Source organism: Saccostrea cucullata, unplaced genomic scaffold, assembly GCF_032062105.1.
Source record: "Saccostrea cucullata isolate Sc308-1 unplaced genomic scaffold, CSIRO_AGI_Scuc_v1 ctg7511, whole genome shotgun sequence".
In the NCBI taxonomy this organism is placed as follows: domain Eukaryota; kingdom Metazoa; phylum Mollusca; class Bivalvia; order Ostreida; family Ostreidae; genus Saccostrea; species Saccostrea cuccullata.
In genome coordinates this window covers 1-63949 of record NW_026935296.1, presented here as the reverse complement: position 1 = coordinate 63949, position 63949 = coordinate 1, and the positions used below count along the sequence as shown (strand labels likewise).

General features: G+C 34.3%; 1 protein-coding gene and 1 pseudogene across 1 annotated transcript; both read right to left on the bottom strand.

Annotated features, from left to right (window-relative positions):
• Positions 1-24515: 24515 nt before the first annotated feature.
• Positions 24516-25573, bottom strand: LOC134242450 (uncharacterized; annotated as a pseudogene).
• Positions 25574-41130: 15557 nt separating this feature from the next.
• On the bottom strand, positions 41131-54634 carry LOC134242449 (heat shock 70 kDa protein 12A-like). Its single transcript, XM_062724532.1, has 8 exons — positions 54605-54634; positions 48192-48261; positions 45337-45471; positions 44365-44399; positions 43903-44200; positions 43562-43786; positions 42610-42766; positions 41131-42266 (listed from the first exon to the last, which is right to left on the bottom strand). Exons 2-8 carry the CDS (start codon positions 48228-48230, stop codon positions 41305-41307), a joined length of 1851 nt encoding a protein of 616 aa, XP_062580516.1. The 5' UTR covers positions 48231-48261; positions 54605-54634; the 3' UTR covers positions 41131-41304.
• Between the last annotated feature and the right edge of the window lie 9315 nt (positions 54635-63949).

Sequence of the window (63949 nt, the reverse complement as noted above, 5' to 3'; positions counted from 1 at the left end):
TATTGTCATTTTACGTAGTTGTATTACGTTCAGTAAGATATTCACAAATCCTTTCTCCTATGAAAATGACATTAAAAAATAATTTGAAAAAAATGAATATCCGCCATTTTGACTTTTAACTTACAGCTGCATCACTATTCAATTGTAGAATAGTGACTTGCAGAGGAAAAAATACAGATCTGCAGTGTATGGATATTTGCAAATGTAAAATCCTGAACAAAGCAGAATATAGAAACAATAGACAAATAAATCAGAGAAAATTCGAATTAAGTGTACAAACGACTAAATTTTCTAAGTTAAACTAATAATGTTAGCATTCTATCATCTTTATTATAGTTGTATTACACTCAGTGAGATATTCACACATTATTTCTCCATTTTGAACAATATTAAGTGAAAATTAGAAAAATTGGATGTCCGCCATTTTGAATCGCCATTTTGACCTCTTTAACGCCATTTTCATGAAGGCCAGCATTTTTTTTCGGGTTTAGCATACTCGAATTAGGTTACAAAAGTATGCTGGACCAAATAATAATTATTTGCCGTTAGAAGTATTTTTTTCTATAAATCGGACCAGACTACTCAGCCAAAGAGTGCAAATACACAAAATTGTGTCACAATCCTATTTCAGTGCAATATTTGTTATGATAAATTCCCCCCACTAACAAAAATCTTGTCCTCAAGATTTGTTTAATACACTTTTTAAAGACTTTAAGCTAATATCGCTTAATTTTCAGATGGCTTTAGCAAACTACAGCATCATAAAATAATCAAAATATTATTAAACATGCACAAGAATAATATGTTTTATGCACAATAAGATTATATATACGAAAACAACACAATATACAAAATTTACATGTACATAAAGATCGATTCGTGTACAACTGCCTAGGCATTTACCTGGGTGGAGTCGGCAACACTCTTTAGAATAGTAAACATTAATCTGCAGGAAAAATGACATTCACAAAATAATCATAAATGTAAAAATAAACACTTCAACGTCCAATCAGTACCCTTTTCGTTTAAACCAGAAAAAGAAGTTACCACAAAAATTTACCTTCTGTGATCTTTTCACAATTAAAAGAAAATGAGTTTTCCTTGTTCTGCAGGGTAGGTACTTTTTAAATAAAATATTGTTACTGTACATATACATGTAAAATCAATACTCAATCAAATTTAATCTGACAATAATGTCAATCTTTCAACACATCCGTAGGCAATAATTGTTAGCTCAAATAAATTCAAAAATCGTAAAAAAAAAATCAATGTTAAACCTAACATGTTCAAAAGCACGAACACATTTCAACATTAATAAAAATTGTAGTCACCATTGACCAAAAAAAATCTAATCAATAAAAAAATATATTGGGCTTGAAGGAGTAGAAAATATATAGAACGGCGTTAAAAGAAAATCTGGTATGATTTTCAACAATTCGTTTTTCTTTATAGCCAAATTTGATTTTTATACGAAAGGAAAAATCTTCGATAGAAGTGTTTCAAGAAAATTTTCAAACAGTCTTTTGAATGTCATTTACAAAATGTTATCTGCAGCATAACCTGAGCGTACCACCCATGTGAAGAGTTTAAACTTAAATGTTTGTTTATTTGATTGTTCGAGTTTAAGTGAGTAATATATTAGTATGCTCAACTAATGTATATTCCATGCATTTCGAGTTAGGCATAATCTAAGTGCAAATTCTGACGTTTGACCGAAGGTAGTTGTTACTTTATTGATAACAAACACATGCAAAACACAAATACATGTATACAATGCAACTGTAACGTGTCGGACCTGAGCGGTCAGTAGGTCCCTACTCGGATTACCGAGTTTTACTGGGCGTATGATTAATGCAAAATATACAGATAATATGACACTTGCCTAGTGTCCTTAAATCAAATGACCTAACTGCCTTTTTGTAATATATATACAATGATACTGGCACCTGCCTGGTGCCTTGTGACAATTGCCAAAATAATCAACTAATCATACAGGTCAACAGACACCTGCCTGGCGTCTTCTGCTAACCAGTAGCTAACTACTCTAGACAGCCAAGTGGCTTCAATATATAAAAACAATACAACTTTGCTATTCCTGCCACAGGATACACTTTTTCTTCTACCCTCTAACACTTCGAAATAACCCTAGTCAGCGACTAATACCACTCGCCCACACCAAATGGCAAACAGCAATTAACCTAAGACAAGTAACACACGGCAAATAGCTCCTTCCAAGTCGTATATACCAAGAAGCAGACGCCAAGTGGTAATGTACCAGAATTCACACATAGACCAGTTGGCCGCACTACCCTTTGTACTCCAACTTTATCAATGTTCACAAGTTTCCTGATTTTGTATTTACAAAATAGACCAAACTAGCTTACTATTAACAGGACAATTCTTATAATCTGACATAACATCATTTATCAATACTTCTTGTACATTTCTTATGTCAATTGACCAATTAATTACAATATTTACATTGATTATATATTATAATACAAACAACTAACGGGAGGTAACTCCTCCAACCGTTTCACTTCCCTCCCCTTAAGGACATGCGTCCCGCATGACCTTTACAACATTGCAAAAGAAGTGACAAAATGGTTAAGTATTTACATTGGTCTCTCTGTGTTCATTTAATCTAACACATAGTCTTGCAACCAGGTAGGTGGCCTTCTGACTCTACCCCCACCTTCATTAACAACTAAGTCGTCACCACTTGGAGGTGCTTCTATGTCATTGCTTTCATTGCCAGTGATACTTTTCTCAGTGTCTTGACCAGTGTCTTCTTGAGGACTATTGTCCTCTACAACCTCATCCCTTAACGTCTGACTACGTTTGAGACGCAATCTGTCCACATGCACAATTTGTGGCTTGCCCCTTGGTCCACAGTTTACCTTGTAGGTGATGTCGGTCATTTTGTCAAGGACCTCGTACGGACCACGCCAGTAGCTTGTAAACTTCGGCGACAATCCCACTTTCCGTACAGGAAAAAAGACATACACTTCGTCACCCTTTTTAAACTGCTGCCAGTATAACTTCTGGTCATGATATCGCTTTTGCCTGATCATGGCCGCTTTTATATTTTCCCTTACATGTCTATGGGCATCTTCCATAGTCTCCTTGAGATGCAAAGCCCACTGATTACTGGGGATGTATTTGACTGCATTAGGCATATCGAACATAATGTCAAGTGGGGTAGATACCTCCCGACCAAACATCATGAAGTTGGGAGTGAACCCAGTCGTTTCATGCACTGATGCTCGATACGCCATCATGACGTAAGGCAAATATCTATCCCAGTCTGAGTGGTGCTCGTTGACAAAGGCGCTTAGCATAGTGACAAGGGTCTTATTGAAGCGCTCGACCATGCCATCGCTCTGGGGATGGTAAGGCGAGGTGCGAGTCTTCTTTATGTGCAGGACGTGGCATACCTCTGAGAAGAGTTCGCTTTCGTACTGGCGTCCTTGGTGTGAATGTATACTGGAAGGAACACCAAATCGCGATACTACCTCCTCAACTAAGATCTTGGCAACTGTTGCAGCCTCCATGTTTGGCATTGGGAAGCTTTCTGTCCATTTGGTGAAATAGTCTGATATAACAAGGATGTACTTGTTGCCATTGTCAGTCATGGGCAGTTCACCTAGGATATCGGTTGCGATTCTGTCCATTGGCATTCCACTCTCGACAATTGCCATGGGTGCTCTCTTTTTCTTCTGAGGACTCTTTCTCTTAGAGCATTTCTCGCAGCCTGCAATGTAGGCTCTTGTGTCTGCCTGAAGACCTGGCCAATAGTACTTTTGACGGATTCGTGCCAGTGTCTTAGTCACACCTAAGTGAGCAGCTGTTTCAATATCATGACAGTATTGTAATACTGTCCTACGCTCACTGCTGGGTACTATTGCCTGTAGGCAAGATGACTTGCCACTGTCCTCTTGGTACCTCCTGTACAAGATGTCATTCTCAATGGAAAGGCTTTCCTATTGTGACCAAAGGGATCTTATGACATACCCAAGTCCACTTATTTCATGGTACAAAGGTCGACTCTTTGTTTGCAGCCAGCCTTTCACTAGTTTTAGGTCCCAATCTTTGTCTTGAAGTTCTTGCATCTTGTGACAAGGCTCTGTGCCTGGGTTTACTGGAAGAGCTGCATTGACATGTGTCACTGCTTTTGCATCTTGGACACTCTTATCATCTGGTGCTGATTTCTCCCAATCAGGGTCATAACCACATTGTCGACAAGGCACTCTGCTCAAGGCGTCAGCATTTCTATGCTGTATGCCAGGTCGATGTTGGATCTGAAACTTGTAGGTGCTCAGGGTCTCTAACCATCTGGCCAGCTGACCCTCGGGGTTTTTGAACTTGAACAACCACCTTAATGAACCATGATCACTGCGAATCAAGAACTCTTTGCCATAAAGGTAGTGCTTAAAATGCTTAACGAAATGCACGACAGCTAAAAGTTCTTTTCTCGTCACGCAGTATCTGCTTTAACATTTCGTTAGTGTCCTACTGGCATAGGCTATGACATGCTCCTTGCCATCTACATTCTGTGCATATACATTGCCCCAATCGCTTGGTCACTAGCATCTGTGCCTAATATGAATGGAACAATAAAATCCGGATGGGCTAGCACTGGGGACTGAACCAAATGGTTTTTCAGGCAATCGAATGCCTCTTGGCTCTCCGCTCGAAGTCCATGCAAATGGTTTTCCCTTCTCTGTTAGAGCATGTAGACACTTGGCAATGGCAGAGAAGTTTTGGATAAATCTCCGATAGTATCCACACAAACCTAAAAATGACCTAAGCTCTGTGACATTTGCAGGTATTGGCCAATCTTTGACAACTGCTATCTTGTTTGGATCTGTGGATACCCCTTGCTCCGAAACAACATGTCCGAGATATGTCACTCTTTTCGCAAAGAGGCAGCATTTCTTGGCCTTAAGCTTTAAGTTTGCAGTTCTCAGTCTTTCAAAGACTTTTTCCAAATTGTCAAGCATTTGTTCGAATGTTTTGCCAGTGACAATTATGTCGTCTAAGGTATATCATACAAATGTCCCATTGTAATCCGGCAAGGACACTCTCCATGAGGCGTTCGAAAGTTGCCGGGGCACAACTCAAGCCAAACGGCAAACGTTGAATTCGAACAAGCCTCGTCTTGAGGTAAAGGCGGTCTTTGGTTTGTCTGCAGATGCCATTTCAACTTGCCAGTAGACTGAGCAGAGGTCGAGTGTCGAAAACCAGGTAGACCCAGACAACTGGTCAAGTGACTCGTCAATCCTCGGGAGAGGGTAGACCTGCATCTTGTATAGTGCAACTGTTAAGGCGACGATAGTCAACACAGAACCTATACGTCCCATCTTTCTTCCTGACCAACACTATTGGTGAGGACCATGGACTGTTGGAGGGCTGTATGACACCTTTTTCAAGCATGTCGTCTATATTTTTGTCGACTTCATCTGTCTGATGAGCTGGTACCCTTCGTGGTCTTTGCTTAATAGGTCTACTGTCACCTGTGTCGATATGATGCTTGACTATTCCAGTCCTGCCAAAGTCCAAGCTATTTTCTGCAAACAAGCTGGTATATTTTAACAGAAAGTCTTCCGCCTGCTTGAACTGTGTAGGAGTCATGTTGTCCTTACTCTATAAAGTAGATCAGCTAGATCCTTGCGCAGCACACTGTGTCTTTCACTGTGTCTATCTCAGCAAGTTGTCCAATTACTGTCCCAGAGTGCACCACCTTTGACTCTTGCTCAATGTTCATTAGTCGAACTGGCACAGTTTCCTGAGGTTTTACCACCGTTCTCGCAGTTAGTGTGCTCTGTTGTTTGTTGTACTTGTCAACTGGTTCAATAATACTCTCGCAGTATGGCAGACTTGAACCCTCTGGAACACACACTTTACCAGGTACAATTATCTCACTCCTTGGCGGAATGCTCACTGTCTTAGCTGCTGTAATTCTGAAGCACCCAAGCGACCCTTCAATTGTCATTCTCTCTATCATGACCATTGACATCAAGAACTTCATTGCTAACATCGACTTTGCAGTGATTTCTTTTCATAAAGTCTAGACCCAATATGCCATCTGCCTTTAAGTTAGCAACAACTGCCTCATTGTGATATGTCAACTGGCCAATGCCAATATTGAATTCCGACTTCCCATGAACAGACAGAGCAGTGCCATTGGCCGACATGATGGTCTGCTGTACCTCATGAAGCTTCGGTCTCACTGATGCAGGTAACTTTCTGTACAGTGTCTCAGACACAAGGGTAACAGTAGCACCAGTGTCTACTAGAATCTTAGCTTTTACCCCTTGAACATTTACATCAATGTACAACCCACACTCCTCTATAGATGAACCGAGGCCTACGGACACCTGTGGTTCTGATGCTCTTTTCCCTTCTCCTTTGTCCTGTTTCATAGATTCTTTACCAGACCTGTCATCTGACTGCTTTTGCCTTCTCTTCAACTGAGGGCAGTTACGTCGGATGTGTCCTGGCTTTTTGCATTCATAGCATCTTATCTCCTGCTCTCTGCGACTTGCCCCTGTGTCTTTGTACCTGTTGTCGTAAAGTGCTCTCTGGTTAGAGACTCTTAAGCTCCCTGAGCTCTTCAGTTATGCTTTTCATGTTCTCTTCAACAGATTTCATCCAACTAGCAAGTTGGCCACTATTACATTTGTCAGTGCCAGGTTGTTCTTCAACAAAGGCTGTTCTCAAATGACCTTTGAGTCCTGTGTTTTCTTCCTACTCTGTTGTATGCCTCCAGTTCCACAGCAAGGCTAATTGCTTCATTCAAATTGGGCAGGGCGACTGCTTGATTCTTATGCGGATATCAGAATCAATCAATGCATCGATGAACTGATCCTTTGCCAGTGTCTCACGTAACGTCACCTGGCGCAGTTGGATAAGCCAAATTGGTCAATCGTTGATGCTCTGGCCTAATTCAGAGAGTGTCTCTGTTGTATTTTGTCTCCTCTCTTTAAGTTGTACCCGGTATAGGTCAGTTTGGTTTGGAGGAGAAAACCTTTCTCGCAGAGACTTGACAAGTGTCTCATAATGTTGGCCTCTGTCAGTTGGTAATCGCCAAGGACAGCCTGAGCTTGGCCACGTAGTGACAAGGCTAGAAACAATCCCTTCTTTTCTTCATTCCAACCATTCACATTGGCACAAGCCTCAAAGTGACACTTGTAGTCCAGCCAAGAGCTTGAACCGTCGTATGTAGCAGGCTTGATTGTGAGCTTCTCTCTCTATCGTCTCTTTCCGTCTGACGATATGTGTCAGGGACAAATGGATCAGGGGATGACTGTCGCGCATATGTCCTTTCAGCCAAGTTGTCTAATAACCAGTTGTCATACTGTTTCTCTGCAACATGGCGCTCATCGGCAAATCGGACTTTTGGTTTTTGTTCCGTCATATGGACGTCTGGATGGTGTGTCCCTTATGATGTCTGTTTGTTTATCCCAATGACTCAATGCAATTTTCTTTCCTTGTGATCTATTTTCTGGGAAGTCTCTCAATGTTCTGTCATAATCAAATGAGTCATCTGACCGATGCGTTGCGAGCCCACTGTCACGGCTTGTCACTTGGTCATGTCCTAGATATAAAGGTGTCGACTTGGTCAAGGCGATACCTCTTTAGCTTTTCTTCCATCCTATCTAAGGATTCCCTAAGACTATCTTCAATTGATTTATTACGTTCAGCCATACCTCCAGTAAAATCCCACCGCTGTCACCACTTTTGTAACGTGTCGGACCTGAGCGGTCAGTGGGTCCCTACTCGGATTACCGAGTTTTACTGGGGGTATGATTAATGCAAAATATACAGATAATATGACACTTGCCTAGTGTCCTTAAATCAAATGACCTAACTGTCTTTTGTAATATATATACAATGATACTGGCACCTGCCTGGTGCCTTGTGACAATTTCCAAAATGATCAACTAATCATACAGGTCAACAGACACCTGCCTGGCGTCTTCTGCTAACCAGTAGCTAACTACTCTAGACAGCCAAGTGGCTCCAATATATTAAAACAATACAACTTTGCTATTCCTGCCACAGGATACACTTTTCTTCTACCCTCTAACACTTCGAAATAACCATAGTCAGCGACTAATACAATTCGCCCACACCAAATGGCAAACGGCAATTAACCCAAGACAAGTATCACACGGCAAATAGCTCCTTCCAAGTTGTATATACCAAGTTGCAGACGCCAAGTGGTAATGTACCAGAATTCACACGTAGACCAGTTGGCCGCACTACCCTTTGTATTCCAACTTTATCAATGTTCACAAGTTTCCTGATTTTGTATTTACAAAATAGACCAAACTAGCCTACTATTAACAAGGCAATTCTTATAATCTGACATAACATCATATATCTATATTACTTGTATATTTCTTATGTCAATTGACCAATTAATTACAATATTTACATTGATAATATATTATAATACAAACAAGTAACGGGAGGTAACTCCTCCAACCATTTCACAACCGTAAAAATAGTAAGCTTCTTCATTCAGTTTTTAATTATCCGATCATCAACATGCCTAACAAGAAAAATATTTCCATCGACTCCAGAATTTAATGGTACCTTTGTTTATAGAACCCGAGCATATATATAAGTAGTATATGTTAATATATCTGTATAACGTGCTTTTCTTTTATTTAATTCGCATCATTTAGTTTTCGTTTATTTAAGTTCGATCTTGAAAGGAGGAATGATTCTCGCAGTAAATTAGGAAGGAAAAAGAATTTTGCCTAGAACTCCCATATAACAGATGACATGATAGATATGGAAAGAGTTGAAGAAGATAGAAGATATATATGAATGATACGTATGAAAAAGATGAAAAAGGTATTGGACGTTCCAAAGAAGAAAGAAATGTATGACATATATAGAAGTTAAAAACAAAATTCAATTTATTCCATTACGATACCCTTCCTTTCTTTATCCGTCTTGTGGAAATACTTCCCCTTGCTTTCATTTGTTCTTCGATTTCGACCTCTTGTATTAACGATCAGTTAACTTTTATTACCTGTATTGACACTAATATTCATATTATACTCACGTTTTAGAATTTTCTTTTTCTGCGTTTTGAAGACGAATGATACAATTGTTTTAACAACTGTGATATATTATTCGAAGGTTCCCAAGTAGGCTGCGACCCATCTGCCCATTTCACTAAATAATATCTTTTATTATTCGTCCATTTCGATTTCAACAGTTTTTCTACCGTTTGCCACTCATCTTTATTCTGTTTCTTTTGGCTTTGCGCGTTTTCTCTGTTTACAATGTCATTTGCATTATTTTGTCTTTGGAGATTTTGCGCTTCCGTTGGGGGACGATAATCTCTTGGGTCTTTGAACAATCTCAAACTATTTGCATGCACCGACGCTTTTAGTTCAACAAGGTTGCTTGACCTCCTTAACCTAAATGAATGATTCGGATTAACCTTAACTATATAATAAGGACCTTCCCATTTAGGCTCTAATTTATGTTTCTTTCCTGGAGTTCTTTTCATCACTTTTAATAAAACTTCATCTCTAATTTTAAACTGCGGTTCTTTAGTTTTCTTATCATAACGCTTTTTGTTTTTCTCTTGAACCTTAACCACGTTTTTCTGCGCAAGTTCCTGTACTATTTTCACTTTGTTAAGTAAAGCATCAATGTACTCTTTTGGTGCTTTTTCCAAAACTTCCCTGGGGATTAATGAAACATCAAGGGGTAATGTCATTTCTTTCCCAAACAACATGTAATAAGGGGAGTACCCTGTGGACTGGGTTGATGGACTCATCATGAAAGCCATCATTACACTAGGTAAAATATCTTCCCAAGCTTCCTGATTCTTCTGACAATACGCTCTGAGTGATTGAGCTATTGTAGAATTGATTCGTTCACATGCCACATTTCTCTGTGGATGAAATGAAGTAGTGACGTGCCGAGTCACTTGGAATATCTTACACAAGGCGTGGACAACTTTTGACATAAAATGTTGTCCCCTATCGCTGACCAACGTACATGGAGTTCCGTATCTCGTAAATATTTCCTTTTACAATAAATGTGCAACCTCTGTTGCCTCCTGTGTTTTCATAGGTAGTGCCTCTGACTAGTGTGATAATGAATCTGTAACCAATAAAATATATTGATACCCTTGCTTTGTTTTTGGCAAACCTCCCAATATATCCATATGTCATCGGGCAAATGTCCCTTTTACCGGTAATGGGTTTAAGGGCGCAGCCCTACTTGCTGTATCCCGTTTTACTCTTTGACACACATCACATGACGTAACATAGTCATACACATTTTGATACATCCCTGGCCAAAAATACTTTTGCTTTATTGCAAAATATGTTCAATGTACCCCCAAGTGACAACCACCTGCTAATGAATCATGATAAGATTTCAGAACATCATTTCTGAAAGACTGGGGACACGCCAATATCGCTTCTGGGTTTGATTTATTTTTCGACCTGGGTTGAAAAATATGAAACAAGATGCCCTGTACCAATTCATATTGATTAGCTTCGTATGGGATTGCTTTCGCTCTTTTCGGATCATTTGGAAGCGTGCCATCTTGTAAATATTTGTACATGTGTTTAAAATAAGGACAATTTTGTTGTTCTTATTTAATTTGTTCATTCTTGTTTCTATGTTTGTTACTTTGTTTTCCCTTTTCTGATAAAGTGTCATTCATTTCCAAGATATGTTGCTGATTGTCATTTGGAAATATAAATGTAACCTCTGTTATATCATGTGGAATTATATCATCATCATTTTGTTCGGGAGTTTTAGCTTGTTTTGAATAAAGCCTTCTAGACAGTGCATCACAATTTTGATGTTTTATTCCCGGTCGATGTTTTACTTCAAAGGAATATTCTTTGCAATCTTAATGCCCATCTTATTAATCTCGCATTTGTGTGTTTGATTGTTTTTAACCAAGTTAATGCTTTGTGATCAGTGTAGACAAGAAATTTATTGTTTAACAAATATACCCGAAAATGCGCTATTGCTGACACCAACGCGAGCATTTCTTGTTCAGTCACGGAATATGATTTTTCATACTTATTTAGAGCTCTTCCTCCATATGCAATTACATGTTCTTTATTATCATCTCCCATTTGGGATAAAACATAGCCAATAGCCATACCTGACGCATCACATGACAAAATAAATGGTTTTTGAAAATCTGGATAGGCTAAAACGGGTGTTGTTGTTAAGGCTTGTTTAAGTGTATCAAAAGCAATTTGACAATCTCTGGTCCATTTAAAAGGAGTATCTTTTGTTAACAATCTATTTAAAGGCAATGCAATTTTTGAATACCCTTTTACAAATTTCCGATAATAATTTGCCAATCCGAGAAAACTGCGGATATCATGCTGATTTTGTGGCAATGGAAATGATTGAACCGCGTCAACATTTGAAGGATCTACTTTTATTCCATCTGTAGATATTATATGACCCAGATATGTGGCCTCTGGTTTAGCAAATGAACACTTTTTCGGTTTTAAAGTCAAGTTTGCTTGTCGTAAACGATCAAAAATCAAATTTAGATTTTTCAAATGATTTTCAAAATTATCTGACCATACAATAATGTCATCGATGTAAACCTAACAATGTTTCCACGTTAGAACCTTTAGAACCATATTCATGAGCATCTGAAAAGTTGCTGGGGCATTGACAAGACCAAAAGGCATTCTTTTGAATTGATATAAATTATCATGCGTAATGAACGCAGTTTTGTGTTTTGTATTTTCATCTAACGCGACTTGCCAATACCCAGAAGCCAAATCCAAAGTAGAAAATATGTTTGCTTTATTTTGCCCGATCGCGTCAAAAACGTCTTCCAAGCGCACTGATGGAAACGTTTGAACGGGTGTTATTGCATTTAATTTGCGATAGTCAATAGCAAATCTGTATTCATTATTTGGTTTTTTAACTAACACAACCGGTGACGCAAAAGAAGACGTACTCTCTTCAATTATGTCATTTTTGAGCATTTCATTAATTTGTTTTTCAATTTCTTTTTGGGAGTTGATTATATCAACGAGTCTATGTCAGTGGTCCAAGACAGGAAGTGCAACTGACAAACAGCCACCAAGGAAAATGATCATTGCGAATAAGAAAATAGTTCCCCATTATACTTTCTATAAAGAAATTATCATTCTTGACAATATAGTCCACAATCACTCAGTATTTAAATTTAGTCTGTCATTTTGATTTCCTCTTAAGCATCTGTCACCAAAATAATCATACCGATTCCGATATGTATTCATACATTGTGCATGTATTCTAATTTAAAGACAGGAAATTCCCTACTAACAAAACGTCTGCAATATGATGAGAAAACATATGGTATTCTGGTGGTTAAAAACAGAAAAAGTTTTGATACAGTATATTTAGACAATAAAATAATGGGCTTAATACTAGTAATCAGATGTCTATAAAATTTAAAGAATACAGAGAATAAAACTTCATGTCTAAGCTATCTGTTTTGTTTACAATACATGTATGTGTGTGCAACTGACTCAGGCTGATTGATAACTCAGGGGGCATATCTCTAATATGTGTAAAGCTTAATTTAGATAAGATCTCCCCACTGCTACAGAAGTGACCCACTGCATAGATTAATATTACTTCTCGCCTTTTACTTTATTAGTAAATGAAAGTATACACAGGATGATTTTTATATGCGTAAAATATGAAGCTTGCTGATTTCTTTTGTTTATGGAAAGCTGTACAGTTATACAGTCAGTATAGTGAAAGTCAATTTGCGTGATGACTGTTTGACTAAGCAAGATAAAAAGTGGAAATAGATTATTGCAAATTGTTGGCACATTGAATATTTTAAGGACGTGGATGGATGTTGAGGTATCCAATTTCCCTCTAACACAGATCTGTATAATACTAATGCATACACATTTTGGGGAAAAAAGGCCAAATACACACGTAAATTATGCTTTGTGGTTTAACAAATATCTCGCTGCAATTTTAATTAGATTTCACGGAAATCGATCTCAAAAATATAAAAAGTTAAATTTAAAAAGAATTATACCAGTCAAAAAATTAATTAATATGTCATAATCGAACGCGTTCTATTAAGTATGAAATACACCAATCTGTTACATCACATATACTACATGAACTATACTTATATTCACATTTTTTAGCATCATTGAACTTATTTTATTGTATGTACAAGAGATTTTGAAATGGGGTTTTAGCAATTTACAAAAAATATAATATAATCGTATATATAATAAAAAATATTAAAAAGCAACCTAGCTATTGAACTTTTTTTCAGAATTTACTCCTGCTCAATCTGTGAAAAAAAGTCAACTAATTTTTTTAACTCAATACCTGGTGTGTATAAATCTGTTACAAATTTTGCTGTAGTAAATGTAATTTCTGAATCTGATAGATTAACCCTACACTTAGACATTATACTATCGATGATAAATTGTTGATATGGGCTTGAATAGTCTTTTCCTATTTTACAAGATGAATATTGTGAACCAAAATATATACAGTGTATATTTGTGAAATACCTTCAAAGTAAAGCTCCATTAATTTTCTCATCACCAATTCAGATTGTACGTTTAGCACAATTAAATTTCATTATGTCGAGAAACGCTGTCAACTTTATTCATGAATTGGTTGTGATGTCGTAATCGTTTGATGATATTTGATCAAGTTATGTCAATATTTATACCAAAATTAAGATAATTGCATTTTCACCAATGGGTGCGTTATTCATTTTCTCTCAAATTCGTCTTGAATGTCATTTTCATCTTAAAACATCACTTTATCTTAGATACTGAAAGTACAAGCTCCATGCCTTCATCTAAGATCTGTGAGGAAAACGATTAATCAAACAAGATTTTGGCATATTATTCAAAATATTTTCAAATACTGTAGATCAATTAATTTTCGAGACGTCTTATTTTCGCGAGATAGTCATTATATGTAGCTATTTATTAGCATAACAAAATTTTTTTTACGAATTGTGGTTATTGTTTTTTTTAAACTGTAAAGAGTACTTATATATGTGCGAGAGAGAATTTTTCGCGATCACACTGTCTCGCTTAGTTACGCGGAAATGAATTTCTAATAAAAAGGGATTTACAGTAGAACAAACCATACCGCTTTGACTCTGTAGGATCACGAAATCCACTTATACATTTGCTTCTCACATACCTCAATCAAGAAGCATTAATATAAGTATAATTTGGAAAGTGGGCAAGGTTACACACATCGAATCCAGGTTCGAATCCCACCGAAAGACTTGGAGACCGGTCCTTCGGATGTTACCGTATAAACGAAGGTCCCTGGTCGCAGTAGGTGCTGGCTCGAAAAAGACCCCTCTCTGCTCAATGGGTGCTGAGTTTTCGTCAAAAAAAATTTGCAGCTCTCCACTGGCAAGTGGTGGCATCTCCATGTCAAAAATTCTCGAGAGGGACGTTAAACAATATAAATCAATCAATCATACATCGAATTAATCTAATAATCAACTCCCATCTGTACTTTCAGTACTTTGATTTAGCTTTTGGAGACGTACGATATGGCTGTGATCTTATTGGTTTATCATCTTCAGTAACAATTGAATGACGAAAAACATTACACTTGCCCAACTCTGATAAATTGTTTGCAAAGACATCACTGTTTTTATTTATAAATATTTGAAAAATTTCTTTCTCTTTCTCAGATAGAATAGAAGATGATAAATCCAGAAATACTAATTTTTCTTTTGAGGTCATTTTCGCGTTTTGTTGATCCAAGGAAAGTATATTGGCGTCATCAACGGGATTCACCGATGCTATGATTGTTCAAGCCGGAATATTTATTTGCTCATTTGAAGTATTCGTGACCTGCATAAACACGTGTCTAAGTTTATTTATAACAACACATTTTGCAACCGCAAGACCTGTCCGTTTACTAGCCTTGGTTCTAATAGCACCGTGGCTTTGTTTTTAGTACGCGATAATCTAACAGGAATGTTTATCATAGAGTTTGGCGGAATTATAATTGATTTTGCAGCTCTTGCCAATCCTGCCTTAGACTTCATAACATTGATATTGGCTGAAAATTCTTGCAAGTGCAAAGTTCTTGAGCCCCAATCTAAACATGCTTTTTGTTGTTTCATGAAGTCAATTCCCAGAATGACCAGATTGCACAATGCGTCAATAATATAGAAAGTATGACTTAAACTGATATCTCCTATTTTTATTTGTAAGTCAACTTTTCCATTTACCGGATGTGACGTTCCGCCTGCTCCGGTTATATTGGATATTTCTGAAACTTTAATCTGGTCTTTCTTATTTTTATATTTGCTTAAAACTTGTGAACTGATAGCAAAAATAGAGGATCCGGTATCTAGAAGAGCATTGAATTTGAAATGCTGAATGTATACAGGGACATAGCATTTGTCTGCAAAACTGATCAAAGCCTCTACTGCGTCACTCTTTTGCGAGTCTTTATTGGTTACAGTAAACCTGTTATTTGTTTGTTTATTTTTCATTTTGTCAGAGATAGCCGCGAATCCTCGTTTGCGCCTCCGTATTTGTCTACATGCTCTTGAAAAATGACCAAATTTTTGACATGTATAACACAAAACATCTCTAGCTGGACACCTATTTCTGCCTATGCACATTCCCAAACAAAATTTACATGCAGGAAAACTCATGCGTTGCCTTGGTGACTTAGTAGGATTAGTAGTACCCTTGCTCTGTATATTAGTAAACGTATGTTGTCGTGGGACCCGATATTGTTGTGGCTGTCGAGTTTGTAGTGCATATTGTCTGTTGTTTTTCTGCATTGTTGTGTACTTTTGTGGCCTGGGTAGAAATGTCTGCACGAATGGTTGTTGTGCATATTGTGGTTGCTCATGAAATTTCTCAGAAAAATTTTGAATGCCAGAATTAACTTTTATTTTCTCAATTTCATCTTTAACATTCTTTAACTCTACCAACAGATTTTCCGAAGCGTTAATTTGACAAGATTTTGATTTTTCTGCCAACAGTGCAATTTGCCTTAACCTGTCCATCGTTTGAGGATTGTGTGTTGCCACAAAAGGTTTAATATCATTTATTAATCCGTTCATAGCAACAGACAATAAAACATTTTCCGGGATATTTTTAATTGAAGCAGTTTTTATAAGTCTTGTTAAGAAATCTTCTACTGATTCTGTAACATTTTGTCTCATTTGCAACACTGACAAATCTAAACAATTTTCAAACTCTCTGAATCTTTCCTGAAACAAAGTTTTTATAGTTTCTGCATTTGACTTTTGTTGAAAAGATAAAGAATCATACCAAACTTTTGCATGGCTTTCTAAATGGAAGGGAAACGCATCAACAATCTTGTTATCAGATAAATCATAAAATCTAGCCCATTGAAAAAAATTAGTCAACCATAAAACAACATTTTGACTACCATCACCTTTAAATTTTTCAAGTTTTATAGGATTGGACATATTTGAAATAAAAACTTAATGTCCTACCTGTCCTATTTTATTTTTCAAAAGTCTTTGAATTAAAATATCCGTTCCTTAATGAAGAGTTTCCTGTATGTGTTGGACATCTCTTCTTACCAACCCTGAACCATAGCAATTGTCCAATACGAATACGAGTTTGTGTTCCCAGCCAAAAAGAGGACTGAACGGTTTTCGGCACCACGCATTTAGCACGACAGTCTAGTTTGTGCGGCGTACCTAATTCGAACCGCGACCGAAATTGCTTTTTCTACGCTCCGCAACTAGAAACCTGGTCCATGGCACGTCGGGCAGCCCCTGGAATTGATACAAGTCCATCAGCACAACACAGGAAACGCTATTGTCACGCGTTGTCTTTATCATGGGTTACTAAATCCTTGTTAATTTTTTTATTAAGTACTTCACTGCAACTGTTTTGTAGGTGACACGGGGTTTTGTTAACTGTGGTTCTCAACAGTCCCGATTTCCTCCATTTAATTTAAGAGCCCCATTTCTCCACCACTTTTCGTAAAATAGAAAGAGTTCCTTTTTGGTAAATATGAAAGCTTGTGTTGTTTGGGATATGTTGTTTATTTTGGAACGTGTTTTTAGTCGGGTCCTGATTTTTAAAAAGAAGGCTAGAAATAACTTCTAACGGCAAATAATTATTATTTGGTCCAGCATACTTTTTTAACCTAATTCGAGTATGCTAAATCCGAAAAAAATATGCTGGCCTTCATGAAAATGGCGTTAAAGAGGTCAAAATGGCGATTCAAAATGGCGGACATCCAATTTTTCTAATTTTCTCTAAATATCGTTCAAAATGGAGAAATAATCTGTAAATATCTCACTGAGTGTAATACAACTATGAAATTGACAATGGAATGCTAACATTATTAGTTTTACTTAGAAAATTTAGTCATTTGTACACTTAATTCGAATTTTCTCTGATATATTTGTTTATTGTTTCTATACTCTGCTTTGTTCAGGTTTTTACATTTGTAAATATCCATATACATTACAGATTTGTTTTTTCTCTGCATCTCACTATTCACAATTGAATGGTGGTGCATCTGTAAGATAAAAGTCAAAATGGCGATTCAAAATGGCGGATATTCATTCTTTTTAAAATTATTTCTTTATGTCGTTTACATAGGAGAAAGGATTTGTGAATATCTTACTGAGCGCAGTACAACTATGTAAAATGACAATAGAACACTTATATTACATTATCACTTTAATTCGGAAAACTTAGTCGTTTAGATTTAAAATGTGTTAATAAACTCAAAATGGCGATTCAAAATGACGTCATATACACTCGAATTTCGTAAAATACCCAAACTGCATAATTCTGAGTTGTTCTGCAGAAAATAAAATACAGTTTGTTTTTTTATATTTGAAATAATATTCAAATAGGCGATGAAAGTTGGAGGATATTTTTGTTGATGACTTAGGATTTTTATGACACGGATTTTTGTATACTTATTTCTATTACTAGTATTAATTAAGATAAATCTTTGCCGACAATTCCGAAGACATTTTACCTATTATCTGTCTTGCCATGCTTCTTCACATAAAAAGTTAATAATATCATACAATAATTGCTCTTTAGAGGACAATATGACAATTAACCTACGCTAAGAGCAGTATTCCCCGAGCATTAAGGCGAGTAAACATTGTATTTCAAGGTTTGCTAAATCATATCTCAGTTGTTGGAAATTCTTAATCTATTTTTAGTCCAGTGTAGAAAAAATTAAAATTAATGTATATGTTAATGTAGAAGGTCTAGTGCAACATAACGTAGTATGATTTTTAAAATAATGGACCACGATCAATTACAGGGCTAGTAATTGTTACATCATATAAATCTGAATATATTATAATATTCAAAAATAAACATATCTATTAAGAATTATCAGTATAATATACGTAAACCATAAATGTTCTTGATTGTCCAGCTCTGATTCTGTGCTCCTGAATTTGAATGTTGTTATTCTCAGTCAAAAATTCAACTTTATTCACAGATATTTCATGTTGTGAACGGATAATCTTGTATTGAACAATTAATTTAAATTTTGAAATTTACAAAATCTGAAAGACGAAAATGTTTGTGTTCAATCCCCCCTCGATTCTTATCCTATGTTCTATCCTAACAAAGGATCAAGTTGCCTCGTTAAGTTCTTGGAGTGTTCATGGAAATTTTGTTGTCAAGAGAAGTGTTGAATAGATCGAAGTCAAGAGTGGCTTAGTCTTTTGGAACGAAAGCTTGTATGTGATGACCTTTCTACCCCAAAAGAAAAGAAATCTATACGGTCACAAAATAGAAAGCTACACGACTTGAATATCAGAGATTTTTTTATATCCACGCTTGAAAAGCGGGAGGATATAATAATCGGTCCGTCCTCCGTCTGTTACCCATCTTTAATCCGAAACTCCTCTCATACCATTGGATGAAATTTGATGAAACTTTTACAGAATCTTTATTGCATATTGCAATAGTGCATCTCCTATTTTACTTTTTGATCCGACACATATTTTGGGTTTCCTATAGCAAAACATAGACACTATCATTATATTCATATGGGAGGCGGGGTATCATTTAGTGAGCTCATTTCTCACATTACCTCTAGTTCATTTGGCATACGGTTTTGGAAAACAAAATATACTTTTAACATTTGAACATAAATGTGTTGTTCCTTGGGTGTTGAAAATACCAAAATTCTGAAGACAGACTGAAACATATAGCAAATAAAGCTGGGATAGAAGATGTTAGGGGATAATACTAAGCTCTTAGTACTAATTTAAAAGCTATCACAAAGTGTTAGATGAAACGTACAAGAATTTCTTCAGTTATATTTGATTATGTGCTGAGGGATGTTGAAGTAGAAGTGCGAGTTGATAATGACGGCAATTCAGGAGTGATTTTAGGTGGACGGGGGCTCAAAGACTTTTGAACACGGTCAAATACGAGGAGGAAATTTGGAAACCCTTAGGTAGAGTTTATTTTAATTTCAAGAAAAAATGAAACTTTTCTAGTATTTTTGTTTGTTCATATTAAATGGACTAATTAATACAGAATATATAAAACTAGAGGTACCGCGAGCAATGAGCTTACTAAATGATTCCCCTCCTCCCATATGAATATAATGACAGTGTGTCTATGTTTTGCTATGGGAAACCCAAAATATATGTCGGATCAAAAAGTAAAATAGGATGTCACAATGGCAATATGTAATAAAGGTTAAGTTTCATCAAATTTCATTCATTGGTATGAGATTAGTTGCGGATAAGAGATGGGTACCCCAGAGCGTAACAGACGGATGGACGGAAATACCGATTACTGTACACCCTCCCACTTTTCAATCGGGGGGTATAAAAACAAACTGTAATTTATTTTCTGCAAAACAACTCAAAATTAAGCAGTTTGGGTATTTTATGAAATTCGAGTGTATATGACGCCATTTTGAATCGCCGTTTTGAGTTTATCGACACTATTCAAATTTAAACGACTAAATTTTCCGAATTAAAGTGATAATATAAGTGTTCTATTGTCATTTTACGTAGTTGTATTACGTTCAGTAAGATATTCACAAATCCTTTCTCCTATGTAAATGACATTAAAAAATAATTTGAAAAAAAATGAATATCCGCCATTTTGACTTTTAACTTACAGCTGCATCACTATTCAATTGTAGAATAGTGACTTGCAGAGGAAAAAATACAGATCTGCAGTGTATGGATATTTGCAAATGTAAAATCCTGAACAAAGCAGAATATAGAAACAATAGACAAATAAATCAGAGAAAATTCGAATTAAGTGTACAAACGACTAAATTTTCTAAGTTAAACTAATAATGTTAGCATTCTATCATCTTTATTATAGTTGTATTACACTCAGTGAGATATTCACACATTATTTCTCCATTTTGAACAATATTAAGTGAAAATTAGAAAAATTGGATGTCCGCCATTTTGAATCGCCATTTTGACCTCTTTAACGCCATTTTCATGAAGGCCAGCATATTTTTTCGGGTTTAGCATACTCGAATTAGGTTACAAAAGTATGCTGGACCAAATAATAATTATTTGCCGTTAGAAGTATTTTTTTCTATAAATCGGACCAGACTATTTTGGGTTTTAAATGATGTTGTCTGGTTACTGGATCATCTGCTAAGCTACCGGGATCGTGCCTCGCTTTTCCGCATGTGAGAGGTTTTAAGGGCCAGGGAAAAACCTTCCTCCAAATTCCATGGTCCTGACCAGACAACGTTTACCAGGTTCTTAATGTTCCAGTTTTTTTTAAATCTCCCTTGGATGTATTTCATCTCCTCTTTCTGCATGTCTAGCGCATTACAGATTATGGGGAGTGGCGATGTTACCCAACCTGTATAAATGCAACTAGAAAGAGACAAAATTCAGCGTTCCACTCTTTATTAAATTAAACAATCCATTTCAATATCTATAATTACAATAAATAATTTTACACAAGATATTAAACATTATTATAAATATTAATACTTATGATATAAAACATTTAACCTGTAAATAAAATTAGCCATGTGAAAATTTAATAATTTTTAAAAAGCGCGCGCAAGTCTACAAAATAAGCTTACCTGTATAAATGCAACCAGAAAGAGGCAAAATTCAGCGTTCCACTGCCGAATTATTCTCACTGAGTTACATTTATACCGCTGTGCGTGCCCTGCAGAATTTAGTATTTCTTTTAAAATTGCAACAATGATTTTTAATCTGCATTTGAATTTTTATTTACTTTTATTCTGACCTTCAGTACTTTTTAATTTTCTAATGCACTTTTAAAATAATTACCAATCTTCTGCATAATCTTGAAATATTATTTTCTGTCGATAATTTATTCAAACACCTGAACTCTGATCACCCCCAATCTCCTTGGCTGCCCCCTCCTCCCGACCAAACACATCCTCCGACAAACAAGCAAACAACTGCACTCCAACGAATGGCACACTCCGGAACCGCCCGACCAGGCCAAAAGGCCAACCCAGCGGCCAGCATCAGTACTTATTCATATCTTCAGAAGCTCGCGTTATCTGCCTCAGCCAAAGAGTGCAAATACACAAAATTGTGTCACAATCCTATTTCAGTGCAATATTTGTTATGATATCAATAATAAGACGATTTAAATATCCTCTTATTATTTCGCCGATTATACAATTTTTATCTATTAAGTATCTAGCCTATGCCGCCTTTAAGGCCTTAAATTTCAATTCAATATCTATCACACCTATACCTCCATTTTCTTGTTTTCCGATCACAGTATCTCTTTTAATTCTATCGCGCTTATTTCATTTGAAGTAAAATATGCTTCTCTTAATTTGTTGAATATGATCGGGACCGGGCATTGGTAATATTGAACCCATGTATATAAGTTTTGACGTAGCTAAAGAGTTAACGACACATGATTTCCCAAAAATAGTCAATTTTCTTTTTTTCCACGATTCAAAGAGTTTATCCATGTTTTGAAAAGTCTTTAGCCAATTCAATTCATAACATTGAATTTTATTATGGCCAATGTGTATACCTAAACATCGAACGGCATCATTTGTTACCTGTATGCCTTCTATGTTAGTGTATTTATCTTTTAGACTACCCAATAATATACATTGTGTTTTGCTTATATTGACCTTTGAACCAGCGTGTATACAAAAATCATTAACAGTCTTAACTGCAACATTCAAAGAAGATATATCTTTTAAAGCCAATGTGATATTGTCTGCATGCTGAATATTTTTAATATCCCTTTTCATGTTTAAAACATTGATACCCTGTATTTCATTGTTATTTTTAATTTTTATGGCCAGTATTTCTGCCACAAAAAGATACAATAGAGCTGAAATAGGGCATCCTTGTCTAATACCTCTATTCATGCTACATGTTTTAGAAATCCAACCATTGTTTTTAATTCTGAATATTGGTTTATCATATAGAATTCGGATCCATTGAAGAAAATTATCACCGAAGTTAAATTTTTTTAGAACTTGAAAAAGAAAATTCCGCTCGACTGAATCAAAAGCTTTTTCAAAATCTAAAAATAGTAATATTCCGTCTTTTTCATTATCCATGCAATATTCATAAATGTCTAAAATCAATCTTGCATTAATACCTATGTAACGACCTTTGATATATGCTGATTGTTCATTACTAATTAATTTGTCTATGACGATTTGTATTTTTTTTTGCGAGTACAACAGCTATAATCTTGTAATCGGTATTTGTTAAACTCAATGGTCTATAGTTTTTAAGATTATTCTTGTCGCCCTTTTTGAATAAAAGAGTGATACGTGCCAATCGCTGAGAATATGGTAATTCGTCTTTTTCAAATATAGTTAATATCACATCGTAAAAGAGAGGTCCAATCTTATTCCAAAAACATTTATAAAGTTCCCCTGGTAATCCATCTAATCCGGGAGATTTGTTACTTTTTAAATTGTATACCACACAGAGCATTCATCAAATGTTGGAAATGTGTCACAAAACTTTCTATCGCGATCACTGAGTTTTGGACATTCAATGTCTTGTAGATATGAAGAAATAATGTTTCCATCAACAGATTTGCTTGTATATAAGTTTTCGTAAAAAAGACACATTTCTTGTAAAATTTCACTATTACTTGCAATGGTTTTATTATTCTTCTTTAATTCAGTTATTGTATTATTCGTTTGATGTTTCTTTTCCAAACCTAGAAAGAAACTGGTATTTCGCTCTCCTTCGCTTATCCATTGCGCTTTTGATCTTATTTGAGCTCCTTTAGCAATTTCATCATACATTGCATCTAATTCTTTCTCTAGTTTTCGCTTTTCATTCATATCAATTTCTAGACTAGGCAAAGATTCAATTTTATCGTTTTTTTCCTCAAGTAATTTTACTTTATATTTTATGTTATGTTTGGATTGTTTCGCGTATTTAATAGAATAATCACGTACACTTATTTTAAACGTTTCCCATTTTAAAATTTGATCTAGCGTTTCATCAATGTTGTTAAATATTTCCTCAATACCGTGTTTGTAATCATCATTCTCAAGGTGAGATACATTCAATTTCCAGTAACCTGCATCTCTATCTAATTTATTAAGATTTAAAATACATTTAAGATATCTGTGGTCACTTAACCAAGTGCCATTATTGTGAGTACCAGGAATTCGTCTGACAATGATATTTTTTACACTTTCTATAAAATCTTTATTTACAAAAATATAATCAATCCTACGTTTTGGACTATTTTCTGCATCACACCAGGTATAACCGTTGTTATTAGGATTCTTATTAAGCCATACGTCCACTAAGTCGAATTTATTTACTAATTTACTTAATTTTTTATTGGATTTATCATTTTCTTTATCAAAATTGCAATTAAAATCACCTCCTATAATGATTGTACTATCTTGCGCAGAAAACGAAGAAATATATGTGTTAAGAGTTGTTAAGAAGGCTAATCTATCAGACTCTTTATTAGGTGCGTAAACGTTAATAATTGTAAATGAGTCATCGTCTATTTTTGCATTAACAAGTATTTTCCTACCATCTTTAGACTTATGAACATTTAAAATATCTACATTACATTCTCAAAAAGAATAGAAACACCTCTACTATAGGGAGAGTCTGAAAAAGCATGAACTATTTTCCCATTTCATTTTCTATTATAGTTTTCTACGTGTTTTTCAACAAAATGAGTTTTTTGTAAAAGTATTATATCTATTTTACACTCTTCTAACCATGTAAAGATTTTTGCTCTTTTTTCCGGCGAATTAAGACCTCTTACATTCACCGAAAGTAAACTTAAATTTTTCATTTGTCTGGTGGATATAAATGTGTAATAATGTTATAAAACAAAGGAAGGGGCTATAAATTATGTCTTATCATTTAACAAGTAAAAATAGAACATACCAATTCATTAATTATAGCATTTTTAAAGTATGCCAAAATTGTTTGTAAATAGATATAACTGAGCACATACCGAAGTTCATGAAATGCTGCATCAGTCTGACCGGAGATAATACAGTTACTTACACGTATAATCATCACAACTCTCCGTGCTAGGTTCATCACTGTCGGACATTTCTCTCAGCTGATTAAGCATTTGCGGTATTGTTTTTTTGTTTCGATTGATCTTTTTGTTTTTGTTTTCTTTCGTTTTTTGCTGAATCACTTAACTTTCGTTTTCGAACTTTTCTTGCGATTTCTTTTTATCAGGACACCAAGAATATTTTTTCCTGGCCACAGTTCGGGTTTGGATGTACCGTCCCGGTCAAGCCCTGAGCCCCATTCGTTGTTGTATGTAGCTCCAACGAATACTGTCGACTGCTTTGAAGTACACAATTTATCGCGGAAAACAGGGACCTGGACACATTTGTTTTCCAAGATCTCCTCCATCACAGCCTCTTTGGTAGAATCCCACTGCTCGTTAGATTTTATTTTTTTTCCTAAGCGTAGAGCGGCAAGGGCATCATCGGCTTCCTTGATGATATTGGCAGAATCTGGGTCACCGCATCTTACTGCCTTAATGTACTGAAAGGCATGCTCAGCCGACTTGTGTTTCATTCCAAAGATATCCAAAACGCATGGGTAAAAATTGGATAGAACATCCTCTGCACCGCAGAAAGGGGTCAAATTCTTTTGTGGCTGGTAATGAGGGCATTCTTCATTCCCGGGGGAATGACCCGGTTGTTTGCATACCTTACAACAGGTATCGAAGGAACAGTTAGAGCGGCTGTGGTCGGTTTTCCAGCAGTTTGTACATAAAAGGTGAATGTCCTTTTTGGGTTGACCATAGTGAAAAATCTTACAATGTATACCACCGCAGTAGGTATTTTTCGGAAGATATTTTCCGTCTGGGAGAGGTTCAATATACATGAACCTTGTTCCATTTAGGATACTTGTCTCTGGATGGCGGATCTTTTCGTACAGAATTTTACTTGTTAATTTGACGTTCAGTTTGTTAAGTAATTCCTGTACCGCGGAATCTGCCACAGAGAGGGGGAGACCACATATCCTCAGTTTAAGGGTTCTTTGAGATACGGATGTAGCACCAGAGGTGTACAATGTATGGGTTAGTATCATAGAATTGGAATGCTACACTATTGATGTCAATACCCTGGGTTAGGAGCTTATGTCGGCATTCTGTACTTTTGAGATAAATTCTCCACAGATTGCGGTCGAGTTGCACGCAAAGTAGATCATCACCGATTACTTTTTTTATTGGGTCAATAAGATCAAAGTCAGTGATCTGTTTCTTTAAGGAAACCCGAAGATCATTGTTCTTTAAGTATAACGGCTTTGATGTTCTGTCAACCGAATCGAAATCACTCTCTGCCATCGCCAGGTGAAATGTACAGGTAAACAGGTGAGTTGATATCACAGAAGAAATCAATAAACATATGTACAAGAAATCAAACTTTTTTACAATGTGGTTTTGCTGATAAATCCCAAAACCTAACATTCACAAGCTCACACAAGACTTCCGAAATTGAAAAATTCCATAATCAGAATCTTAAATCCGGAATAAATAGTCAAAAATAGTAAAAAAAAAAAAAAAAAAAACACGGAGCGACAAAACACACGTCCAGTGTCGTCCATGTCACGTGACAACAATGCGACGTTTTAAATATTTAAGGTTTTGATGAAATAAAAAGGGAACATTAAAGGGTCTTGAAAAAAAGAGTGACGATTGTTTAAGTTTATTAATTCGTTTCTTTTTTTTATAATAGTCTTTGATAAGTAGATGTAATGGTGTATAGGGGGCACTAACAGAGGACAGCTTCAAGCAACTTAGCATTTATCATAATAAAAAGGGGCCAATTTGATTGTTCAAAACTATGAAAACTCATTTATTATTGAAAGTTTTCAACGTCATACCAGTTAAGTAAATACATAATTATATGAATGCTTTGAGTATAGCATACACATGGAGACTGGGCGAAGGGCCAGAGGAGGGGATGGGGGGCTAAGCCCCCCACTTATTTTGGAAAGATATATACATCGTATAAGCATTGAAAATGCAGCGTACCCTTTTGAGGTTTATTGCTCCCCTCCCCCGTTTGTTTCCGACACGTACTATGTATTGGAAAGATTAAAGATTGGACTGAGGGATCTTATACCCGTCTTTTCCTCCTTTCGACGGGAGTAAATCAATTCATTTTTGAGGTTAGGGTTAGGCTTAGTTTTCTGAAAGATAAATAACAAATAAAACCTTTCCATGACTAAAATATGATTTTTTTTTTCAAGTGCGTTAAGTGTGTCCATGGTATAATATATTGATGTAGACTCTTAACGCACTTTGAAAAAAATTTTAAAGTGCGTTGAATTGGTCCAAAATTTAACGCACTTTGAAAAAAATTTTCAAAGTGCGTTGATTATATCCCAATTTTAACGCATTTTGAAAAAAATTTTCAAAGTGCGTAATTTTTTCAAAGTGCGTTGCCACAATGCACACTGACCCCCCATTTTCTTCGCAATTTTGTGTCATATGATATGAGTACTAGTTATCCAAGATATACTTTCCAAAAAAAATTGTTATAAGTAATTTCAAGAGTGACATATTCCTTGAATCGAAAAGTGCAAAATAGTTATTTTGGCAATTTAGGTTATTTCCAAAAATTTTGAAATACACTATTTAATTTATCTTTAAAAGGTATACCCGTATTTAAATGATAAAATGCTTTGGTTGACAGTACGGGAAGTAATGGTGCAGCTGTTCCCGTGTAAGTTTTTTTTTTTTTGCAAAATATAGACATAATATTGCCATTTAAAATCGGGTCTTAGACCACAATTTCTTTTTAGCTCTCTCACTTTTAATTCCACCTTCCGATTTGCTTTTGATGCCTTTGTAACAGGACAACTAAGCTTTATGATTTCGTTTCTTTCGTCAACTTCCCTTACATATATAGCAATATACTTTTATATGGTTTCTTACTTAGGAGGTTCCGAGAGGAACATAGGCCATCGACCAGGTATGACACATTTATTGATAAATGTAATTGATTAATAGTTGATTACTAAAAGGAATTTTGTGTAATCGATTATTAATCAATTACAGCTATGTTTGTCCTGTAATTGATTGTGATCGATTAATCTGGAAGATATAATCGATTAATCGATTAATAATCGATTACTTCCAAGTCTAACACCCTAAAATAGCTGAGAGGAAAAATACCTTAATGTAATGTGGCGTTGAAAATGATAGCCACAGAAGTTTGAATGCAGTTTCAGTGCAGATGATTCTTTTTAGACTTTTTTCTGTTTTGATTTCATATTTTAGTCTTCACATTCTCACTCAATGCTTACGGTTACAAGTAATCAAAATTCTCTCCGATTACAGATTATGTCGATTACTTGAAAAAGTTATGATCACCATCGCTTACGATCACTCGATTCTGATTATCGATGAAAGTCCTCCAAGGAACTCTATTCTGGGCTGCTTTTAGTGCAGGTCGTTTCCTGTGCCTTTAGTTACAATTACCTTCATATTTGGGGTATATATCTCTCAGTTTATTCCATAAGCATGGACATGCACGACGTATGAACAAATTCTAAGACGAGTTTAGTTAATGTCAAACAAGTATTTTAAACATGAATATCAACAGTCTCATTTCATGTTATCAATGAAACATATAGAAATAACGAATTTGGTATTCAAGAGCAAATGTCCATAAAACCTACAAAATAGGAGCAGAGCAAACATGAACCGCCAAAACATCAGAGATAGGATCAGGTGCCATTGAGGAGTGACCACCCCCTACCAACCGGTAGGCCATTATGTACAAACTGGATTTTCTAGGGATTTTTTTTCCGGTATTTCTCGATCATAATAAGGAGCACACCGCAGATGTGACTGATCAGCAGGGAATGATAACTCCTCCACTCTGCTCTTGTTTTGTATTTTTAAATGGACTTCTCAAACGTCTTTATCTGTATATATTTCATTTATGAGATGAAATATTGTACATATATTACGGAGATGCATGTCCTTATGGTTTTTTACTGATTGATAAAAGCAATGGTTTTCTTAGGATAAAAAGGAGAAAACATGAGTGGATCAGGATGTAAATAAACACGTATAGGTAATTTGCACAAATCCCTCTTAAAATTAATTCTTTTGCAAGGAAATTGTTTAAATAGCAATACTTCATTAACACAATCTATACAGTCAATTCTCGAATTATCGCCATTCGATTCATCGCCATTTTCGCAATACCGCCATGATATCCCAAGAACGTTTTTCCTGCTATATAAAATTCTCTTTATAACGCCAAATTCGCATACCGCCATCCGCCACCCTGTTTTCACAACAAAAGTCCATTTTTAATTGTCAATTATCTCGATATACCACCACAGGTGCATGTGGTCAGTGAAGCGCGGCAAATTGGCTGACGCTATCTCTGTTGTAAAGCATGCAAAGCCAGGCAAGGTACATGCAATCAAATAATTAAATAAGAATTAAATAAACAATGATTTTAACATGAACTGTTATGATAATTTTGTTTTCGTAATAGTTAGATCATATTAAGTAAAATTTTAGTGGTTAAGAAGGGGCGGAGGGAGCGAAGCGACCGAGCCCTTCTTAACCACTAAAATTTTACTTAATATGATCTAACTTACTTAGAACCTATTTTGATTGGCTAATAAGTCGGCGCGTGGAGTTACTGCATAGACATAAAATCTTAACAATTAAGTGATCTACTTAATAGAAAATTTAGCAGCTGCTGATTGGAGGAAAAAGTGGGTTAGGTTCTAATGTTTAATAAAGATCATTTAGTGACGGCTTTGCCACGAAAGCGATCGTTGTTTAAGAACACAGATAACGATATTATTTTGATAACCTCTGCTTTAAACAATGCAAAATTTGCTTTAAAAATAATTATACGGTATAAATTGTGAACGTTTTATTAGCGATGATGCCTTATAAACAATGAATTTATTCAAGAATTCATTTTACGTATTATCGACAATATATCACGACGATCGACCCAGCATATTTTTTTTCAATATCAGTCGTGCAGATTTACATGCATCCACATGTATTTGTCTTTATTTCATAACTGCACATTTTGTTTTAGCGAAATTGTACATGAAAAATTACTTGATGTATTTTAAAGTTTAGAAATATGGTTTTATATGTACATGTAATGATGAGAATAGAAACGCGAAATGGTATTTCTAAGAACGGTAACTCTACTTCTGGTTTCCTAAACGAGGGAAAATTCAATTCATCGCCAAATTCGTTATACCGCCATGATTTCTAAATTACAAAAGGTGGCGGTTTATCGAGAATTAACTGTATTTGTGAGGAACGTGTCCTCCGAACTTCAGTTTAATATATTGCTTGATTGCGAGGGGTTGATTAACAATAATAAATTTAAATATTCTTTCCATTGGAACACCGAAGTAAGTATATGATATAGGATCCCCTTGTTCTATGTTTTAGTTTTTTCTGTCCAAAATACATGTATACATATGTATCAATTTATAAATGTATATTTCATAATCAATTCATTGGTACTCTAGATCTGTTATTTAGGGACTTATTTTGAAACTATTGCTGAATACTTCAGAGGCAAAAGAATACACAACTTCTGATATGTTTTATTATAAACAAACTTTTACCAATTAAAAAAAAATATAGCAATGGAATTTGTTTATGTTAATCTACTCATTAATTTTTTTTTTCTGGAGTTTTTCACATTATTCTGGATTAGAGTGCGTCCAATAGACGTTTGATAAAGGAGATCGTTGAACGTGACGGACGTGCAGAATATATATATCTTCAAATACTAGTATATAAAATCATGTTCACGTTGTAAATAAAGTATACAGTGAATATCGTTCTAACTATTGGAATTAGTGAAATTATAATGAACTCAACTTCTTGTTAAAATTATCTTGGCAAAAATTATTTTTTATTATTAAAAAATAAAGTAGTATTTGTGGGGTTCGAACACAAAAAGTAAAAATCCCGTGAATCATTTTCTTTTGAGACTATCCTACATTTGTACTACTCTAAGGTCAAGGACATGGATTAGAAAATCAAAGCATATTCGGAAAGGTCATGTCTCTTCTCAATCAAACATTATGATCAAGGTTAAAGTCTTAGTGATCGACGGGGAGACGAATGAGATATAATGCCTCCTAATGGAGTATAATAATGAGAACTTTGACAACATCTATGTGCATATACTAGTATACTCTCTTTAATCTATAACAATATTTGTCTGTTTTGAAAGTAAAAAATCTATTCTGGTAACTTAAGAAATGATTTTCTTGGATACGACAGTGTCGATGGGGTTGAAATCAGTATGTTTGTATTTTTTGTTTGATTGTAACAGAAATAATCCATAAACACTGATTTCAAAAAAATCAATTTTTTTGACTTTCCATTCAATTCTCAATGCTTATTGACATTGCCTCTTAACACATATGTATCTCCACACAACTATACCCAAAATTCAATTTTATAAGATTTATTATTTTTTTACAAAAATTAGCAAAGGGAAGTAATTGAAATTATGCACCTTCTCGTCAATAAATAAGAATATTAAATTCCGAAACTTGAATTTCGAATCTCGTTTTTCAATTAACACTGCGACATTTAAGTCCGGACACGACAAAGTCCGGACTTTTAGGTACCCTTTCGAAAAGACCTACATTAGATTTTTTTCTATATTTTGGTGGGATTTTTTATTCTGACCTCATCATGTCAATCTCAACTTCCACATTGTGGTAGTTTTCTCATAAACCTCTGTCAAAACCTAAAATCCCATGGGAGAATGGCGGGATTTTTCATCCCACCAAAAATCCCACCAAAATCCCATGGGAGAAAAAAATCTTTGAGGGATTTTTTCTCCCATGGGATTTTTTCTCCCATAATAGGCGATATAGGATTAAAAATCCCATATTTGCCCTTCTTAGGATTAAAAATCCTGCAAAGTACATAATACTGGGTATTTTTAATCCCATGGGATAAATAAATAAGCAGATATGGGAATAATGGGATAAGAATGCAATGTCTGAATATACTTTATGAAGCATTTTATCTTCAATTATATACAAATTCAAATCATTTTTTATGTGGCAGATCTAGAGGCATAACAATGCAAAATTGACTGTTATATATCCATTGTTAAACTGCTTTTGCAGAGCCATTTTAATTAAAGTGAGGGTCATAAACAAATACTATTGCCAGAGAAAACTCAACCAAATGACTTGCCAAGAGAAGAGGAGTATCTGAGATACTGATTTTTATTTGTTAAGAAAAGTACAATCAACCGAAAGGGGACTTAAATTTGTGCTAGTGACACTGTCTTATCTTTGTTTGCATACAATACTGAAATCTCCTGATTCTGCTGAGTAATGACCAGTTTCCAAAACTGCTTCCTGATGGAAAAAACTGCATTAGTGGGAATCTTCTGTAAACACTTGGATGAACAGCAATTCTTCTATTTAAAAAACTATAATAAAAAAATCCTTTGATCCACCACAAATATTTTAAAATAAAAAATTTACTCCTCAAGGATCCACCACTAATGTAAGTTAAGACCATGATCACACATGGCATATAAGCTTAATGTTGAAATCAGTTAGCCATAATCATTTATATCCTTTGATCCACAACAAATATTTAAAAAAAAAATAAAATTAATATCCACTCCCCATGGATCCACCACTTATAAGTTTAGATCTTGATCATACATGACATATAATCTTAATGTTTGAAATCAATTAGCTATAAGCTTATAATCATTAATATCCTTTTACCCACCACAAATACATGTATTTAAAATTAATATCCACTCCCCTTGGATCAACCACAACTACTATATAACATAAATATCCACTCCCCCTTGGACCCATCACTTTAAGATTAAGATCATGATCAAACATGACAAATAAGCTAAATGTCTGAAATAAATTAACCATAATCATTGATCATTAATATTCTTTGATCCTGCACCCAAATATTTAAAAAAGATTAATATCCACCCCCTTGGATCCACCACTTATAAGTTTAGATTTAGATTTTGATCACACATGATATATAAGTTAAATGTTTAAAATCAATTAACCATAAACATCACATGATCATTATTGATTCCTTTGACACATTACAAAATTTAATATTTAAAAATATATCTATCCACCCCCTTGGATCCACCTCAACTATCAAAACAATTACTGGTGAAATATGCATGCCTTTGATCCATCACTTATCACACAAAGAAAGGTTACTTAAATGTTTTAATAAATGTGCAATAATTATTAGTTTACCCCATGATGATCTACAATAAGCATGATAAGTAATTAAAAATTCAATATCAACTCCCCTTGGATCAACCACTCATAACTTTGGATCATGATATCACATGACTTATAAGCTAACTGTTTGAAATCAATTAGCCATAATCAAAAAGATAAAGCCTCTTAATTAGATCAACCTACAAATAACTCATTTTGATTTGTCTGGGGTAAATGTGAAATTCAAAACCATGCAATAAACAAAGGAAAATATTGGAACCCATTCCCTTTAGATCCACCATCCTGTCTTTTGGATATTGATCACCAATCTGATTTATTCTCTTTATCTTTTAATCATTATGTTGGGTATCTTCATCATCTTTATGAATGAATATATAAGAATGAAATTTAATTACATCTCGTATGTTTCTCTTTATTAACCTAACTGAAATAACAACCTACCAGCAAAAAAAAAAAAAAAAAACAGGTACATATAATGAAAATGATAAAATAAGACATTTTTATCAATGCATTCAAAGCTATGCTACGGTGCTTTATTTACCACTAGTTAGTTTTTGAAATGTATTCCTATCACCATGATCACATCCATCAGCTTGACTATTAAAACTACATTGGATAACAAATCAATTAAGTTTTTACATACATTATGTTCACTATAATTAATGTTAGAATTTATATGTTGGAAGTGAACAATAATTCTTTATATTTACATTTGCAAATGTTTTCCCTTATATAACACTATTTGAACAAGGCGTTTTTACATCTCAATAAAACAAGTTGGTCATGTGACCATAAATTGATTGTTAAGTCATAATCGATCTACGTAGTTTGATAGTGACGTCATAAGCGATCGACGTTATAAACACATTCCATTGAATTTTGAAAAAATAACGTTAGTTAAGTACGTTACTATTTGTAATAAATAGTCTCAAATGTAAATATAGGTAATAAGGTATCATTTTTTGAGTTTTATTGGGCTGTAAAACGGGTTGGCACATGATCAAATCTTCCATAAAGCCCTTCGGGCTTTATGAGATTTGATCACGTGACCAACCCGATTTACATCCAATAAAACTCAAAAAATGATACCTTATTTCTTAAATGTTTCTAATTTAGTGTTACTAGGGGTTTTGAAAAAATATCAAATTGTGAAAATGTTTGCATTATTCAAAGAAATATACAAAAACAAGATGTGTTTGTGAAACACTGTGCCCCCGGCAGCAACAAAGTTTGAAAAAGCTATTCTTAGCATAAAGGTTACAGTCAAGGTCAAAAGGTCATTGACCTCGGTGTCGTTTGAAAGCACTTAATTAGTGAAGTAGGCATACCAAATATCAAGTCTCTATCTCCTATTGTTTAAAAGTTATACCGAAAGTTCGAAAAATCTATTTTTAGCATATAGGTCACAGTCAGGGTCAAAAGGTCATTGTCCTTGGTGTCAGTTGAAAGTGCTTATTTAGTGGAGTCTATGCATTTTATAAATGAAGTCTCTATCTCGATCTGTTCAAAAGTTATGGCGAAAGTTAAAGTTGATAACAAATAGAACAAGAGGCCCAGGGGCCACAGTGCTCACCTGAGCACATCAGCTAGGAAAAAACACATATCAGTTCAGAAATGAAAGTTAACTTAAGTTAGGGGGGCTTGAATTTTTAACCCCCAAGGGGATCATAATTTGAACGGACTAGAATGTACATTACCTGAGGAGGATTCCATATAAATACGTTACTAATCCTGGCTTTGAATTACTTGAATAGAAGATTTAAAAAGGTTTCCCTATATATATTTCCTATGTAAAACTTTGATCGGCCATTTTGGCGACACCCTTACCCCGGGGTCATGACTTGAACAAACTTGAATCTACACTACCTGAGGATGATTCCACATGAGTTTCATCTTTCCTGGCCCAGTTGTTCTTGAGAAGAAGATTTTTAAAGATTTTTCCTATATATTCCTATGTAAAACTTTGATCGGCCATTTTGGCCCCGCCCTACCCCCGAGGGTCATGACTTGAACAAATTTAAATCTACACAACCTGAAGATGATTCCACATGAGTTTCATCTTTCCTGGCCCAGTGGTTCTTGAGAAGAAGATTTTTTTAAAATGCCAATAATTTTTCTCTTATTCATGATTATCTCCCCTTTGAAAAGGGCGTGGCCCTTCATTTGAACAAACTTGAATCCCCTTTACCCAAGGATACTTTGTGGAAAGTTTGGTTGAAATTGGCCCAGTGGTTCTTGAGAAGAAGATGAAAATGTAAAAAGTTAACGACAACAACGACGACGACGACAGACAACGGACAGATTTTGATCAGAAAAGCTCACTTGAGCCTTCGGCTCAGGTGAGCTAATAAAAGTAGGTCAAACTCCAAGGTCAAGGTCAAGAGGTCAAATATGGTGGTACCCAAAGAAAGGTTATGTCACAAGTAACACACCTATGAATTATGAAAGCCATAGCCCCTACCACTCAATAGTTACAGGCTAGGTTAAAGTTGGGGGACAAACAAACAAACAGACAGACAGACAGGCAGGACAAAAACAATATAACCCCGATCTTTCGATCCGGGGGCATAATTACAGAACATAATTTCCAGATTTCTTTTTCATCAAACATAGTTTTAGAAGAGGTGTACAAATCCATATAAAGACATTCAAAGTATTGTACCCAGGTCCTTCATTAAGTGAAACTCTGAAACTCCAGGGAAGATCCTAATAAAGTTCAACCTACCGGTATGTTGCGTATGACCTTTAGAGAACTGAATTTTCATTCTGCATAATGCAGTCAGGCGATATTGATCGATATTGCTTTTGCATTGAAATAGATCTAAATGTATGTCAAACTTGATATATTTTTTCTTATGTCAGCTACTTAAACTTCCTAAATATAAATTATTGTTAATTATTTAAAAGAAGACCTAAATTTTTATAAAAAGCATCTACCGGGTATATGCAACATCATGTCAAGGTTAGTCAATCCCTTTTAATGTATTGTTCTATTGATTTTTGTCCTCCTTTTTATCAAATGCAAGATTTCATGATAATTAATTGAATCTTATCATCTGTCATCTCTGTAAGTCTGTTGGTCTGCTCATCTGTCACAAAAACTTAAAACCTTGATCATAACTTTTGAATGAGATGAGATAGGGCTTTCGACATGTTCAGATTATACATGCATTCCCTGTGGTAATTCCTTTCATAATGAACTAGTACATGTAACTATGTTTTTAACTAGTAATGATTTTTTACCATGGTACCTTGACCTTAAAGTATGACCTACTTTTCAAAAATCCTTTTGACTTTTGATTTAGAAGAGATAGGGTTTCATATTTTACATGTGCATTATCTGTGATATGATATTTCTGTGCATGCTATATCTGACACCTTAATATTTACCTTCGTGTTTGACCTAATTCAAAAAAGTGGTGCTACATTATATTAACTCTTCAATGACATATGATAGGTCTTTCATATTTGACAAAATATGTCGTATATGCTATCATGGCTATTATAACAACATTTCACCAAATATGAATAATTCACGATACAGAAAAAAAAAATAATGATTACATAAGGTATACGTACTTCCATAAATATCATATGATTGGTTCTTTGATTTTGAAGTGATAATTTTTGGTTCACATTTTTCTTTTAAAGAAAAATAGAGATTTTACATCTGTACCACTGCAGCAGTTGATCAGATCCACCCTTGTGAGTACCCCATAAAAGTACATAAATCCCCCTCCCCCCATTTGGGGCTTCATTTTTGAATTTATTCCCAATGTCAGACCGAACTTTTATTAGTATCCAAAAAAATACACTGAACTTGAACTTGATTAACCTTAGACAGGCACAATGTGACATTATAATCTAACTGATATGTGACATCCTAGCTGACAAAGTTGCAACTTGTGGGAAACAAGCTATCCATGCCAAAACATATTCCTCCTCTCTTGGGTAAGACAAAAAACTAATAAACGGGATAAAAAAAAATTACAATGTTTACGTACATTCCAAAAAATCTTCAGTCTCAATGTGGTAATATCTACCACATAGACATTTTGCCAGAAATAACCCCCAATCAAATTCATAGCATGCACAGTGTAATGGGCTAGTAATATACTTACATCACTCCAGTCTCGTACACAAATTTATTTCTTCGGACACCGACAGCAGAATTCCAATGGACATTTTGGGGATGATGTTAATGGAGTAATTCACACACGCTAAATCAATCAAATTGATTTAAAAACCTGCATGAATTAACCCTTATTAAAATAAAGTTTAGTTAAGTTAACTAGCATTTCTGCTGGCCGCTAGGAGGAGATAAAGAACGATAACCATAAGTTCTGAATTGTTGATAGTGCTCTTGAATAAACAAACAAAACATCAGGTCGTGAGTTCTACGAGGGTTGTCCCGTAAAATCGTGGACAAGTTGTCTAGTGTGAAAAATGAACATCACTGCGTTCTGAAATTTTCACTATTATTTAGTACATATTTTAGTTATATACACAGCAAATTTCAGATAAATATATGTATAAATAAACAAATTATTAGATTTTATGCCATGTATTGTATCACCTTACGGCGCATGAATTAAAATGTCAAAGTGTCAAAAACAGCGTCACGTTTTATCTTTCCTGAAAATGAAGTTGGATGAGTCCGACTTAAATTTAGGAATTTCATTGATACACATTCTTTAGTCTCCATAAATAGTCGAGGAACTAATTGGCACTCTCATGCGATCTTCTGAAAAATTTATTAGTAAGTTACGGACAATATTCTCTCCATCATTCAACTAACAGAAAATCTCATATCGGCGGTCTATTGTGACAGCGTCTTTTGCTATTGCATTAGGAGTTTGTCCGTATTTTTTGTACTCCCCAGGGACTCGATCAAAAAAGACTTCGCTAAGAAAACTTCAATTTCATTTGTATACTTAAGATATTGTGATATTTGTATAATCTTTTTTCTTCTGTGGTCATTTCATGTCTCTAAAGGTGTCAACAACATTGAATTAAAACTGAACTGCTCTCCGGTGCGCCGAAACGTCATAAAACGTCGCCATTTTTCGGGTGTTGTGTTTACCACCTTCCCATATCGAATGCTCGAGAAACTGCGAAAAATTAACCAAATGCCTTAAAATTTTTACAAAGACTACAAAATTGATTGTGGAATTGAATAAGGATAATTTTAATCCAAATCGTATGTATTTAAAGCTTTTATTTTGAATTCAAACTTGTGTATTCTTTAATAAAACCTGGGTTTTTTGCCCGTGCGCCGTAGGTCAATACCCCGTACACATTCAAGCATAATAAAATCTTTATTTTTGCATATATTTTATCAAAAAAATTATCATGCACTTAAATATGATAGATAAACAATTACTGAAATTTTCAGCTTAGTGCGCCTATTACTTTTTGAGAAAAACGCTTTGTCCACGATTTTATGGGACAACCCTCGTACTTGGAATACTTCCCTGGCGTATGACATTGTCCGAACAAGGTAAATATAATTTTTGTAGGTTCATAGAAAGCTATTCTTACTCAGGTTTTATCTGTTATAACTTGAAATGTTAACAAAAATCATTCTAAACGCACGTGTTATGAATTTGTCAACTAGAAAAAAAAATATTTACACAGGTATTTCTGCCTAACCTATGCTAACCCATCAATTAAAAAGTGCAAAATATGTTTAGATATTTTTATGCAAAATTGCAGTTTGAACAGAGGTAGCGCTTTTTAATGACCATTTTTTAAGTATCTTGAAGTGGTGATGTTTAGTCGTTTTATTACCTCCCTGTTGTTTATAGTTTTGTTCTACATACGTCATATATTTTCATGGTAGGCATGTTCTATGTAGTTTCATTAAGTAAAATTATGACAACATTTGCTTATGAATGATACTAATATAGTGAATATGTTGAATTTAAATGCATCCCACTTTTTTCATGTTCTGTGTTATGCTACACTTATACAAGGAAACGGGTTATAGATTGGAGTTATCCTTCCTAACTCCATATTTATCTTTCCCTTGGGACACACATCGCTGTCTGAGGTAGGTTCTACCTGTCACTTGATTTTATGAAATCTATAAGGTGTTTAGGCAAATTTCATTCTGAATATACCATTATATGAAGATAGAATAAAGAAAAATGAGATTTGACCTTATAATGTTGTATTTTTATTTTTAGGAAGAATTGCTAAACTGTTAACTTCTTACTTCCATCATCATGACAATCAGGTCTTCTTATAAAACGCTCATTTGACCCTGACCAAGTGTTGACTAAAATGCCGATATTGACTTTGTGTTCACTAAAAGGCCGAAATAGAAGATAACCCAACTGCAGTAGATTCATTCTTTTTAAATGGAAGTTTCAAATCTTCTTATATCAACTGTATATTAACTTCTCAATCTGGTCTATATTCTAATTAATATTTTTTTCCTCATAATTAATTTTCCGTTACAAGCATATGTAAGATACCAACATTACTTTTTCTATTGAAAATATTCATTGAAGTACAGCCCCCCCCCCCCCCCCCAAGTTAATACTACGGTAAAGAAATATAAGGAAAATGAAGAAATATAAAGAAAATGAAGAAATATAAGGAAAATCCCCCCCCCCTCAAAATAGGATAACAGAGTTTGAGCAATGTTTTTTTTTTTTTTTTGGCTTCTCAACTTTTCCAGGCCGAGTAATTCCCACAAAAAAAAAAACAACAACAATTGTCTGGCTCCACTTTTCAAAAACGATGCTATATGCCTTAGTCATCAGATGATTTATTTTTCATTTCCCTCAGGCTCATTTTTTTTTTTTTTGTATAATTGAAAGAATTAACTATCAATTAATAAATGTTTTGTGTTGTGCCAGATGGTATAACAACATGCTACATTGCTATTCAATAAAATAAATTTTATTCTATAATTAATATAATTTTTATTCCACATTGCAAATGTATGGAAATCGCGTATTAGGTATGATAGAGAGGGAGGGGGGGGGGGGGGGCATGTATTCATTCATTGGTTTATTAACTTCGGCGCACAGAGCATGGGCGAACCACTCTATACACAGATAATTGAAAATCTATTGTAAGATTCACCCTCAGACTGTATTCCGGGGGGGTATACATATACGCGCACATGTGTATATTACAGTATTCGGATCCACACCTACAAAGTGACACCTGCCATTTCTTCTTGATTGCATAATAATAATCGTCTAGTCCCGTCTTCGAGCACTGTCTACATGAACAAGTTTCAGATTTTAAAATTATATATGGTTCATCATTTCTACCTCATCTGAGGAAGTATACAAAGATAGCAAGCATGTTTAATTTTTTTTTAAATTTATATTAACAGGTATTAAAAATTAAATTTGTTAATTTTTTTTCCTCTTGTTTTCAGGTTATATTGCTTCTTTAATAAAAGAGAAAAAAAGGTTATATTGCTTCTTTAAATTTATTCAAATATACACTTAATTCTTCATATTAAATTAAATGATGTTGGACGCGATGAGGGTTATAGAATGCACAATTACTAAAAATTTCAGGGAACAGTTCAATTGGTATTGAAAGTAAAGAAGAGAAAACTACACCATCTACACTCGCGAAATAACGGAAAGCTAAATTAATATTCCTTATACTTTTTATCGTAATTCTGTAATCAACAACAACAACAACAACAACAAAAGGGACATACACACCCTTTCCGACGTTTCAATTACGCTGCGAATATTATGGAACAAAATTATAGAATTTATTTAAAACCCCATCCCATCCAAAAACAAAACAGAAAAGGCTTTCAGAGGCCTGATTATTTCAGTATGCATTTTACTTGATCTATTCGATCGAAACTTTCCCTCAAGTGTTGATATACAACTAACATATGTAACAGAATAATTTTTTTTAAAAATATGTACATGTATGTGGTCTTTCTAGAACGATTAAAAAATAACAATGATGTCATCTTTTCAAATAAAGTGTTTAGTTGCTTTCTCCCGACCGACTGACAATTTTCCTTAAAATGACCCAAATCAAAACTTTTTAAATTCCCGGCCGTGTGCGATGTTTTCTCTCTCTCTCATACCGCTGATGCAATAATTTTATACTGTGTCAAGAGAGAGAAAAAGAGAGAGAGGAAGCCATTGATAGCCTGACCACTGAATGCTTACATGCAAAGCAGTACCCGATTGATTTAATTGCAGGAGTGTTGAATCTTGAAAAGCAGTCTTATTTAATATTTCATATTTTGGTTTTAACCTTTGAAAGTTTGAATGAAACTTCTGAGCTTTCGTACAAATTTCCCAACACTATGATACTGGTAGCATAAATCAATATCATATAAATACACAACGTTTCAGTAAGGCTTTTTATTGGATGCAATGTACATAAAGTTATTATATATTAATATTAGGGAAATAATGAAAATAATAAACATACACAGAGATATAGATAGAGAAAGCGAAATTGTTTGTAAACTAATAAACATATATTAAAAGGAAGATATAATTTACAAAAAAGAAATTGTTTCTGAATTTGAAGGATTGAAGTTACAGCCATGGGCTTCTTGATTTCACTCTTGCCTTGAAATCGAATTGCGTTCCCTTAAGTTTAACTATTAGATCTATAATTCTTAGTGCTGCTACTTTTGGTGATGGCAAAGGTAAATCAAAGCTTTTAACTCGCTTTAAATCTTCCGTGGTTGAAGTTGGCAAGCAATCTGCAGCTGAAGAAACAATATTTAGACTGATGGTATCCTTGTCGCATTTTTTATCCACGATAAAACGATGATAAAATTTTTCATCCATCGTTATCGGATGACCTTTCTGTGTAAGCAAATAAAAATCGTTTTTGGAATTTTTAAGATTCACAGGAGAAAAATTCTCATCAGGAATTACGCCTAGCCAATCTCTGCTGATTCTACTGGCAACAAGATCAGGGTTGTGTCCGTAGATAACAGCCCCTTTCAAGACAGAAAGATCAGCGTCAGGTGGGCAATATACATGTTTGCTTGGAAACTTTTCCTTCACAGCTTGGTAAATTAGTTTAGAATTAGCAAATCCACCAACAAGGAGAATGGATTTTATTTCATCTGCGACAGCCTCCTCGAGACACGTCAAAATACCTTGTATTGGTTTGCTGAAAAAAGATTGGAAAAACTCGACTGGAATCTGCAATTTTCCATGACTGATTTTTATTCGGTCGTTGTGTTCTTTCATTTTGGAGCGGTCAATTTTTTGTTCAAAGGCGGGTGCTATTGTAAGGCTGACAAAAAAGTGAGTAGCCTCTCCTGTTTGCCTCTTTTTTATTTCTAAATCATGTCTGAGGTCATGGAATTCAGACAGATGTTCCCTAATAAAGTCATCATAATCGCTACCAATGCAATCTTTTAAAAAATCAAAGAATTCTCTATCGACCATGGTACCACCATAGTCACCTCCTCTGGCGCTCTTTATCTCTTTCAGACTTCCAAAAGGCAAAATTTTGTTTGTAGTGATGTCAATGGTTCCACCTAAAAAAATAATTAGATGTTGAAACATATTTACGAAAAAAAAAAAGAAAAATGACTTATCGAGGTAATTTTTTCATATTGAAAAACGAAAGGTTTTGCTACTTTTACTTATATAATCCAATGAAAAATTATGACTCAAAAATGGCATGGTCGTTGCGATAAAAAACGTTATTGAATTAATCAAAACTTCATGTTATCCACAACGGCTTTGTAAGTTATTCTTTGTAAGAATTTGAAACATAAGTGTAAAAAATTCATGTTCGAAATAAATTCCACAACTTTGAGACAAAGGAAAAGAAAAAGATTCTCATCTTTTCTTTAAGAATGACTATTATTTACTTGCCTCCTAAATCAGCTACAACAAACTCGGAACAAAAGTCAAAATTGATGAGGTCTTCGGATCCGAATTTATAATATTCATCCACATGATGTTCTTTGCAAAGAACAGCTGCTGCTTCTGGTTCCAAAGAGAGCAGGAGATGTTCTTTCTGAATTCCAGCCTAAGATATAGTCAAAATTACGATAACAGTACGAAATAACATATACTAGTAAATTTCAAGATTTATTAACACCTCTTTCTAAATTTTATTTCATAAATCATAAGTAAATAATTGATTTTAGGAGCACTCAGCGGTTGTGATCGGTCTGCAGGGGATGCTCACTCCTTAATGGCACCTGATCTCACCTCTGATGTTTTGGAGGTCCATGTCTGCTCTGTTCTTATCTTATATTGTTTTGTGGACCTTTAAGCTGAAATACTGTTCGTTTTCTCCATTTATAATTCCTCTTTGATTTTTTTTCTATATAAGAATATGACAAATATACCATGCAATTTTTTCCAAACAGTCCCTATTAGTATTTTTGCTATTTGCCCAAGGTGAAACAGTCATCAAACTATTCACCGGCAGCACTCTGTTTCCCTCGCCTTTTTATCTCGGAACACTTTTGGTTTTGTCCGGATTGTGACATATAGATTATGACGTAACAAATGTAAAGTCAACATCGGTATATTAAAACACCTATTTACTGGCAAAATTCGGACAAAGGCAAGTTTATCGTCCCCTTCCACATTAACTATTTTGTTTTATTATACATGTAGTTTGTTGTCTTGGGAGACGATTATCTTTCTATTGTCCTCAGAACCAGAAGATACAATTTAGATGTATAATTTTTCATTTGTTGACGTTACATGTACGTTTACTTAATTTAGGAGTAATCATATCTAAGTACCAGTGACACAATGTAGTAGATTCATTTGAATTCAAAGTTAAAACAAATCTAAATAATATAAACACCTCTTTGGCTGCATTTATCATGAAACCGCGCGATTTGTCATTCCAAATTGCAGGAACTGTTAGGATAAATCGGACTTTATCTGTCGAAATGTTTATTCCTTGTTCCTCAAGGTTATTGAATAGGCTGTCTTTCAGAGAGCGAATACAATCCGCAAACACTGTCAAAGCCGGTTTCTTTCGACCTTGATCATCTTCCAAAAGAAGTTCGGCATTTTCCAAAGTAACCTGAAGAAAATGGAAAGAGAGTTATTAAAATTTCTTCTACTTAACTAAATGTGTATGCAAGTCTTAATCAGTAGCATTTGGACCTTGCTAGAATTACAATTTTAAAAGCAATTTACGTTTTTCTCATACAACTTCATCTTGAAATTGTAAAAGGCTTTCCACTTTTCTGCGTCTTCTTGATCTAATAGCTCGATGTATCTGGTTTCAGCATCAGATCCAAAGGAATAGAATTTATCCTCTGGATCATATAGGATAAATGTTGACGTCTTTTGTGATATGTAGTTGGCTGCTGACCAGAGGTGTGAGAATACTTTGAGGGGATCCTTCATAAAATCTTTGTGACTGGAGTAAGCGTATCCCGAGAAGGTGGTCCCAATATCAATCGCTGCCACATACAAATATGTTCTGTCTTTTCTTAAAAGATTATCCCAAATCCATATTCAAATAAAAAAAGTAAAAAGATAAATATGGTTTTTATATCATCATTAATTAAAACATGTGATATTTTAAACGATGATTATATATATTAAATGTACTAAATTTTATTGAAAGTGTGAAATTCAATGTTAGTCACATACTGTTTCTCAAACTCATCTTCTTCAATCGTTGTCTCCTAAAGAAAATGATGACAATGATTTCTAAAAGTTTTATTAATAAATCCCCCCTTCTATGGTTTTCAATTTCCCATGTCATGAATAGATAATATGTTTATGACAATGAAATGTGAAGATACAAACAATCATCTCGATCTTTCAAAAGGCTGTTTTTGGTTTCCTCAGAATTTGAAATTGTTGCACTGTGCAAGGTTCGGGAAAACATATGTGAACTTTATAATGTTAAAAGTTACCTTATAATTTGTGAAAGACGTTCGATTTGACGCTAGATTTTATTTGCATACAATGTAATTGTATCGATCATAGAAATTGACAAATGTTTATATAATTCAGTCTTCAATTTATTTGTCTGTAGCCTTCCTTGTTTCAGAATGTGTTCCTAAGTAAAATATCATCACATGCTCTTGCGTATCGAAACAACTGGGTGACAAAGAACTTAATACGAAGGTGATAATGGTACATTGCTACATGTTAAATAAGAGAAGTTGACGATAGAATAGTTGAAGTCATTGCGTTTATCACAAAGCGGAAGTTTAATGATCAATCGCAGACTTGGTAAACATGTTATATATTCACGAGACAATAAATTCTTGTAGTCAGAGAATAGGGTCTAGTAAAGGTAAAAAAAGTGGAACATTTACCATGGATATATTGCATACATGCCAAATATCGTACGTTTAGTATAGGTTAAATTTGAAAACAAGAAAAAGTCAAACATAATTAACGCGAAGAACAAGAACAAATCAAAGCAAAAAAATGATAGACACGAAGAATGATATTTTTTAAACAAAATTTTCTTTGAAGATTAAATAGATAAATAAAGATCCAATGATATTGTGAACCGTTTTTTCTAAGAAAAATTCTTTAACTTCAGGAGTTAAATTTAAAAACTGATGATCAATTCACAACTGGAATGTTTTATAGTAAGTGTCTTACATTGAGAGATAAATTTTGGTGCACCTCATCCTCTCCATGTATTCCAAACCCTTTATTTGTCTTCAAAGTATTCTTCACTTTTGATGCTTTTTCAAATTTCTGCCTATTAGACGATACTCTTTTAAGCTGCTTTACCTGCCATATAGAAAAAAGAATGCATTATCATATGGATAGTATATCAGCGGGAAAACTGTGTAACCTTTAATGTTAAAAAAAACATAAAAAGTAAAGTTTTTGATCTCCTTTAATTCTACTACTAACCCTAACAAAAATTTACTATACTGAACTATATATGCAAAATCTTATACGTGAAAAGAAGAAAACACTTGCTGTGGCCTTCAAGTCGACTTATCGAATTATCGACGATATGTCAATGGACAATGGTTTTTTCCATTCGTATGTCGATACGATATACCTGGTGAGCTTGAGATAAAAAAAACCACAGCGTCTGACACATCTGTTTCATATTTGTACAGTGGACCTTCAGATATCCGGACGCCAGATATCCGGATGCTTCAGTATCCGGACGATTTTTCATCGGAACGAAATTTTTAAATGTTATTCTGTCTTGTTTAACTGGTGATTCAGATATCCGGATGCTTCACATATCCGGACAAATTAACTGGGAACCAAAGCGTCCGGATAAACGAGGGTCCACTGTATATTATATTCGGTAATGGAAACATAATGCATCGCATGCATAATGGGTTCATATCTCTCAGTTGATTCGATACTAAAGGGCATTCATTAGATATGTACAACATCTTAAACGAGGTAAATTATTGACAAATAAGTTATTGAGTCAAGAATATCAGCAGTCCCCTTTAAAGTCATCATTTCTTTCGTTCTATAGTCGATACAATTATGATTAAGTCAAATTTAATATCGCAGACTGACGCTTTTCATACTTATTATTAAGCCATTAATTACACACTGAAGTGACGACGGAAATTTCCGTTATTTCTCAATCAGGTCAAGATGCAAACAGTGGGTGTGACCGGTCGCATAGGATGCTCATTCCTCCATAGCACCTGATCTCACCTCTGATGTTTTGGAGGTCCGTGTTTGCTCTGCTTCCATTTTGTATTGTTTCATGGGATTTTGAGGTTAAATACCGTTCGTTATCTCCATATATTCCATAGTAAAAACTGTAATACTTTGATTAATATGAATCCTTATTAGGTAGTTGGTTTTTTTTTTCAGTTTTCAAAAAAGTTTTAAATCTCTTAAATTGCATTACAGTGATATGAAATTTGGAACTAATATTTGAATATTTAATTAATTTTCCAATATAATATTTTAAACAAGATAAGTTTGTGAAACACAGATGCCCCCGTATGCATGGTATGGAAACATTGCGAATGTTAAGCATTCTCAAATGCAGACGAAATATGTTTGTAAGGCCTTTTCAGAAGAAATACAAATGTGAAATTTAAAACCCTAGCACCACCTGTTTAAAGGTTATGACCAAGGTTAACGTTTTTTTAAAGGTAGGACAAACTCCGGGGTCAAGGTCAAAGGGTCAAGGTTGTTCATTTATATAAAAAAGTCTTTGTCTTAAAGATTACATTCGGGGAGTATGAAAGCGCTGGTCCTTACCGTTCAATAGTTATGGCCAAGGTTAAAGTTTGTAAAAAGTAGGTCAAACTCAAAGGTCAAGGTGAAGGTGTCGATGTTGTTGATATCCAATGAAAGCTCTTCTCACAAGGATTACATATTTGAAGGATTAAGGCCATAGCCCTTACTTTTAAAAAGTTATGGCAAAGATTAAATTTTTCTCGTAAGTTCGGAATTCTCAAAAGTCAAGGTCAAAAGGTCAAAAGTGATGATTTCAAATGACAGGTCTTGCCACAAAGAATTGATATTTGAAATATGAAATTCCTTGTATCTACCGTTTAAAAATGTGGGCCAAATTAAAAGTTTAGATTTTTTTTATGTAAAAATGGGTCAAACTCCAGGGTCAAGGTCAAAGGGTCAAGGTTCTTGGTATCAAATGAGGGGTCTTGTCACAGGAATTAAAAGCCCTAGTCATAAACCTTAACAAATATGTTCAAGATTGTATTTTAAAAGTAGGTCAAACTCCAAGGTCAAGATCAAAGGGTCAAAGTTCTTGGTATCCTATGAAACATCTTCTCTCTCACAAGGATTACATATGTGTAGTATAAAAGCCCTAGCACTTACTGTTCAAAAGTTATTGCCAAAGTTAAAGTTTTTTCATAAGTAAGGAAATCTCCAAGGTCAAGGTCAAAATGTCAAAGTTGTTGGTATCCAATGAAAGATCTTACCGCAAAAGATATATGTTTGAAATATTAAAGTCCTGGTATCTACTGTTCAAAAGATATGGCAAAAGTAAAAGTTAAGAATTTTTGTGTAAAAGTTGTCAAACTCCAAGGTCAAAAGGTCAATTTGGTGGTACCCAAAGAAAGGTCTTCTCACAAGAAATATACATGTGAAATATGAAAGTCATAGCTCTACTAAATCAAAAGTTATGGGCAAGGTTAAAGTTTTTGCGGACAAACAGACAGACAGAGACACAGACAGACAGACAGACAGAAAGACAGCTAGACAGCTAGACAGCTAGACAGACAGACAGACGGACGGACTAAAACTATATACCCCCTAAACTACGTTTACGGGGGCATAAAATATCATGTTATTATAATAACAACCTGAAATCCAAAGTAAAAATACTTCGATTTACTATCATTGTAAAGAATACTTTAATAATAGTTAATAGTTAAACTATTGTTAAGAATGGTTATTTTGTTAGGAAAACTACAGCTTCTTTTTTTCATAAAGTATTTAAACATTTTCTTTAAAAATAAACACACAAGCTTGAATAAAACATAGTTTACCCCAGTTAGATCTTGTCTTATTGGATTGTCATCGTCCATTTCGGCACTCAAACAGCTCAACAGCAACAAACTGCATGTAATAAAACAACTAACTTTATTTGATATTAAAATTGATGAATGTGTTAGAAAAAAGTTTTATGCCCCTTTTTATGCTTTATCTTTCTAAGAAAATTTACAGTTTACGGTAGCTCAGTCGGTAGGGTTCTCGCTCCCTGATCGAGAGGTCATGAGTTCGAATCTCGGCAGTGACTGAACTAAGTCGATCAAAATGATTAGCAACGTTTCTTTGCCATGTGGTCGGCACTTGAAGTGAAAGTTGCAGGTCTTTCGGATGAGACCTTAAAAGCTGAGGTCCTGTGTCACAGCGGCGTTGGATGATAAAGATCTCTAACTGCTCAATTGCTCTCTGTGCCGAGTAAAGGTCAAAATATGAAGCCCTTCATCGATATATGGTGACGTCTCTTCATGAGTGAAAAATTCTCGAATGGGATGTAAAACAACATTCAATCAATCAATCTAAAGAAAGCAAGGGATACATTGTTGGCCCCTCGAATTCCTCTTTCATTTAAACCTGTAGACAAATCATCTTTTTGAAAATGTAATTGGTGAAATGAAGAAGATCTATAAGGTTTTCGAATTTTTATTCTCACCTTAGGGGTCAAATAGGGGAAATAAAACGACGTTTTTTTGGTCAAAAAAGACCATGGTTCCTAAAACTCCTCTACCAATTTATGCAATAGTCAAATTAAATTTTGAAAGTTGTTTTCTGAATGTGCAGTAAGAATTTGGAATTCTCATTTTCATCTTAAATGTCAAATTATGATTCTGGAAAAAAGGTGCCAAGAACTCTTGCCTTGTTAATAAGTCGTTAATGTTTGGAGCTAGTGCTTTTATCATATACATGTGTATTCACCATTACAAATCCATTGACTAGTTTGCCTCGTTTAGTAGTGTTCATACATAGATGCGTATCGAATCAACAGTAGACATAAACCCCAAATGCCGGTGATGAGGGTGTTTTGCTATATGAGATACTTGTAGTTTGATAACAATTAACGTATTTTCATGTTTAAATATCTTTATATGAAGCCGATGTGTCATAATCTGTGCATCTCTTCTTTCATGCTCACTGGAATATATCGAATCGTTATATGAATAGAAGTTACTATTGTTAATTGATAACATACTCAACAAACTGAGATGTCACGTTGAAGGCCACAGCAAGTATTTTATTCTTCTTATGTAAAGTTTTTTTTAATAAAATATTCTGCTTTATCTTAACACAATACCGTAATAGGTCCATTGGTAGCATTGGAATTCGAACAAATTGTTGGAAGACCTAATCTCATAGAAACTTTATTAGATTTTGTCAATCAGAAGCTCTTTCATGTTTTGGATATTTACTTTAGAGTACTTTCGTGTGCAAACAGAATGTCATTTAACAAAAAAAATCAGATGACCGATGACAAGGTAAATATTTTTACCACTTCCAATTTATTATTAGTTGTCTGTGAAATCAAAAACCTTGAACTTCAATTTATCCTGGAATAGTTATATAGTGCTGAACAGTCGTACGTTGTGAAGTAATTGATTGAGGTAATATTTATAATTTTCTGAAAGTTCATTTAAGAATTTAAGTGTCCATATTTATTACACCAGTTCTGAAATATATTGTTGTATTTTACTTCTATTTTTTTCCTTCACTGCTGTAAATATATTAGTTAGAATTAAAGAACGAAGCTTTGAAGAACATTTACTGGGAAGTATCTTTGTTTGTAGATATTTTTATGCAGTTTGGAATCCCTTATAGTTATAAATAAGTAATTCAAATTCATTTTGATTGTTGGGAATGTCTAGAATTTGTAATACCGACATTGGTTTTGCGGAATTTCTTTTTCGAAAAGGAAGCTATGGAAATAAGATGGATTACCATTTATAGAATTAAATCTTAATTCCTTTAAAATACAATTTTAATAACGAGCCTTTCAAGCAAAGACAATGTTGTTACCTGCTTTGTCAGCGTTTAATCCATCGGACAAAGTATCTCATTTTCTTTAAGATTTAGCCATGGCGTTATCTTCTACATATTTCATAATATTTATGGCATTATTATGTCAGTTGAAAGATCAAAGATAAAAATTTCCTAAACTTTGGAACGCTTATAGTCTTACACAATGGCTATATATTCGGATATTTTACTTGAAAAAAGAAGTTAGTGGTAATCTACGAACCAGCTTTATGATACATGTAAACATGATGACTTTAACTTTTCAATCGTCAACTTTCCTTACTTATGCAGCAATATACCTTCATCACCTGCATACGGGTTGATTCGATCAAGAGTATGCTCCACGTATGACCAATTTCTAAAACGATGTAAATCACTGTCAAACAAGTTAATGAGTCAAGAATATCAGCAGTCTCGTCAAAAGTCATGATTTTGTAAGTTTTTTGGTCAACACAATTCCAAGGAACACACGGCGGGGATGTTCAGTCCTCCACGGCACCTTATTACACCTCTGATTTTTTTTAGGTCCGTGTTTTCTCTGTTCATATTTTATGGACTTTTGAGCTGGAATACGCTTCGTTATATACATATATTTCATTATAATGGGTGACTGAAGGTCCTAATTGATAACTTTTGATTAAGTCTACAATGTAGAGGTTTTTTTTCTATAATTAAAAAGTTTGGAAGCAATTGTCGATGTCTATTTATAAGAATTTCCAGGTTTGGACCTCAACTTGAAATATAGTGAAATAGAAGACTGGACCTTTTTGTGATTAAGAATATATTCTTATTCTTATAAAAACTGGGTCAATTCCTTTGTTGGCATAATGAAGTTTAAAAATCAAACGGATTTCAGCGATATTTTTTCCGCGAAACGTGGCGGTTTAAAGAGATCATTGATTTGCAAGATCCATTATCACAGATCAGAGCTTGTATTCTGGTGTCGGAAAAAACAAATATTGATTTACCTTGTCTTTCACAAATAGACTTTTCGTAGAACATCTGGCTCAGTGTTAGAGCAACTGATCTAGAATCGCAGAGTTAGGGGTTGATCCTTCATAAACTTCATAAGAATCCTTACAAACAAAGATACATTGCGGGTTCCAGTAAATGTTGTGATTTGAACATATTTTATTATGTAACAATTACATAAACGGATTGGGCAGCAGGCATAGCCTATATAAGCCCTCTCCAGTAAATGTTCAACCAAGCCTCTTCCGTTACTCCTCACCAAGATATTGACAGTAGTGATGGAAAAACTTCAAGAGTATTGTGCAACTATATATTCAAGAAGTGGTGCGAATCAGATGTGGATACTCAAAAATTCCAACGAACCTTTGAACAATTTGAAATCACAAGATTTTACCAAAATCAACAGCTTAAAAACTTACGACTTTTCAACTTTATATACAACCATTCCCCACGATAAATTAAAGTCCATGCTTTTTGATATCATTGACAGCTGCTTCTATTTTTGTATTCATATGAAGCAGAATTTATGCAAAATCTTGTGCGTGAAAAGAAGAAAACGCTTGCTGTGGCCTTCAAATCGACATTCAGATATCTCGACGACGTATTGTCAGTTAACAATGGTAATTTCCATTCCTACGTCAATACGATATATCATGGAGAGCTTGAGATAAAAGATACCACAGTGTCTGACACATCTGTTTCATATTTGGATATTTTACTTGAAAAAGACGTTAATGTTAATCTAACAACCAAGCTAAATGATAAACGTGATGACTTTAACTTTTCTATCGTCAACTTTCCTTACTTAAGCAGCAATATACCTTCATCACATGCATACGGAGTGTATATATCTCAGTTGATTCGATACGCAAGAGCATGTTATACGTATGAACAATTTCTAAAACGAGGTAAATTGACAAGCAAGTTAATAAAACAAGAATACAAGTAGAGCTTTTTAAAAATGCTTACCGTCTTTAGCAACAATCTTAAACAGTAAACTGATCTACACCTATCAGGGCGTATAATTCTTTTGAATTTCTTGATTTTGTATTCTACATTAGCTTTTTACTGGCATTAGCCCTACCACGGTTGACGCTCGGTCATCTCCGTAAACTTTGACTGGCCGAGATCTTTTTTTATAATGAAATTAAAGAGGTCTTTTTATTGATTGCTATACAAAAAATCATGTTATTAGGAATTAATTACTGCTGATTTTGTTCTTCGTTTTTTCATTTTTTTTAAGATTGAAAATCTTGCAAAATTGTTAAGTCGTAGGAAAATTAGATCATCAGAAAGTTATCTCCCTTGCCTTGAACAGTATTTCAACCAATGAAATAATTGAAAATTTTCTCATCATGCATTTTCTACCAATCAAAAAACAGAGAAAGTGCATAGTCCGAAGACTGTAAAAAACTTCAACTATACAATACCGTCTTCCAAGGAAGACGGTAATCAGCTGTCTCGTTTTAAGTCATCATTTCATAAGTTCTATGGTAGATACTATGGCGTTGTCAGCAAATATAATTAATCTTTAAGTCAAATGCTGACTGACGTTTTTCATACCATTTGTTAGTCCATTATTTATAATCAAATTGACGACGGATTTTTCGGTTGTTTCCCGATCATGACAAGGAGCACACTGCGGGTGTGACCGGTCAGCAGGGGATGCTCACTCCTCCATGGTACCTGATCCCACTTCTGATGTTTTGGAGGTCCGTTTTTGCTCTACTCCTACTTTGTATTGTTTTATGGACTTTGATATTGAATAATGTTCGTTATCTCCATGTTCTTCCTTATGTGGCGGGTTCGAAACCCACTGTGGGACGTGGATCCGGTCATTTGAATGAGATCGTGTAAACCAATGTCCTTTGTTGCAGCAGATGTTGTTTAGGTCAAAATTTGCAGCTCTACGCCGAAAAGTTGCGGATTCTCCATACGGGTGAAAAAATCTCCGTTAAACAACTTACAAACAAAATAAATAGACTACTAATATTCAAAATTTTAACCTCAAGCATAATCAGTTTATTGTAGGATTAATGCCGCTGTTAAAAAGTCACATTCACATTGCTGCACTGTAGAACTGATAAATTTCCAACACTATTGACATTGTAATTGTTTGTTTAATATTAGGTTAATGACTAATTTTTTCTTTCATTTACGAATACAAGTGTAATATATTAGTAATACGAGAACGTATTAGCAAGACTAATGAGATCAAAACTAGCATGACAAGCAGTTTGCCAGAAGACAGGTGTTGTTACAACTGTACGTTGGATTTTATGCACACATTAAAGTAACATAAGGAGAAACCGAAAAAGAGAGAGAAGTAATAGACCTCGAAGAAAACACAGACTGATGAACTTGAATTTGTCTGAAAATATCATCCCCTGGACTGGTTGAGATTTAAACTCGACAAGAGACCATAAAAAAAATTGCTTAGACTATTTTTGAAAAACGAACATTGTGAAAAATCAATACTGAATTTTATTTTCGTTATGTTTAACCTGTGATGTATCGGAATGTAACAAAACATTCTTTTAATTTATTGATTTTTTTCTTCTGATTAAAGCCTTACTCTCTACAATTTATTTTGTATATACTGCATATAAATTGTATATATATGAAAATCTAATTTTTGATAGACTTAAATACTGAATACTCCTAGTAAAAATTTCAAGATTCACAAGACTCAAATGCACATTTTAACAGTACGCGCTTTTTGCCTCTTCAAACAGTTGACGTTGAGCTTCGGAACGTCACTATGCAATATGACATTAATTTTGTAATTTTCTGAAGGGTCATTAAAAGGCAGAAAGTGCTTACAGCTAAAATGTTTTTTTTCGAGTCTTGTAAATCTTGATTTTTTAATTGGAGATACAAATATATCAAGTAACCAAAAACCAAAGATGACCCCTTTTCAGACTTCTTCTTTCATTCAAAAAAGTAAAACCTATGAATAGCATGCCGGTCACCCTGTAAAGTGTAAATCAAACTTTTATTATAAAAACTCCATAAACAGAATATAGCTGTCTGATTGACTAAATACCAAAAATGTATAGAAAGAAGAATTAAACAACTATTTTCCAAAAAAGCACCGACAAGAGTACCTACACTGTAAATTCTTTAACGTAATATTAATTTTTTCGTCAATTAAGGCTAAAATATGAAGATCAGTTAATTTATTGAAATGTTTGATTACAAAAAAGAACAAAAATGAAACTACATTGGAAGAAATATTGAAGCTCATTGTCATTTTTTCAGTTACCTTTAGAAGTTAAACAGTGGAACATGCAATAAGTATGAAAAGCATTTTAAAAATTCAATTATGCAGATGACCTTTGCGTAACATTAAAAAGAATTATTATTCTGCAACTTAAGTTATTAATTTCTTCATTTTGAATTAATGATATATTTCAAGTCAACATTTTCTTACCTTAGATAACTTTTCTCTATGATCACAGCAGTAGACGTGCTACAAGTAGAAAAGTGTTAACAAACCTGCATTTTATATTGAAAAATACAAGACCTCGTGATTGGCGATGACTTGACCAAATTTACATATCGATAGAATATTACGTAATAATAACTAAATCTGCTTTCAGAACAGTTCTCAAAAAAGTTTTTGTAACGTGCATAGGTCCTGGTTTATCCTTTATTAAAACCTTCACAGTAGAGTTATACATGTATTATTAACTGTTGTTTGTTTTATTTGATTGAACATTTGTAAATGTCAAACAGTAGATAAAAACGACATACGAAGCTGCATTTTGAATGTGAAGTCCCTTGATTTTATCAATACCCGCGGTTTCAAAAGAAATGACAGATACCCACTTCAAAGATTTCGTAAATCACAATCGAACACATGTTTATTCAGAGTCGAGTTTGTAATATTATGTGTAAATTACATAACTCAAGGCTGAGGGAAAAAAATTGTTGAACAACCTTGAGCTCTATGTTTTTTAATAAAAAGCAATTTTCAAGCATTTTAAATTTCTTCACTAAGTTTTTTCTACGTACACTAAACCTCCGTTTGATTGGTTTAGAAATATAACAAGCCATGTGGATTTGTATCGTCATGGATAAATGCCCACGTAAACATACTAGCTCGCAGCTGACATGTTTCGAGAATTACATCGGTCAGCATGGACTTATTTGGTCAATCTTATTTTATTTTACTTTCATGTGAATTATTTGAATCTTCTTCATAAATAATCATTTATTGAAAAACACTATTGGATAATGAAGTTACGCCCTCCAGCGTAGCAACACATTGCTTGATGAGGGGCGATTTTCAAAAAGATATAGGCTGTGCAATATTTATGTGCGCAAGGTTAACTGATTGATTGTATATGTTGTTTAACGCACATCTATAGAATTTATTACTCATATGGAGATGACACCACTTGCCGGTGGAGAGCTGCAAATTGTGTCTTATAATCTGCACTTATGGCCATTGAGTAGGGAGGGATCTTTTTCGTGCCAGCACCTACTGCGACAGGGGACCTAAGTTTATACATTTGCGGTTTATAATTTAACAAACTAGATGCTGTCATGAGACAGTAATACCCGCACTAAGGTGTTTGCCTCTAAATACACACTCCTTCATATTGGACTTTCCAAGGAAAAAGTCAAAATTATTCTATAATTATCACTGTACATGTATTCGTCAAATTGAGCATAAAATTTTCAGGAGACCAAATGATCTATGAGCCTCATATATGTCTTTTGTATACTTAATTCATTACCAGTCTGAAATAACAGACTTTCATTAATGAAGTAAATTACTTATTAATTAGATTCTGATAAATATTTTGCCCATAATTTGGAACTTTTTAAATTTACTTTCTCAACGACATAAAATATTATTTTAGTAAAAAGCGTTTTTGATGAATTTATCAAAATGTGCAAACTGATTTTAGTATTTGGTCAGGAAAAAAAAACATTGAAAATACAACCCAACTAATTTGTCAATGCCTATCTCTCTCTCTCTTCCCCCCCCCCCCGCCATCACACACACACACTCTCTCTCTCTCTCTCTCTCTCTCTCTCACATTTTTTTTTAAAATAGACCTAGATGGCAAAGTTATGTTAAAACGTCGTTTATTATGATAGTTTGAAATTTGTTCTTGTACTAAACAGTTTTACGTGTGAACATCTTATTGAAAATTTCTACATTCACATTGGGTTTGCGTCACCCATTACCATATTTTTAGATGTCACCACTCGGCACACCTCGGCCGATTCATACTTCATCTAATGAAGAACCGGAATCAGGAAAGGTTTGCGGAATGAGATTATTTAGCATATGTATGCTGACGGTGCAATGTGGTCAGTTAAAATCAGTTGTGTTTTAATTGGATTATATGGATTATATTTCATGAATTCGTTGACAAGACCTAGCACAATCGGTAAGTACAAGATTTAGTATAGACTGCATAAAAATAGATAAATGCAAATGGTTAGGTTGAAGTTCAAAAAGGGTCAAAGATCATCGCATGCCACAGTCGACAAATTTCACATTGTCAAGTTATCTTCCCGTTGCCGTTGCAGACATTCACTTAGATACAGGCGCAGATCCAGAATTTTTTTCGGAAAGGGGAGGGGGGGATGTCACACCTCAGTCAAAAAAAAAATCCAGCCCAAGATTTCCTGAGAAGCAAATATCCATGTTTTCTAAGGGGGGGATGTCCAAAGTCATTTTTAGCTCTACTGGTCAGAGACCAGAAGAGCTTATGCGATAGTAATGCGTCCGGCGTCCGTCCGTCTGTCTGTAAACAATATTTCAAAACGCTACTCCTCCTACAATTTTAGTCTGATTTCAATATTACTTGGCACACAAGTAGACTACACTAAGATACATAGAATAGTGCATCGATTTTTGATTTCGATGAACGGTGTTGCCATGGTTACTAAAAATAGAATTTTCTGTGAAATTCCTTTAAAACGCTACTCCTTCTACAGTTTTGGTCTGATTTCAATATAACTTGGCACACAAGTAGACTACACTAAGATACATAGAATAGTGCATCTGTTTTTGATTTCGATGAACGGTGTTGCCATAGTTACTAAAAATAGAATTTTCTGTGAAATTCCTTTAAAACACTACTCCTTCTACAGTTTTGATCTGATTTCAATATAACTTGGCACACAAGTAGACTACACTAAGATACATAGAATAGTGCATCAGTTTTTGATTTCAATGAACGGTGTTGCCATGGTTACTAAAAATAGAATTTTGTGTGAAATTCCTTTAAAACGCTACTCCTTCTACAGTTTTGGTCTGATTTCAATATAACTTGGCACACAAGTAGACTACACTAAGATACAAAGAATAGTGCATAAATTTTTGATTTTAATGAATGGTGTTGCCATGGTTACTAGAAATAGAATTTTCCGTGAAATTCCTTTAAAACGCTACTCCTTCAACAGTTTTAGTTTGATTTCAAAATAAGTTGGCACACAAGTAGACTACACAAAGAAACTTAAAATAGTGCAATGGTTTTTGATAAGTACAAACCAGTAGAGCTACAGTCTCGACAGAGACTTCTGGTTATTCTCTTCAGTAAATAGTCTTATTTAAATAACTGCAATTTATAGGGGGGGGGGGTCTGATCTCCCTAGCCACTGACTCCCTATACCTGATCTTATGACTCCATAATAGTAGAAAAATTTTCCATTTGACTATATATACATATTTTGTTTTCTGTATGTTTATGTCTGTTTGTTTGTCCACAGAAACTTTTACCTTGTCCATAAGTTTTAAGTGGATTTGGCTATACACATGGCTTCCACATTTCATAGGTATTAAAATTTCTTTTGGCAAAACCTTTTAATGGATACCACCAATTTTGACCTCTTGATCTCTTGACCTTGGAGTTTGACCCACTTTTACAAGAAAAATACCTTAAACTTGGCCGAAGTTTTGAATAGTTGGTGCTAGGACGTTCATGCTTAACAAGTGTAATCATTGTGAACTTTAAACAGGTATAAATATTTTTAACCTTGACCCTAGAGTTGAACCCAATTAATTTTAACCTTGGCAATAACTTTTGAACAGGTGAGGAAGTACTAGGGATTTCTCTCTTATTTCACATGTGTATTCCTTGTGACAAGACTTTCCCTTTGATACCAACAATTTTGACCCTTTGACCTTGACCTTGGAGTTTGACTTACATTTGAGAAACTTCAACCTTTGCCAAAAGCTGCCATAACAGTTGTTGTCACAACAAACAAACAAATTACTAAGAAAAACACAGTATACATGCACATATTTTATATATAACAGATATACTTCTGGTCATGTCTCTAGTTCTTCCTTCAATCAGACATGGTGATATAAATATTTTAAAAATAATTATTATAAGAGTTGAAAAAGTTGTGCATAATAAAATATACTAAGCTCTGCGGATGAATTAGATATACCAGTTTAGCTTTATTTTGCTACCCAAAGCACCTTGATTAACTATTTACAAGCATACTGTTTTCTGAAATGTACTGTTTTCTGTCGTCCATCTGTTTGTCTGCAAACTTTTCACATTCTTAATGTCTTAAGAACCACTGGGCCAATTTCAACCAATTTACATGTAAATATGCAGGGGACTTTTTCCAACATAAATCTTCTTCTCAAGAACAGCAAGGACATTTATTGTCCCCCATTTTCGCTAAAGGTAGGGGACATTAAATCTCATTTGTTTGTCAGTCTGTCCATCTGTCACAATAAATTTAACCTTTGTCATCATGGTCATATATTTTGAATGAGAAGAGACAGGACTTCTATATTAAACATGTGTATTAGTATTTAACAGGGGCAATACCATTCTAAATACACTATGATTTTTATTACCCATGACCTTGAAATTTGACCCAGTGTCATAAACAAATTAATTGTTTTAAATTGATCATTTTGAAAGATAAATGAAAGGGCATTCATATTATACATGCATGTATATTACCTGTGACCTTTCCAAATGTATCATGACTTTTTGACTCTGTGACCTTGACCTTGAAGTTTAACTTACTTTTCAATAATGTTGTATTTCCTTTTGATTGAGAAGAGATACGACTTTCACATTTCACGTGTACATTACCCATAACAAGATGTTTCCCAACATGCTATGATTTTTTACCCCTTGAAATTGATGTTTTACCAAAATTTCAAAAGAGTGAACTCTCCTAAAAGAGGATTAGGCCACTGTGTAAAATAAAGTAAGAGTTTAGGGAAGACGGGGCTTTTTGCATAAATTACGTCAGTTTTCAACCCCCATTTGACCCCCCGGGGCAAAATCAAAATTCCGAAACCTTACTACACATCTACATGACCCCACCAACCATCTCCCAAAAGATGATTAGGCTGCTGAGTAAAATGTAAGAGGAGGTCATGGAAGATGGGGCTTTTTGCATAAAAAATGTCATTTTTCGACCCCCATTTGACCCCCCGGGGCAAAATCTAAATTCTGAAACCTTACTGCACATCTACTTGACACCACCAACCATCTCCCAAAAGGTGATTAGGCTGCTGAGTAAAATGTAAGAGGAGTTCAGGGAAGATGGGGCTTTTTGCATAAAAAACGTCATTTTTCAACCCCCATTTGACCCCCTGAGGCAAAATCTAAATTCTGAAACCTTACTGCATATCTACTTGACACCACCAACCATCTCCCAAAAGGTGATTAGGCTGCTGAGTAAAATGTAGTAGAAGGAGTTCATGGAAGACGGGGCTTTTAGCATAAAAAACGTCATTTTTCGACCCCCATTTGACCCCCCGGGGCAAAATCAAAATTCTGAAACCTTACTGCATATCTACATGACACCACCAACCATCTCCCAAAAGATGATTCGGCTGCTGAGTAAAATGTAAGAGGAGTTCATGGAAGAAGGGGTTTTTTACATAAAAAACGTCATTTTTTGACCCCCATTTGACCCCCCGGGCCGAGAGAAATCAAAATTCCGAAACCTAACTGCACATCTACATGACACCACCAACCTTCTCCCAAAAGATGATTAAGCTACTGTGTAAAATGTAGGAGGAGTTTAGGGAAGAAAAGTGTGACAGACGGACGGACGGACGGACATGAGTAACAACAATATACCCGAACTTTCTTTAGAAATTGCGGGTATAATAAAGAAAAAATAATGGATTATGTCTAATGAAAATGATATGTTGCTCTTCAAGCTGGATAACTTTTTATCAATATCTTTAAAATAAGAAAAAGTGAATTACATGTATATGATGTTAAAAAGAATCAAATACATGTACATACAAAATAGTAATAATCCTTATACTTTAGTGAACAATCCTCATATATACAGTATGTCAATTGCATATGTTTTTAAAGCATTTAGTATAGTATAGGTAATCCCCTACTGCTGTTATCACAATTATCTTCTTTTGTTAGTTTCTTTTCTTTTGATATCGACATGTTGCTGCTATCAATTTTGAATTTCTTCTTGTATGTTTTTCTCTTAACTTTTATGCCCTGATCAGCCCTAAATTGGTTTGAGAAATCTTATCTTATCTTTACGGTCTATTCCAAGGGACCGATCTCCACGTCCCACAGTAGGATTCCAACCTGCGAGGTAAGGATCAACTTTTAACTTCGCGACTCGAGAACAGACGCTCTATAACAACCGCGCCACGCGGGCAACTCGAGGTTCAGTGTATGGTGTACAGGGGCGTAGCAACCGGGGGGGCCAGGGGGGGCCTGGCCCCCCCACTTTTTTCCCCAACCTTACTTATACTATAGGAAATGTTAATTGAAAGCCTGGTTGGCCCCCGCACTTTTAGTGATGTACCGAAAATGTAGTATTAGAATTGGTAGTTGACACTGAGAAAAAGTTTACCTTACACCCCCCCCCCCCCCCCCACCCACGAAATAGGATTTTCGAGTTTGGGCAACTTTAATTTTTTTTTTTTTTTTTGCTTGTCAACTTTTTCAGGTAAGTAAAAAAAAATTTTTTCTCTGGCTGGCCCCCCCCCCCCCACTTTCAAAAACGATGCTACGCCACTGGTGTATATTTGTAAAGCACTCATAATAATGTAATAATTATTACATAACAATAGGATTGACCATATACTTTTTAATTTTTTTTTCATTGAAAAACATATTCCATTTCATGAACAAACTTATTCCTAAGCTAATTCAAAAAAATGTGCGTAAACTTTACATGCCGACAGTGAAAATTAAACTATTCTCTGGAGCAGATCTAGAAGCCTGTAGTATACATGCTGGGTATAACGCTCCCTTAATAATTTACTAGCTTATCGAAAACGTCAGTTAGAAAACCTGCACGTGCAATTCTAATAAAGCAGGCAGAGACTTGCTTTGTTGTCAGTAAGCAAACGGTGAACGCTGACACGTCGAGCGCAGTGCATTTGAAGCTTAAAAATTAGATATCTTCAGGTTTAAAAAAAAAATCTAGAAATAAACTAGCTTGTCAATACACCTTAAAATACATGTACGGTTTTATTGACAGCTAATATGCTTAATACTTAGTACTCTGTGTAAAGTTGCTGTACATACGAAATACGTTATAATGTGGGAATAACACTCACACCAGGAAACATAAAGTCAAAGGTCCTACTTATTATTTACCTACATAGTTTTTGGGGTTTTTTTTTTATCAATTTGTACTAAATTCAATGTAAATTGTTACTTGTTTCAAATTAAAAAAAGCCCTGCAAAGCACGTGTTTCTTGACAGAGTTAAATCCCTTGCCTTCCCCGACATTACTCAATGATACCAATTACCTCGCTTGATAATTCATTGATATATATTTTTTTTGTTTTTTTTACTCAACAACAATTTTTATTGTAGAATCTACAAACAGAAATACATGCTCAAAATATTAACTTTAAAGAAACAAAAGATTAATAAAAGCTGATTTTAATCATGAAAAGAGTATATGCATTCGATTAAGAGAGTATTACAGTTACTAGTACTCTATTACACAGTCGCATTCCAGTATTAAGTGGAGAGACTTTTACATGATAATCATTGTATCAAAACATAAAATGATAAGTATTTCGATTACTAAAATTGACATTGATTAGAACCCACCTTCATTGGAAAGTGAACAGGAAAATATCTCCATAGAAATATATCAGTTCAAACTGATAAAAGTAAGGAAAATTGTACTATATGTCTTATGTAACATTGAAACTTAATCCTTGTCTGCGCTCCGGTCGCCAATGGTTTTCCTGGGAGTCAAAGTTTCTGATACTACACTCAACTACATGCAATCATTATATTTAAAGCGTTTTATTGCCTACATTTTGTAGATAGAAAATATTGTATTTGTAGTTGAGTGTAATTCTTGAACATATAAATGGTGTTTGCAAGAAACATATCAAGGATATTTCTTTTTTTTAAGATCTCCTTTTTAAGTCTTTTTTTCATTACCTTTACAACCTTTCCCCCACGATAAAGTGAAAAGGGATAATTGACCTCAAAGACAGCTGTCTTTTGAGTAAAAACTTAACTTTTAAAAGAGTTAGCTTCACATTATGCATAAAACGACGTAGTAGATAAACCTGTGTATTGATTTAAACCTTATCTCATCGATCATTTCAAACATTAATATGAACTAAAGATTGATTATTTACATTTCTTATCAGGAATTTGAGAATTCAGGTACAAACAGGCTTTGTGAATTTGCAATATTCTTAAATTGTGCAGACAAAATTTGTATTTGAAAGAATATTTTGTTAATATAAATAGCTGCAATCAAGCCTTTACTTATTAACAAATGTCTACCAGATAAAACTAAATGAAAACTACATTCTGTATCAAAAAGTCGTTTTCATAAATTTTAGGAAGTGAAAATAAGATGTGTTGAAATTTTTTTTATTTTTTTTTTTATTTTGAAATTGTCCTTAACCCTTTAACTACCAGAGTTTTTGCGTTTTTACTGCAAAATAAACTAAAAAAATTGGATTAGAAATTTAAACATTTTCTAGTCACTTTTACATAAGGCAACGTATATATTTTCTGAAAAGTAAGATCCTTAGGTATTTAATCATGTAGAGTAAAATGACATCGCGGTTGCCATGGCAACGAATAGGACCCATATTTGCCAAAATATGTCTTTTTCTCCTTTTTACTTCCCAGAAATACAATCAAGTTTACAAATAACACTTCCACAACAGAAGATTTAGTGATACTTTTTTTAACAAAGCATATTGTCAATTAGTTTTAAGTTATACTGGTCAATTTTATTTGAAAGAGAGGGTTTGACAATTACGTAATGTCCGTCATCCTTAAGCATGGTAAGGCCTTCTGGCACAGCTGCCTAATTGAAGTAAGCAATTTTCAAATGGCTTTCTCTCTTACAGTGTTTTATTGATTTCAATAAAATTTGGTAAACATATAGAGATCACTTACCTACACAATTCTTTATTTTAGTACTTTTGTTTCAATGAAAATTGTTGCCATGGTAACAAAATTTAGGAATTTTGAGAAGGGGACATCTTAAGGATTGTTATGATTTCAATATAACGAGAAAAAATAAATTACTGCGTATTCAAATACCATGCTGATCATTGATGAGGAAGAATATTGCAATGAAGACTTCTTTAGAATTAATTATCATGTAATTTCGCGAGAAGCACCAAAACGCGAAATAGAATTACTCGTCTTTATTTTTATAGTACTGAAATCTATGTAAAATCTCTTGATGAGCTGTCCATTCGCAAATTATTATTCTCCCGAGTGAAGAGCCCATTCACAATAAAAAGTACTCGCGAAAAATAAGGAATGTACAGTATCTTATATTCGTTAGC

What these genes read in the sequence shown, in the direction of transcription:
- LOC134242449 (XM_062724532.1), bottom strand. Translation starts at nt 48,230, where the DNA reads ATGGACGATGACAATCCAATAAGACAAGATCTAACTGGG. An exon ending in TAAGACAAGATCTAACTGGG is followed by an intron (nt 45,472 to 48,191) that starts GTAAACTATGTT and finishes TCTATATGGCAG; the next exon opens with GTAAAGCAGCTTAAAAGAGT. An exon ending in ACCAAAATTTATCTCTCAAT is followed by an intron (nt 44,400 to 45,336) that starts GTAAGACACTTA and finishes CATTTTCTTTAG; the next exon opens with GAGACAACGATTGAAGAAGA.